A 72,089-nucleotide genomic window follows, 5' to 3' on the forward strand; every position below is an offset into this window, starting at 1 on the left:
TCCGAAGCCCATATGCCGCAGTGTTTCGGCCATAAACCTCCAGTCCACCCGATCGAACGCCTTTTCGGCATCTGTTGATATGAGTACCGTCTCTCGGTTGGACCTCCTGGCGACGTGGATAACATTAAGTGCCGGTATTCTGTCATCCCTGGCTTCTCTTCCCGGGATGAAACCCACTTGGTCCGGATGGACCAGGTCAGGCATTATTCGGGCTAGTCTCAGGGACAGAGCCTTGGTGAATAATTTCAAGTCGGCATTCAATAGCGAGATGGGCCTGTAGTTCGCGCAGATGGTGGGGTCCTTGCTCTCTTTGGGAATGACCGTGACGGTCGCCGCCAGGGAGTCGGTGGGAAAGTGCCCGCCGTCCCGTATGGAGTTAAGGCCCGCGAGGAGCCTCGGTAGGAGTGTATCCTGGAACGTCCGGAGGTACGCGAGCGGGAGACCGTCCGGGCCCGGGGCTCGGTGCATTTTTGAGCGCTTTAATGCCAGGGCTAACTCCTCCAGTGTCAGGGGGCTTTCCAGGTCATCTGCGATTTCCGGAGGTAGTTTGCGGGTGATGTGCTGCGATAAGTAGTCTGTGATTTTCTGATGTTGGGTTCGATTTGAGGCGTCCTGTGAGGTCGGTTGTAGATTGTAAAGGTCTGTGTAGTAGGATCTGAAGGCTTCCATGATCCCTTTGGGCATGCTGGTGTGGGTGCCCGCCCGCGACTGGAGCTTGTGTATATGTTGGGTCCGCCTCTTAGCTCGGAGCATTTGTGCCAGGAGTCTTCCGCTCTTATTGGAGTATTCGTAGAAGAACCTGGATGATTTCCGCAGTATGTGTAGGTGTTCCTGTGCGAGGAGGTCCCTGAGCTCCCTTCGGTTCTCCGTCAACTGGAGATAGGTGGCATCGTCCAACGTCTGTTTATGGGTGCATTCTAGGTCCGCGATTCGTCTCGTCAGGTCTGTGATGTGGCGTGTCTTCTCCTTCTTGCGGTGGGTGCATTTGGATATAAAGTGCCCCCGAATCACACATTTATGTGCTTCCCATAGTGTCAGCGGGGGCATGTCGGGGGTCTCATTAATTTCAAAGTACTGGGTGATAGTCTGGTGTGCCTCGGTGCGGGTTACCAGGTCCGTCAGGATGGACTCGTTGAGTTTCCACTGGCGTTCCACTGGTTTAAAAAGGGGGGAGCTGATGAGCATCATTGCCGGGGCATGGTCCGACTGGCAGGCAATCCCTATATGCGCGTCCTGGAGGAGCGACAGGTGTTCCTGTGAGATGAAGATATAATCTATGCGGCTGTACAACTTGTGTACCGCTGAGTAGCAGGTATAGTCCTTATCATCTGGGTGAACCGTCCTCCAGCTGTCAACCAGCCCCGCCTTGTGCAGGGATCTCCTGGCTGCTTGTAGGCAGTGTGACGGTATGGTACTGGTACCTCTCGAGGTGTCCTGGCGGGGGTTCAGGGGGAGGTTCAGGTCCCCTGCTAATATCAGGAGGCCTTCTCTGAAGCGGTCCAGTTTGGCTAATGTCTTGGCTAGGAATGTGTGTTGTGTTCGGTTCGGGCTATAAACGCATGCCAGTGTGTATGTGTGATCTGCGATAGAGCCCTTGATAAATATGTACCTCCCATTCGGGTCTGCGAGTGTTTCCCTGTGTTGGTATGGGACTGTGTGTGCAAAGAGTATCGCGACCCCTGTTTTTTTAGCGTCTGGGTGGCTAGCATAGAACCCCTGGGGGAATCTGTGGTTCTCGAGTTTGGGTTGGGCTCGGCTCATGAAGTGCGTCTCCTGCAGGAATGCTACCGACACTCTCTCCGCCCACAAGTGGCGAAGTAGTTGGGAGCGCTTCTCCGGGATGTTTAAGCCCCGGTTATTGTTTGACCATATTTTCAGTTGCGCTGGGCGAATGTTTGACATGGTCCCGCGGGCCGGGGGCCGCCCCCAGGAAACCCGTGTGTGCAGCTGGGGTAACGGGATGGGTCTGGGGCGGGGAGGGTTAAGGGGTCGTACAACGGGGGGGAGGTTGAGTTTGGGGGGTGGTTAGGTCGGGTGGGTGCAACGTCGAACCTCGGTCGGAGGCGATCTTCGGCGGGTGCTAACCAGTAGCCCCGCCAAATTCCGACCGGTATATACAATTCTGGTCAGTTGCGTGAGGTGCGGGGAGGGCAGCCAATGGTGTCAGTCACTCAGTTGTCTGAAGTTCTTCTGTGACTGTCTCCCAGGTCCCCCAACCCGCTGGGGGTGACTGTCTGCTTTCATTGTCTTCGGTCTAGTGGGGTTCCCCTGGGAATGGGCCCTGGATTCGTGTGAGTAGTGAGCGTCGCAGTCGGGGTCGTCTGGGATTCAAGTTTGGAGGGGCCACATGTCGTCCTCTGTCTTACTGGCGTTGTCTCGGCTCTCCGGCCGTCGGGGTCCTATTGGCCCATCTACATGTCTGGGTGTCCTCTGTCTGGGTTAGACAAAAAAGGGGGGAAGGATCAGCGCTGGGTGGTCTAAAGGAGGAAAAACAAGGAAGGAGCTGCAACCTATGGGTATGAGGTTCCCTCTAATAACCTCAAGAAAGAATATGGCAAACAAAGTAATAGGTCGCGCTATACAGAAATAATACAATAAAAAGATAGAGATAGATATAAAAATTTACTCACATATATGTACACAGAGAATGAAATAATATGAGAATAAATATAAATAAAAACGAGCGTAATAGTCCCAATATGTAGTAAACCGTATATGGATTCCAATAGGCTAGTAGAGACTTGATACTGTAGTCAATGAGGAGCTGGGTCTTCTATAGATCAAGCCACTCTCCTGGACACACAAGGTAAGCTAACAGGAGGGTGGCTGGAGATATAAAAATATCACTTGTATGTGTATATCAGATTGTATGAGTGTGTGTGTCAGGGTGTGCATCGTGTGTGTGTGTTTGTATGCCAGTGTGCTTCTGTGTGTGTATATGTCAGTGTGCATCTGTGTGTGTGTATATGTCAGTGTGTATCTGTGTGTGTGTATATGTCAGTGTGTGCGTGTATATAAATGTCAGTGTGCTTCTGTGTGTATCTGTGTCAGTGTGTGCGTCTATGTATCAGGGTGTGTGTTTTCATGTCAGTGTTTTAATCTGTGTCAGTGTTTGTGTGTGTCAGAGCGCACGTTGGTGCGTGTATATGTCGGTGTATGCATGTGTTAAGGTGTGTGTATGTGTCGTGTATATATATGAACTTGTGTGTATGTTTCAGTGTATTTATATGTATCTGTGTGTTAATGTGCATGTATATCTGTGTAAGTATGTATATATGTGGTTGTGTATGTACATACATGCAAACAGTCAAACACCAGCACAACATACAAGCACATTCCTACAGTCTATCACAAATATTACACACAAACACCCTTGTTTTAAAACACTAGAATTATATACAAGTACCCCTTCAATGCCAACACTATACATTTCAATATAGTGCCAGTATATGCCGCAGCTCTGTACAGATATACAACCTAGAATTTTTGACTTGGGGTGACTTGGAAAAATATAAAAATATTACGGGCGCCTTGAACCTAAAAAGTTTGGGAGCCACTGATCTAGCATTTATTATGATGACCCCTAAGAGTTGAGATGATAATTATGTTTGTTGATTATTTGATTTTGTTGGCAAATAGCTGTGCTAGGCAAGAGTAATTCAAATAGACAACTAGGGAATAAATTAATTTTCTCAACAGCCATGATGATGCTTGAAAATGTAGACGATTATGCACGACAGACTACATCTGACTTATCAAATAAAGTGCGGATTTTTTTTCCTGAAACCTGGTTATGGAAACTTGTGGTGATTAGGTAAGACAGCTCAGCTACATTATTATAAACCTCGTAAATGAGGCTGAGTGGGATGGGAGGAGATTTGGGAGAAAGCAGCTCAATATCAGCAAAAATCTTAACAAAGGTGCAGTTTGCTGGAAAAACTGGAAATAATTAAGTGATGGTAGATGAAGGAAGTTAAGGAGAAAATTAAGAGACGGGCTGCAGGAAAGGGGAAGATGCTATCTAAAGGATGGGGAATGAGGTGCATGAAATAAATTATGGAGGCAAAAGACAGGTTGGAGAAGAGCTGAAGACAGGTAAGAAAGGACTTGGAAAGAATAAATGGTCGAAGGAAAAAAATGTAGTAAGAAATGTTTATGATAGTATAGATGAAGATGGATAGGTAAGGATAGGGCAGAGGGGACCGGAAGAGTGACGTTACAAGGGTAAGAAATAAGCAAAATGGGGGAGAGCTATCGATGGGTAGGAAGGGACATAACAGAACGAAGATCACTATAATGTAACAACAAGTTTAACATATTTAAAAGGAAAAAATAACTTTTCTAACAAGGTGAGACACCCCTAGATAACATGTGCCTATAGGCAGCTGCCAAACCTGCTTGCTGACAGATCTGGCCTAATTTAGATACCCCTTAAAGGGACACTATAGTCACCAGAACAACTTTAGCTTAATGAAGCAGTTTTGGTGTATAGAACATGCCCCTGCAGCCTCACTGCTCAATCCTCTGCCATTTAGGAGTTAAATCCCTTTGTTTATGAACCCTAGTCACACCTCCCTGCATGTGACTTGCACAGCCTTCCATAAACACTTCCTGTAAAGAGAGCCCTATTTAGGCTTTCTTTATTGCAAGTTCTGTTTAATTAAGATTGTCTTATCCCCTGCTATGTTAATACCTTGCTAGACCCTGCAAGAGCCTCCTGTATGTGATTAAAGTTCAATTTAGAGATTGAGATACAATTATTTAAGGTAAATTACATCTGTTTGAAAGTGAAACCAGTTTTTTTTTTTTCATGCAGGCTCTGTCAATCATAGCCAGGGGAGGTGTGGCTAGGGCTGCATAAACAGAAACAAAGTGATTTAACTCCTAAATGACAATGCATTGAGCAGTGAAATTGCAAGGGAATGATCTATACACTAAAACTGCTTTATTTAGATAAAGTAATTTAGGTGACTATAGTGTTCCTTTAATTAATACTGGTTTCTATAGTACTACGCTTGATGAAATACAGTCTATAATTTATTATAAATATAATATTGTTCCATTATCAATGGCATTTTCACCTCCTATAATTTACACTGTATTCCTTTCCCCTGCACACTGCCGATTTGCCACATACAATCTAAATTTGTGCCTCTCTCTCCTTTGTCACTTAGTAAAACTGGACAAGCAGACCTTAACGTTACAGTACCAGACACCATTACAGACTGGAGTGCAAGTGTATTCTGTACAGGACCCTCGGGCTTTGGCCTTTCTGCACCTACATACGTCCGTGCTTTTCAGCCATTCTTTGTGGAGATGAGTCTGCCATATTCTGTGGCCCTGGGAGAGTTATTCACTCTCAAAGCTTCAGTTTTCAACTATCTTAAAGACTGCATAAAGGTTGCTTTCTCTCTCTGCCTCTCTCACTCTAGATAATAATTAACAAAAGAAGTTCAACAATGCACAAATCTGAGCCAAAAATAGGATTAAAACTTATTCCATTTAAGGGACAATACAGATCCCTAAAGAACTTCAAAATATTGAAAGCCTTTTATGTGTGACGAGTGTGTCCTCATTTTTTCATTTTCTAAAATGTGCAGATTTCAATAGAAAATAGCCCTTTTATAAATTAACCTTTTTACACCCCCTGGTTGTCAATCAGACAACCGGTCCTGTTACTTCCTGGTTTGTTTAGCTCAGTGAAGGCAGTAATTGCTCAGAGCACCTGCCTTGCAAAGATTTCTCATTGAGCTGCATTGGGAAGTCTGTGATTGGACAGCCACAGAAAATCTGGGCTGGGTTAGAAGGGGAGGGCTTGCAAATGCTGCAGACAAAGCTACTGCTAGTGCAGCCAGTGCGGCTGCACTGGGGCCCACACGCTGTTGGGGTCCATCAGATGTCCCTCACACTTAGGAACACTTGATGGACATCTTTGAACAGAGGCCTGGCCAGGCGCCACTTCTCATTAACAGCTCAACCGGGCCTATGCTAGATGGTGCTGGGAGGAAGTGAGAGCAGATCACTTTCTCCCAGTTAACAGAAAGAGGGAGGACAGTAGAAGAGAAGGAAGGTCACATGAGCAGCAGTAACAGCAGCAGTCCCTCACCCCTTCCCAGTCACTGGCAGTTAATTCCTCACTCTATATTCCTGGGCTGATGATGCCTCTGGTACTAGCAGTGGATCGCAGATACTTCCAACGTAGGTTTGCTGGCAGCCCCGTCCTACAGGCTCCTCAAGAAGGCAACTATTAATTCACTAGCCAGTTGCATGGTCAAAGCTCTGGGGCTCACTTACAGCACCAGAAGGAGGAAAGCAGGATGAAGAAATACTGACATGCATGTAAAAGCTGCTGATCAGCTGCAAGAGGAAGAGGATTAGTCAATCAGTTCAGCCTGAACTTCCATGGTCAGCCTGCTCCACCCTGGAAGTGAAAAGCCTCGGTATATGCTGTGTTTTAAACAGAAACACTGCACATACACTCTAGTGCCACCAACCCAGACCACAGAACACTCTACAATCCAATAAAATAAAGAATTGGGCACATGGCAATGGTCCAAGGCAGATATATTAAATAATGGTGTACAATGTCTTCACTTACAAAAGAGCATATTTCAAGTGAAGTCCTGTATCAGACATAGTTCAGTGAAGACATCTAACGTTTTCTGCAGGAGAAGACTGGATGTGCTGCTGTCACTTGGGGAACAAAAGCAAGTTTTTGAATCATTCTAAAATGCTTTCGGCTTGTCTATTTTGCCCTTAAAATTAAAATCCATGTATTGAATAACCCTGTAACTAGATTTATGTTATAACTAAGGATGCTGATTTAAGGCTATGCATTCCCTTTTGCTAGCAAATTGATTGAGAATTTAAGCTAATAATTGTTTTCTGCTCTGAGTATGTCATATGAGTTTACTAAGTCTGTTTATATTTCAGGTACAAGTCTCCATTCCTATCAGCCAGGATTTGAAGGTGGACACGTGTCCTACGTGCCAGTATTCCAGATGTGTGTGTTCCAATCGTAGCATCATCTACAGTTGGAATGTTACAGCCAAAGCTATTGGTAAATAAGAACACTGTTTTCTATCATATATTTTAATCAGTGTATAATGTTCACCATGTTTGTGATGTTCTCACTTTGATATCATGGTAATAGATGCTGTTATCCTTGTGCCACCTATTTGCCGACCTAGTTTTACAATTCTCTGTGGTTTTGGTTCCACATACTCCTATGTAGCTAGTGTATTTTCTGTGGGAGTTTGGTTGGCTGGGTGGTATATATTTTCTAGGATCCACAGATTTAGGGACAGTCTTTGTTAAAGGGGTGCCCTCGAAGGCACATTAGGGTATATCTAAAAGCCATTCTTTTTTTTGTGCTTTTTTACCACTATAGCAGCTAGGTGTAACTGTCCAGGCCCTGGGGAGATAGCGCAGCTAAGCGTATGTCCTTGCCAATTGAGTTTGAGGTTACGTTTAAGTAGATGGAATGAGATGAACAAGTTTTTTAAGGTCTCAAACCTCCCCTGCTCTAAAGGTTTAACTTTAGGTTGCCTGAGGTCTCGTGCCCATCGAGCGTGGATAAGGTCGGCTGATGGCAGGCATTGGAAGGATTTTTATGACGAGGGGGGAGGTGAGAGGGAGTGGTGATTAGGAACCACTCCATGTTTTTATTGGCAAGGACGGTTGGGTCACTGTATAACACTATGGGTGGAGTTATATATGTATATATGTTAATTTATGCTTATTTATGTCTAATGTTTTGGTTACAGAAAAGAAGAGATTTAATAAATAAAGTTATGGATGTGTTATGCAGTAATTTAGTTGTGATAATAAATGCTGTGGCCTGTTTCATCCATACTAAGTGGTCTGTCGTTATTGGGGGGTTTAATGGGGTAGATTTTGTTCTAGGCTGCATCGCGATTCCCCACTACGTACATACAAGGCCCTGGGGAGATAGCGCAGCTAAGCGGACAAGGGCACATGTAGGAGTGTGGGGATAGATGCATGGGATTGGTTGGGAAGAGTCTGTGGGTGTGATTATGTTCTGTGTAAGACAGTGTGGGGGAGGTCTTACCTCAGTGCCACTTGGGATTCGGGCCAGCAAACAGCTTCCCTCCCGCCCACCCTATACTATATTTTGTCGCAGCTAGCCGGGGGTATGTCCTTGCCAATTGAGTTTGAGGTTACGTTTAAGTAGATGGAATGAGATGAACAAGTTTTTTAAGGTCTCAAACCTCCCCTGCTCTAAAGGTTTAACTTTAGGTTGCCTGAGGTCTCGTGCCCATCGAGCGTGGATAAGGTCGGCTGATGGCAGGCATTGGAAGGATTTTTATGACGAGGGGGGAGGTGAGAGGGAGTGGTGATTAGGAACCACTCCATGTTTTTATTGGCAAGGACGGTTGGGTCACTGTATAACACTATGGGTGGAGTTATATATGTATATATGTTAATTTATGCTTATTTATGTCTAATGTTTTGGTTACAGAAAAGAAGAGATTTAATAAATAAAGTTATGGATGTGTTATGCAGTAATTTAGTTGTGATAATAAATGCTGTGGCCTGTTTCATCCATACTAAGTTGTCTGTCGTTATTGGGGGGTTTAATGGGGTAGATTTTGTTCTAGGCTGCATCGCGATTCCCCACTACGTACATACAAGGCCCTGGGGAGATAGCGCAGCTAAGCGGACAAGGGCACATGTAGGAGTGTGGGGATAGATGCATGGGATTGGTTGGGAAGAGTCTGTGGGTGTGATTATGTTCTGTGTAAGACAGTGTGGGGGAGGTCTTACCTCAGTGCCACTTGGGATTCGGGCCAGCAAACAGCTTCCCTCCCGCCCACCCTATACTATATTTTGTCGCAGCTAGCCGGGGGTATGTCCTTGCCAATTGAGTTTGAGGTTACGTTTAAGTAGATGGAATGAGATGAACAAGTTTTTTAAGGTCTCAAACCTCCCCTGCTCTAAAGGTTTAACTTTAGGTTGCCTGAGGTCTCGTGCCCATCGAGCGTGGATAAGGTCGGCTGATGGCAGGCATTGGAAGGATTTTTATGACGAGGGGGGAGGTGAGAGGGAGTGGTGATTAGGAACCACTCCATGTTTTTATTGGCAAGGACGGTTGGGTCACTGTATAACACTATGGGTGGAGTTATATATGTATATATGTTAATTTATGCTTATTTATGTCTAATGTTTTGGTTACAGAAAAGAAGAGATTTAATAAATAAAGTTATGGATGTGTTATGCAGTAATTTAGTTGTGATAATAAATGCTGTGGCCTGTTTCATCCATACTAAGTGGTCTGTCGTTATTGGGGGTTTAATGGGGTAGATTTTGTTCTAGGCTGCATCGCGATTCCCCACTACGTACATACAAGTGTTACTTTACACTTCAGCTCAGTGATAGAGTGTCACAGCATCTATTAGTTAAATCTAGCATTTTCCTAGAATATTTTAACGATTTGGTGGGCACTTCTTCACTGATAATGTCCTACGTTTTATACTAATAATTAAAGGGAAACTCCAGTGCCAGAAAAACGATCCGTTTTTCTGGCACTGGAGGGTCCCTCTCCCTCCCACCCCCCAATTCCCGGTTACTGAAGGGGTGAAAACCCCTTCAGTGACTTACCTGGGACAGCGGCGATGTCCCTCGCCGCTGTCTCCGCCTCCGCGACGCTCCTCCTTGTGATTATGTCGGCCGGTGGGCGAGACTAATCTCGCCCACCGGCCGAGGAGACCTAATGCGCATGCGCGGAAATGCCGCGCATGCGCATTACGTCTCCCCATAGGAAAGCATTGAAAAATCATTTCAATGCTTTCCTATGGGGTTTGGAGCGATGCTGGAGGTCCTCACACAGCGTGAGGACGTCCAGCGACGCTCTAGCACAGGAAACCTGTGCTAGAAACTAGGAAGTTTCTAGCACAGTTAACCCTGCAATGTAATTATTGCAGTTTATGAAAAACTGCAATAATTACACTTGCAGGGTTAAGGGTAGTGGGAGTTGGCACCCAGACCACTCCAATGAGCAGATGTGGTCTGGGTGCCTGGAGTGTCACTTTAATTAAAAGTTACATTTTATTAAACTTTTGTTCAGTCAATTAAAGCTGAATTTAAGGTGGGTGTTTGTTACTGGTAATATCCCACGTTTTACACTAGCAATCAATTAAAAGTAAAGTTTTATTAAACTTTTGTTCAGTCAATTGGAACCGAATTAGATATCTTTCCACAAACATCTGATTAATTACACATTAATTACACCGTACCAGCATTATTTATTTTATTCAAGTTTTTTGATGCTCAGCAATCCTCCTATATTCTTTTCTTTTTCTGCCATTTATTCTCCAGGGGTTACCCCCCACTTTAGGAGGTTTTCTCAGTATCGGCTCCCCAGTATATTTTTTTAATTTCTGCTCTGTTTTTTTTTTTTTTGTCACTTTGATATCATGTTCCCCTAGGTTTGGTGACACTTGCCGTGAAAGCAGAGGTTGTGAGCAGCAAAGAACTCTGTGAGGGAAACAAGATCATAAAACCTACTAATGGAAACATAGATATAGAGAAGAGACAACTTCTTGTGAAAGTGAGTCAACTATCTACTGGGTTATGCAAGTGTGGAATCTTACTATTCCAAAAATTTAAATTTCAAAATGTTTCTTTTGTTTTGAGAAACAATGTCCATCTCCTTTCATATTTGTTTAGATCTATTCTGAGCATCTCCACTACTGATGGTTATATCAGCTTGTTAGAGCAGTGGTATTGTCACTACATTAGAGTTGAGAGACCAAGGTTCTAATCCCAGTTAGACTACCTTACCAGTAAGTGTCCCTGGGCAAGACACCTTGTGATATTTATCTGCTTTCCTCATAGATTGTAAGTTTGTTTGAGCAGGGCCTTCTTCACGTTTCAAATCTATATTTGTAAAGTGCTGTTGAATATTTTGGTGCTAGTAATGATAATAAACATTTCAATATCTGGTTTGAGTTTTAGATTAGTAACAAGCTTTATGAAGCTATGTCCACCCACCCAATATAAGTGCAAAGCGTGCTCAGAATAATTAAGGAAAAAATATATTGAGGACAGTGTTCTCAGCAGTTTTTCACCTATGCCATGGGTGAGGATGGTTATATAACAGTGGACCAGAGGACCACGAGGTCACCTTGGCGCCATATATAATTACATTCTGATGAACAAGATGATTCATGTTGTCTATACCCTTTGGTGACTAAATAGCCAAAGATTCCAAAGACTCTGTCTATCTAAATGTGCTTTGGCACTCTGCACCTCTCAGGCTTAGTACCCAAAAATATAATTTTATCTCTAATTATTAGCTAAGGTATGCATTCTGGAAGCTTTTAAAAGTTTCTTTGTGAAGCATTCAGATGAAATTCAACTGATAGGAACTGTAGTAACTGGGGAATTATTGGTTATTGTCTGTTCCTGTGTGGCAACTTTAAAGAATATCTGTTAATTGCATGTCCTCAGTGTGTCATGTAGCCTCATGCCCCATGGCCATCTTCTTTCTGTCTCCATCCACCCATTCATGCTCTTTTTTTTTTTTATCCATTAGCCCGGAGGCCTCAGGAAAGAAAACGCACAATCATTCCTTTACTGTGTGGAAGGTAAATTCTTATTGCCAAATAGTGTTTTCACTTCTATCTTGACAAAAAAAGAACTATTTTGTTATTTAATTAATACCTGCCCGCTTTCAGTACCTGCCTTTCTCAATCTATATTCCTACCTCTATTACCTACCATTCTCAATCTTCAATACTAGCTCCATTACCAGCCCTTCTTGCCATACAGTAGTCGTATGCTTCCACAGGTCAGTTAGTATTGTTAGTCTGTGTCTGGTCATGGGCCAGACTGTCATGTTACATTGTTACTCTTCTCGTATGATATATTTCACTTTTTCTTTTCTTAGAGTCTAGTGGAGAAGTTCTGGGATCATTTTCTCTGAATCTTCCCGATATTGTGGTGGAAAATTCGGTCAGCGCCTATGTATATGTCGTGGGTACGAGAGACATACTGTATACCTTCCAGTGACCAATAGCTGTATATATCTCCCAGTGACAAATAGATGTGTAATGTAGTAGTAGAGAGCTGTGAATGATCCAGTGGCAAATAGCTGTGTAAAACCTGTGTAATTTCTGGTAACATATAGTGACAGCCAGTGACAGATTACTATGTTGCAGGTGACCTACTGGGATCCGCGTTGCAGAATTTGGACAACCTGCTTCAGATGCCATATGGATGTGGAGAACAAAATATGTTAACCACTTCTACCATAGTATATGTTTTGCAATATCTCGAGGCCACAGGTCAACTGACCCCTGAAGTGAGATCACAAGCTACAAGCTACCTCCAGAGTGGTAAATGTTTCTGCGTGTCCATTGGACTGTCTTTCCCAAACTATTTATGTCTGTTTGTATTTGTCTTAGTCCATCACAAATTCTAACTTTAGCCACATTGTTGCCAGGATAAGTTATGACATTGGCAGATTGAAATTGCATTGAAAACACTCTTGCATCATTAGGCTCTGCCTAGCTATACACATCTGTCTTTCTCTTTCGGTTTGTCTAATCTGTTCTGTGTATTTACTTATTCAACCACATTTGTTTTTATCTTCACCTTCCTTTTCCAGGATATCAACGAGAGCTAAATTATAAACATTCCGATGGATCATATAGTGCATTTGGAGAGTCAGACGGTGAGGGCAGTACTTGGTGAGTATGGGGATTTGAGTTCTTCCATTTTAAAAACGCTTCGTATCTAACTATCAAATAAATCTGTCGCACAGTGAATAACACAACAAGATATGCATTAGTGTTTGATGGAATCTGTAATGAGCTTTATATATGTAGATAAAACAATAAAAAATATATTAATAGTACGGACGTTGTATTTATATTTTTTAGAATTTTCTATATATCTTTAAAACATTTTGTAAATATAAAAGTACAAATTTCTTGCTTTAATCATAATCAATAAATCAGGCTGATTATTTTTTTATCGAAAAAAGAAGAGAAACTGTAGAGCACAGATGTCATATTTGCATAATTTATTTCATTACAAAAAGTAGTTTTTAAATAATGGATAGCACATGAACGTAAAACATTAATTTCATGATGGATTGCCTTTTAAGTTATGTAAAATAAATAAATTGTTAATGTATTTGTTTATTCTTTACAGAAATATTAATGCTATTTTTTTATTTTTTTTTTACAAAAACTGGGTTAAAAATAAGTCAATATGGTCAACAAAGTCCAGATTGCAGGTGTTTGTGAGGCACATTTTGTATTCTTTCACCTTCATCTTACACTTTTACTCAATCTCACACAGACTCAATCTTAATACCCACAGGTTTTAATGTTGACTTCTGTAGATAAATCATTTGAAAAGTTTTTTTTCCACCAGTTTGGAATTATGTCTGATGCTGAATCACATGAATTAAATCAAGTCCAATGTTCTCGCCTTACTATTTTCACAAATTCTCTTCTAGTACTTACAATCTCCCCTATTCTTCATGCATTTGTTGCTATACATTTTTTTCACTCTTATACATTTATTTATTTGATTCCCACACTTACACGTTTTCCTTTTCCCCACATTTTCTTTCCTATTACCAGGCTTACTGCTTTTGTAGTAAAGTGTTTTTCCCAAGGAAAGCGTTACATATTTGTTGACGAAGATGTAATCAACATAGCCGTGGCATGGCTTCGATCCGTTCAGCAGAATGATGGATGTTTTAGGAGCGTAGGGTTTGTTATTCACACACTCATGAAGGTAAACATATCGCAATGGGCAAAAGATCATGCAGACCTATGGCCTGTATTTGGCCTATTTGCATATAATAGTGTATGGGATCACTATGCAACATTTTAATGGAAGCCCTTATTACATGGGTCGTTGAAGCAGAACCACATGTTGGATAATGACAGTAATAATAATAGTATAATAATACTCAACAATAAGCTTATAATATCTTATAAACCATGCTAGGCCTACATTTAGTTAGAATCTGATGGTACAATACTTTTTAGTAAGTGAATTTCCCACTCACATGGTGTAGAGCTTCAAACAAGCTCCAGTTTCAGTAGCGTATAGTGGTATAATCCCCACAAATAGCTTTATGTGCCATAAGTATGATTCCAGTATTATTCAATGATAACTATGTCAGGACAAAAGGATAAATCTAGTAGTATGGTTAGTAAAGAGGTGTATGCTTGAAATGACAGGAAATAAACTCACAAGAGGGGAGCTTTGTACTGTGCTCAAAATGCCAGGTGTGTGGTGGTACAATCCCCGCCTTAAGGATATTTTTTGTGACTATTGTTTTGGTAGTGTAGAAGAGACCAATATTACAGGAAGAAAAATAAAAGCAACATATAGTGCTCACTATATTATACATTTTGAGACTATACTGACATTTAACAGAGCATTGCCACTGCTCAATGTTTCCGGCGTAGGTAGTATTATCCCTACCAAGGATTGGGTATCCAAGTCCCACAGGAAGATGCTTTAGTGAGTGTTACCAGGGAAAGGAATTAGAAGTAACAGTAAAAATATCTATGGTAGATCCAATGTAGATGAAAACTAAGTAGCTTTATGGTTGTAACAGTACGAAAAAGTGTAAAAACAATCCACAACGTGTTTAACCTGGCCCATGTTTTTTTTCAAGTGGATTACAGTAATGCATGGGCCAGACATATCAAAACTGCACCAAATACTTTGCTTAATGCTTTAAAAAGATAATAAATACACGTTTACTGTGCTATGGATGATATTTCAGTAACCCATTATATATTGTTTTATATTACTCCCTGTGCAGGGAGGTGTAGAGGATGATGTGTCTCTATCTGCATATATCACTGCTGCACTACTAGAAATGGGAATACCTCAAAATGTGAGTATTTTACATTGTATTAAAATAGTGAGCACTATAGTGAAAGCACAATACAAAAATGTGACGAATTGTGGTACTTGATTATACAAAACCCCCCAAATGGCAACAGAAACAAAAATAAAAAATAAATCAAATACAAAATATAATGTTAACATAATACATTGGATAAAATGTAAAAGAATACAATAGTGAGAACACTCAATAAGTTAAAAGGTTACCACAAATATAAATGGATACAATCCTACAATAGAAATAGAAATAGAGACCATAGGGTAATATAGTTAACACATATATTAAAACCACATATTACTGGTCCAAATCACATGTTGCTGAGACACTTAGAAAAATCTGGTTCAAACTAAAGGTGTAAAGCAGAGAATACAGCAGATACAGTGGATCCTTGTTGTAGTCAGAATATCTCCTGGCTGTGTTATCAATATTTCCACTTAAAAATCCAGGATGCAGGATCAAGGTGAAAATACACAATTTATTAATTCAACATAAAGATGTAAAAATATAAAAACAATGAAAGTCCACTGGTTGCTTGCCACTTGACGTGTTTCGGCATAGAGCCTTTCTCAAAAGTGGTAGTCCTGTTCTCCTCCGCGATTCTGTTTATAAATGGAATTTTGGCGCCCTTTCTTGGTGGATTCCGGTTCCCATTTCCGCTTACATCATCATTCCATGTCCGGAGCTTACGTTTTGCATCCTTGCGTCATGACGTCAAGACGCTATTGGCGTAATGACGTGGGAGCCGGAAGTCTTTAAACAGCCATATTGGAAAGTCCGTTGTAAACTGCAGTTGGACATATTTTCTCTGTGTGTTTAACTTGTATGGTTTGGTAGAAATATTATAAATAATTTTCCGGGTTTCTACATCACTTTCCTTCAGAGTATTCTCTTTCTATTTGTTCAACTGATAAACTTGTTTTGGGGTCATTTGCTTTTTCCTGCACATGGTGATGTCTTATTTTTGGTTACCTCAGACTGGGGTGATATTGTATAATAAGGGATTTGCTTCTCCTCCATCTCAGGTAATTTATGCTTTAATTTTACCAGCATCTACAGTGTTGTGTTGTTTCATCTCTATTGTTACTGTTTTATTTGAAAACAAGAATCTCTCCACAGAACATTATCCTGGCCAACGCGATGAACTGCGTAGGAAACAAAGTCTCTAATCTGACAAATCCTTACACTCAGGCTTTGCTAGCCTATGCTTTCTCACTTGCCAATGATCTAACAAACAGGGCAATTCTTCTGAACAATCTGTATCAAGTTGCAAACTCGTCAGGTAATAATCCCGATTAGGAATATATAAGCTATATGTATGTATAGATATTTGTCAATCTGTCACCTATCATACAAAACTGTAAATAGTGTAAAAACAGAACTTCTAACAAGCGTTTACATATATTTAGCAAAAAATACATAAAGTTTATAGTAGAATGTTAACTGTGAAATAAACTGCAAAGGCAAAACATGATATTAGATTGTAAAAGATAAATGATAACAATGTCTGTAAAGAGAAACCAACAAATTTAAAGTGAAAGTTACAGTAAGATATTACGTTATCTACTAATAACAATAATAATGAAAAACATCATAATACAATTTGTGGTTACTTTGTTGTACCGATGTTTAGTCAACAAGACCAGTGATTTTAAATGTAATTAAATGTACTTAGTCGATCTAGGTTTAGCTAATAAGAACAATGATTAAGATTGACATGTAACCTTAAAGAGTTAAAGGTTTTACCAGTCAGAACATTTGGGGAGGAACGAACCAGCATATTTAAACAGGAGAACCAGAATGGAGTAACAGCACATCTGAGGAAGAAAGGATGGGGTGAAACGCAGCACTAGGGAGTGCTTTTTCATTTATGTTATCATGGTTGGGTATCGAAAAATCATATCACAAGATCTTCTCGATTGGAATTTTAAAGGGGAATTACCCATTTATGAAAAAAGGCTGAAAACCAGTTTGCTCTGAGTTATCCTCTAAAATGAAAGATAATAATTTATTGAAAGAAATAAAAGGCGGGTATTTTGATGCTTTTCCTACTCTGAGAGTCTTCTGATATGTATATTTGCATTAGTATTATGCCACCTAAGATCTAGCAATGACCTGCTCCTTGCTTCTTCTATTATCACCACTTCCGACGCTAGACTGCAGGGCTTCTCTCGAGTAGCACATACCCCCTAGAAAGCATTTCCTCGCACTGTCTGACGTTCCCCTTGTCTGCCTTCCATTAAATGGTCCTTAGAGACGTTTATGTTCAACTCAGTAACTAAAGCATTCCATTTGGCCACAAGAAATGTTCTCAGCTCGCTTAACACTGTCCTCCCTATTGCAGTGCAACGCCTCCTATTTCCCACCCCTCCTATCCACCTAAGCTTCCACAGGAATAGGACACTCAACACCTCCTCTATTTGTTTGTCAAATTTTTGTGGTCTCTAAGATGTATTGTATATTTTTATTTCTACTTGTACCAATTGTACAGATGGACAGCACTGTGGAATGTAAAAAAGAATCATAATAATAATTATATAAAAATGTAGTAAAATAGAAATGTTTCTCTTTGATGATGCAAGAAAATAATTAATCTTCATCCTTTTAGGTGATGAGACACACTGGGAGTATAAACTGCAGTCTTCAGGATCGGAAGGTGGAGTGTCAGCCAGTGTGGAGTTAAGCTCTTATGTTCTGCTGGCTTTGGTCTCAGGTCCTAATGTGACTACAGAAGATATTGAGAAATCATCACATATTGTGCAGTGGTTAATCAAACAGCAGAACCCCAATGGAGGCTTCTCATCCACACAGGTAACACAAAGTGGAGCTGGGGATGATTTGGAATGTTGTGACGCTGTTGCATTCTATAATAAATCTCCATCACATCTCAAGTAAGGTGGGGCTTTATTGAACACCTTAAGTTATACACTGAGAATATGTTTCTTCACAAAGTATGAAGGTTTTTAGGGTCAGTGAAGTTGTACAGATGTTGTGTGGAGGTTCTCTCGACAGTTTAGGATTCTCAAGAACGCTCTAGGTTCTTTAGATTGTTTGAGGTTCTCAAGAAGACTTGAGGTTGTCTAGAAGTGTTGGGATTATTTTAACAAAACAAAAAATTGGTTCTACAGGCGGTGTCACGTTTTATAATGATTGTATTATTTTCCATATAATCCATATGTTTTTTTCTGAATCATGGATATTCAACAGATCATGATTCTTCAGTTTTCCATTGTTATTATTATTATTATTTATATAGCAATGTCACAAAATATTTAGAATGAGTTAATGGAATAAAAAATAGATTGACAGACAAAATTAATTCGATTCAGAAGATTCTGTGTCTTGTCCATAAAATTACAATCTGAAAGAGAAGGGACACTTCCTAAACGAATATAAGCATTTCTCTTTTTGTTTCTCTAATATACTTTATAACCAGTTAAAGCATTTTTATCCTTTGTATTTTAATTGGAATTTTACAGATTTGTGTGTGAATTAACTCCTTCTTGTCTACCTCCCATCACAGGATACAGTTGTGGCCATTCAGGCACTGGCCAAATACTTGCGTATTACATTTAGGAAAGAATTGAATGTGAAGGTGAAGGTGTCTGATAAAAATGGATATCAAAAAGAGTTCCAAGTGGATTCACAGAACCGTCTTTTACAGCAAAGTGATACCCTGCCACATGTGCCTGGAGTGTATTCTTTAGTTGTCACCGGCAATGGTTGTGTCTACATTCAGGTGGGAATACATCTGTCTCTGTATCATCCCCATTTGGTTTGCGTACTTCTTTCTTTTTTTTGTGTGTCAACAATACAGTGCCATTTTTAGTTATTCAAGGAGAATCATGGGCCTCTACTTATATGGCTGTGATTGTAAATGAACGCACTTATATTAAATACAATTCAGAACATCTGTCTTTTCTGCTGATATCTGCCTTTATGTCTCCTACAGAGTGCCCTGAAATACAACGTGTATCCAGAAACCAGTCGCATGACGTTTGACCTCAAAGTTTCTGCTTATCGCTCACATTGCAACAACCAGGGTCAAGAGCAATTGCAGCTTGCTATATCAGTCAGGTAATGTCCTTATTATAAAAATGTTAATATAGTTATCCCTCCTATGACCTATTTCTCTTTGGCACTCAATGTTTTTTTTTTCCAATAAACCAAAAGAGTGATTGTTGTTTAATTATCCATGCCGTGTAGACAAATGTTTAGTGTTTGGGATGTATTATTCGTATGATGATCTGCACTATAATAGATCGAGTTATATCAGTGCTGTAGTCTTTCTATTATAACTGTTGGTATATTAAACGGTTAGCCCAAGCACCATGGCACTTCCGTGATTTGCAGTGCTAATTGCGCTGGAGTCTATATCTGCAGCTTCATGAGTTGTCATCTGCCAACCCAAAACTGTAGCTGGCTAATGTCAATTATGTTCAAATCGATGAAAATTAGACACCTAAATTGGTGAAAGGTTGAGCTTGATGGACTCATGTGTGAAGGTAGTGGGTAGTTTTCGCAATCCCACATAATTTCCCTTTAAAAGATGACTTGCTTGGGGCGGAGCCGACAGCCGAACAGAGTGGTCGCAACTCCGACGAGCTCCGTGATTTTACAAGCGTATTTTCCAACAAACTACAAAATATCACCCCCCAAAATCGTACAAAACAAGCTGATCACCCCAACAAACTAGTCAGCATGGGGAAGAAAAGCAAAAAACTAAAATCGGACGGCACGCGTCCAGGTGCCAGTATTGGAGACCTGTGGCGGAGAGCACAGGGAGCCCTGGAACCTAACATGGCGGATTACACAGGCTACATGGACGACTTCACTAACTCCGACGACCCACTCTCAGACCAAGAAGAAGTGGCCTTACCCGCCTCGAGACCGCCGACACTACCCGCGGTACAGGCGGATGCTGCACCGGTCACGAAAATGGAGATGAGGGAGCTGTTGGCAGAGCTTCGGCGGGGCATCCAGGCCGACATGGCGGAAATGAAGAGAGACATCCAAGGCCTGTCGGACCGGGTGGATGCAGTCGAGAGAGACTCCTTGAGCCACGAACAGCGACTAACATCTGTACAGAAAGATATCGCTACCCTACAACTGCAATGCATACAAACGGAACACAAAATGGCGGCAATGGAGGACACGCGGCGGGCCCAAAACCTCAAAATCCGAGGTATAGCGGACTCTGTCTCTGATGCTGAGGTGCCTCACCTCATTCGACGCCTGGTAAGCACAATACTACCCGCAAGACAGGCCAAGGGAATTAGCATTGACAGTGCATTCCGTATACCCAAACCCACGACGGCCCCAGCGACAGCACCCAGGGACATTATAGTTAAATTCCAAAAACGCCAAGATAAAATGGCCATCATGGCAGCCACCAGGGGAAACACACCTTATGCCTTTGAAGACATGTCCCTCTCGTTCTACACGGACCTATCTAGGGGAACAATGCAATGGCGCGCAACCCTCAGGCCTCTCACTACCCTGCTCCGCGCACATAACATACAATATCAGTGGCGCCCAACCCGCAAAATACAGGTGCTCCATGGGACGGACACATATCTCATAACCGACCTACCAGAAGCACAAAAGCACCTGGCGGCTTGGGGCCTCCCGCAAGATGCCATACTGCAGCCTGCCATGCCCAACAACTCCCATACGTGGAATCCGGCCACATCCAGATCATTTGTCCCGAGAACTCCCCAAACGGACCTACCGGCGAGCTCGCGCTGACACCGTAGGTGGACTTAAAGATCCGCACCTATCACTTTGTTGAGGTCCCCTGGACTGTAAAGTATAACATGAACGCTTTCCAGATCAAAGACTACCCCATAAAGCACTCCGAGAACATCGGCTAAACGACAACATTGGCCTACAGCCCGGAAGCCGGCCTGGACACAGACCGGGATACCTGATGTTCTTGCGGGGACACCACTGATTGCATACCCAGAGACCCAGGCTCTTCCTTGTGTTATGTTATGTTATGTTATTAATATTTGCTTTGTTTTATGCCCTCATTCAGAAACTACATGACATTAAGCTAACACTTTAAGTCACAGTAACGCGCGAGAGGCACAGCATACTGAGGTGCATATCTCTCCCGGGCATACGTAGCGCTCAAGCAACTAGCCACGGGGCTAACCCCCCAACTACTCATTACGTCTTTGACCTACTAACGCCTCCACATAGAATATGGCCGTCAACCACCGGCACAGTTGGCATGCTGGATTAGGATGCCTACCCCAAGACCTCAGCGTAACCTCTATGCCCAGAAAAGTAGAACAGGGCACACATTTTTTATTTTCCCTTTTTGGTATACCGCTATATAGGCATATAACCTACGTAGCCCCATCCCGTGCCTGACTAGCAAGACCCCACCTTAATTGACCTGCTACACAGACAGCGCCCACATAGTCGGATTGAACAAAATCAATCACACATTCCATCACCTAGAACCACTCTTCGAGTTACTCAAGTTATTTATAATTTTTTTTTTTTTTTTCTTGTTCTATAGTTAAACTTGTACCTCTCCAACTCAGCTGAGCTGAACCAGTTAATCGGTCTGTCAAGCTACGTTGATATATACAAAAATGTGCAGAATTCTCTGAATGCTATTCACTTTAGTTACATTACGATACATCGTTTATTCCTACATGCTGTGGTGGCATTGTAAACATGTTGTGTTTTTTCCATGTAATTTTTAACATTAATCTAGAACTGTTAAACGTTGACCGCCCTACTTTACTTCACTTTACTATTGCTAAGTTCACCGTTTAGCTATGCTTAAAAATACAAAAAAATGTGCACTTCCTCATGCCACTGTCAAACTCCAGTACATCTCTTAACACGCTGATGTGGCGTATGTCGCTACCTTGTAACACCCTGCACAACAAAAATAAAGAATTCAAAAAAAAAAAAAAAGATGACTTGCTTTTAGGCTACAACGTTTATTTAAATTCGTATATATGGGTGGAAAAAATCTACCCTGGATGAGTGGAAAAAATGGTTGATTTGATCTCGAATTCTGGTTTAATATGGTAGAGAGAAGACCTCAACTGGTAAATGAGCTCCCCATTAGAGCTCTGAAACAATAAAACTTGATGTAAGGGAAATGGACCCTAAACGTACCAGGAGATCTTCTAACCATATGTGGAAACAGCAGTATTGTTCCAAAAATGAACCCAATACACAGATACCAAATAGTATAGAAACAAAGATAAAGATAAAAATACTCAATTATAAAATGTATATATAAATGAAATTATTTTCTATTTATGCACTAAGTTAAACTGGTGCAAATAAATGTTACCGTCTATGTGGACGTTTACAACCAAGTACATTTGTGTTCAGCTACATTGATACAGTATCTGTACTGCTGGGTCTGTATAATACCAAGCAAGCACAGGAGTATAATCTAATGGTCTGCAGTGACTATTACTGATTCGATATATAGTTACTGACACAAATCCAAACTGATAAAAATGGGTGTCCTCTTTGTAGTATCAACAAAACATCCGTTTTTTTGTTGGTAAAAAATATATAAAATTTATTTGTACAGCATCACAAATGATAGGAAAAATACATGAAAACTTGATAGCATAGTCAATAAATAAAAACTCGATGGGTATATTTACAGAGTCCTATGAGATATGCAGAATCCAATTTGGAGTGGTTACTCACTGAACCTCTGACCGGTCAAGAGGTAGCGGTAGAAAAAAACGGGAAAATAGGCTTCGAAAAATCTCCTCGTGTGTCTCACTCTGTATTGGTCTGCGTGCTCCTGGATCTCTATGAAGATGCGGCTGCGGCCGAAAGTTTGCCTTACGCGTTTCGTGACTAGTTACTGTCACTTCATCAGAGGCTTGTAATCGTTGGATGGTAGTCAGTGATCTTTTATACCTTCCATTGATCAAAAGATATCCCATACAGCTGTGCACTGTCCAAATACAATTAATCACTTTATCCGTGATCTCTACAGCGTTAGGGTAATGGAAGAATCTGGTTAATGCATAAGTGGGCGAAAAGGGTCATATCATACAAAACATTGCATATAAAACAATAAACAACTAATATGGACATCATAATGTCCGTAAATGTACACGTCTATAATATGGAATGTCAATCCTTACGTGAAAATTTATAGTAAAACATAATTTAAAATCGGGACACAAGACTTATCAAGCATTGGGTCTCCTTTTATAAGGATATAAATCTATACGGAAACAATACCAATAGTAATGGAATTAAATTGTTGCGTGGATTTCCTGTAAGTGGTATAAGGATACCGAAAAGGGTTTTGTAATGAGGTTACAAACTAAATCTCAGCTATAACATATACTAAATTACTGTGGACTGGCAACCAGGATAACAAGAGTAATAATCTAAAGAATAAGATATATCATAGACAAAAGGGAAATATTTATAACTATCGATTTCTCATGATTTAGTACATACTGAAAATGCTCTGAATTTATCCCGACATATTTACATACCTAAATTGTAGTGGTAAGACCTGACAGTAGATGGCAGATAGATACTTATGGTAGATCAACCGCTATGGGGACAGTATTCAATAGAGGGAACGTTTGATGTATAGGTATAGAATCATAATAGAAATATGGATACATCAATGAATTTAAAGGTAAAATACACGTAAAAACTTTGAATGGAATAAAACATAAAAAATGAATAAAAAATATAGATACAATCTAATGGAAATCACGAAAATAATAGATTAATAAAAATAAAAATAAATAAAAGTGAAAATGGAAATAAAAATAAAAATAAAAATAAAAATAAGAATAAAAATATAAAAATAAAAATAAAAATGAAAATGAAAATAAAAAAAAAAAAAAAAATTAAATAAAAAAAAAAATAAAAATAAAAATAAATAAAAAAAAATATAAAAAAAAAAAAAATAAAAATAAAAATAAAAATAAAAATAAAAATAAAATAGAAAATAGAAAATAGAAAAATAAAAATAATAAATAGAAATAAGAATAAAAATAAAATTAAAATTGGAGTGAGATAGAAATCAAAATCAAAATAATACTAAATATACATATAAAAAATCAAAAATCAGTCAAAATAGGATGAAAAAATGAAAAATGTGAATATAAACTTTAAAGTATATGATGAAAAAATCAATACATGAAGAAATGAAAAAATGACAAGATAAAATATATAGATAGAAAGGAAGAGAAAAAACGTAATAAGAATATAAACCACTATAAATCGATAAATGAGGTTGGTCCATCTCAATGACTCCCAACAGTGGGTAACTTATATACCAGTTGTATGGCACGGTGAATAGCCAATATGAAATAGCATATACATTGGGCTTTCGGAAGTTGTTTATAGGAAGGCATTCAGCTCAAAATCTTTGTTTAAGCCTTTCGGTTCTAATGTATCCAAATTAAAAATCCATTTTGCTTCTACTTTATCCAGTTCTTTATCTATGTTGCCTCCTCTCCAATGGACTTCGACTTTCTCGATTGCCAGGAATTCGAGGCCGATGGGATTGCTGTGGTGGTGTTCTTTAAAATGTCGTGAGAGATTATGATTTTGGAATCCTCTTTTGATGTTTCTAATATGTTCGTATAAACGGGTCTTGAGTTTTCTTTTTGTCCTGCCCACATATTGTTTGTTGCATGGACAGCTAAGTAGGTAAATAACCCCTATAGAGTCGCAGTTGAGTGTAGTCTTTATCTTGAACGTCTCTTTTGTTTCTTTATGTTGGAACTCTTTTATAGAGTCTCTTGTGTCGGTATAAAGTTTGCAGCCAATACATTTGCCGCAGTAAGTAAATCCACATTCTATGCCTTTACAGGTTTTCTTTATGTTCTTGACTGTAGGAGCTAACATCGTCTTTAGATTAGGAGCCTTAGAGTATATCATTCTTGGTTTCTCGCCCAGAATTATATCCAGACTTGGATCACCTTTCAGAATGGTCCAGTTTTTGTTAAAGATCTTCTTAATTAGGGATGCTTGATTGCTGTAATTTGTAATGAATGCAGGTTGTGTGAAAGAGTTAGATTTGTCTTTTTTCTTTGTACCCAGGATGGTTTCTCTTGGTAGATCAAGGGCTTGTTGGGATGCTTTATCCAGTAGATCTGTTGGATATCCCTTGGCCACAAATCTTTTGGTCATTTCCTCCATCTGTATCTTGGCTACATTTTGTTCTGAGCAGTTGCGTCTAATTCTTCTATATTGGTTGAACGGTATATTTTCCAACCACGTTTTTTTGTGGTAACTGTTAGCCGGGATAAAGCTATTGCAGTCAACTGACTTCTTGAAGGTTTTAGTGTGGATTGTATTCTCTTTTATATAGATGTCTAGATCCAGAAACTCTACATGGTCTTGAGACTGGTTGAAGGTAAATTCGAGATGGTATGGGTTGTGGTTCAGATATTTTTTGAATAGATTCAGTGAAGCTGAATCCCCCTTCCATATAAAGATGACGTCATCTATATACCTTTGCCAGAGGACCAGATTTGCGCCAAACTGGGATGGGGACCAGATGAATTCGTCCTCCCATTTTCCCATAAATAAATTCGCATAGCTGGGCGCAAATCTGGTCCCCATAGCTGTACCTTCGATTTGTAGGTAGAATTTACCATTTGCCCAGAAGAAGTTGTGGCTCAAAATGAACCCCACACATCTAACCAGGAAGTCAATCTGGTCGTTTTGTAATTCAGTGTAGGTTGCCAAGGAATATTGGATGGCCTCGCAGCCTTGTAGATGCTCGATCACAGTATATAGTGATGTCACATCGGCTGTGACGAGGATATAGCCATCTTGCCATGTGATCTGCGACAGAATGTTAATAATTTGTGTGGTGTCTCTTAAATAGGACTTTAACATTGTTACTGGCTTGTGGAGGAATTGGTCGACATACTCGGAAAGGTTAGATGTCAAAGATCCTATGCCCGAAATTATAGGTCTTCCTGGAGGGTTGTCTAGCCTTTTGTGGATTTTAGGGAGGTGGTAATACACCGCCAACCTCGGATGTTCACATTTGACATATTCGAATTCTTTTTTGTCTAGGATCCCCCTAGATCTGCCCTCTTCTAGCAGGGAAAACAGGTCTTTCTTATAGTCGTCACAGGGATCCTCTGGTAGAATTGCATAGGTGGTAGAATCACTCAGTAGTCTTTCACTTTCGGTGGTATAGTCACATAAATTCATGACCACTAGGCCTCCACCCTTATCTGCTGGCCTAATTATTATGGAGTCATCCTCCATAAGGGCCTTCAAAGCTTTTCTCTCCTTCTTTGTCAGATTATCTCTAATATTCGGTTTCTCTTTCAGAGCTCTCAGATCTTTAACCATCTGTTTTTCAAACACCTTTATATGATCATTCTTGACTTGTTGGGGATAAAAAGTTGATCTCGGATGTAATTCGGTATGTGAATAAGATGAGTGGTGCTCTCTAGTTTCGAAGGTACACTCGTTGAAAAATTTTTTAATAGTTAACTTTCTCACAAATTTGTGCAAATCTATAAATATATTGAATTTTGAATTGTTGGAGTTTGGAGCAAATTTGAGTCCTTTTTGTAGTAGTTTATGTTCTTCTTCGGTTAGTATTCTGTCTGATAAGTTGAAAACTCCTATAGGTTCCGTCTGTCCGGACTCTGGAGTTTTTCTACGTGTTCTTCTTCTTGTTCTCTTCTTATTCTTTTTCTTAGAATTGGGGAGTGATTCGGATCTCTTTCTTGCCAGACTCGTTTGGGGGAGAATAGTCTCTCCCTCCGCTGGCCTAAAAAATCAGTCAGAATGGGATGATTGCGGGCATGTGGATTGTGAGAAGAGTTGGCTGCTGTAATATCAGATATGTGGGTCTTCGGTTTGGAATCAAACTTCTTTTCAGCTCTCCTAGGGGGTGTCGGCCTTCTAATAGGTGAGTCATCCTGGTTTCTCGATCCATTTTTTGAATAATCGTGTACATGGTCCCCATACTCTCTCCTTCGATGATTCTCTACTTTTCTCTGTGGTGTGCGGTTGTTATAGTACCTCCCCTGTTGGAAATTCGTATATGGCCTATAGGGTTGGTACCTTTGTTGTGGTTTAGGTGGAGCTCTTGAGGGCCCATGCTGTGGTGCAAATGCAGGGCGTCTTTGACGATAATGGATGTCCTTCTGTTGGTCGTAATTTCTATCCCTGGATTTGTTCCAATTCCTTTGTCTCCCCTTCTCATAATCTTCTTTGTCTCTCAACAGTTTCTTTTTCTTAATTTCTCTGATCTTGACTTCTAGGCCAGCAGATAAGGGTGGAGGCCTAGTGGTCATGAATTTATGTGACTATACCACCGAAAGTGAAAGACTACTGAGTGATTCTACCACCTATGCAATTCTACCAGAGGATCCCTGTGACGACTATAAGAAAGACCTGTTTTCCCTGCTAGAAGAGGGCAGATCTAGGGGGATCCTAGACAAAAAAGAATTCGAATATGTCAAATGTGAACATCCGAGGTTGGCGGTGTATTACCACCTCCCTAAAATCCACAAAAGGCTAGACAACCCTCCAGGAAGACCTATAATTTCGGGCATAGGATCTTTGACATCTAACCTTTCCGAGTATGTCGACCAATTCCTCCACAAGCCAGTAACAATGTTAAAGTCCTATTTAAGAGACACCACACAAATTATTAACATTCTGTCGCAGATCACATGGCAAGATGGCTATATCCTCGTCACAGCCGATGTGACATCACTATATACTGTGATCGAGCATCTACAAGGCTGCGAGGCCATCCAATATTCCTTGGCAACCTACACTGAATTACAAAGCGACCAGATTGACTTCCTGGTTAGATGTGTGGGGTTCATTTTGAGCCACAACTTCTTCTGGGCAAATGGTAAATTCTACCTACAAATCGAAGGTACAGCTATGGGGACCAGATTTGCGCCCAGCTATGCGAATTTATTTATGGGAAAATGGGAGGACGAATTCATCTGGTCCCCATCCCAGTTTGGCGCAAATCTGGTCCTCTGGCAAAGGTATATAGATGACGTCATCTTTATATGGAAGGGGGATTCAGCTTCACTGAATCTATTCAAAAAATATCTGAACCACAACCCATACCATCTCGAATTTACCTTCAACCAGTCTCAAGACCATGTAGAGTTTCTGGATCTAGACATCTATATAAAAGAGAATACAATCCACACTAAAACCTTCAAGAAGTCAGTTGACTGCAATAGCTTTATCCCGGCTAACAGTTACCACAAAAAAACGTGGTTGGAAAATATACCGTTCAACCAATATAGAAGAATTAGACGCAACTGCTCAGAACAAAATGTAGCCAAGATACAGATGGAGGAAATGACCAAAAGATTTGTGGCCAAGGGATATCCAACAGATCTACTGGATAAAGCATCCCAACAAGCCCTTGATCTACCAAGAGAAACCATCCTGGGTACAAAGAAAAAAGACAAATCTAACTCTTTCACACAACCTGCATTCATTACAAATTACAGCAATCAAGCATCCCTAATTAAGAAGATCTTTAACAAAAACTGGACCATTCTGAAAGGTGATCCAAGTCTGGATATAATTCTGGGCGAGAAACCAAGAATGATATACTCTAAGGCTCCTAATCTAAAGACGATGTTAGCTCCTACAGTCAAGAACATAAAGAAAACCTGTAAAGGCATAGAATGTGGATTTACTTACTGCGGCAAATGTATTGGCTGCAAACTTTATACCGACACAAGAGACTCTATAAAAGAGTTCCAGCATAAAGAAACAAAAGAGACGTTCAAGATAAAGACTACACTCAACTGCGACTCTATAGGGGTTATTTACCTACTTAGCTGTCCATGCAACAAACAATATGTGGGCAGGACAAAAAGAAAACTCAAGACCCGTTTATACGAACATATTAGAAACATCAAAAGAGGATTCCAAAACCATAATCTCTCACGACATTTTAAAGAACACCACCACAGCAATCCCATCGGCCTCGAATTCCTGGCAATCGAGAAAGTCGAAGTCCATTGGAGAGGAGGCAACATAGATAAAGAACTGGATAAAGTAGAAGCAAAATGGATTTTTAATTTGGATACATTAGAACCGAAAGGCTTAAACAAAGATTTTGAGCTGAATGCCTTCCTATAAACAACTTCCGAAAGCCCAATGTATATGCTATTTCATATTGGCTATTCACCGTGCCATACAACTGGTATATAAGTTACCCACTGTTGGGAGTCATTGAGATGGACCAACCTCATTTATCGATTTATAGTGGTTTATATTCTTATTACGTTTTTTCTCTTCCTTTCTATCTATATATTTTATCTTGTCATTTTTTCATTTCTTCATGTATTGATTTTTTCATCATATACTTTAAAGTTTATATTCACATTTTTCATTTTTTCATCCTATTTTGACTGATTTTTGATTTTTTATATGTATATTTAGTATTATTTTGATTTTGATTTCTATCTCACTCCAATTTTAATTTAATTTTTATTCTTATTTCTATTTATTATTTTTATTTTTCTATTTTCTATTTTCTATTTTATTTTTATTTTTATTTTTATTATTTTTTTTTATTTTTTTATATTTTTTTTATTTATTTTTATTTTTATTTTTATTTTTATTTAATTTTTATTTTTATTTTCATTTTCATTTTTATTTTTATTTTTATATTTTTATTCTTATTTTTATTTTTATTTTTATTTTTATTTTTATTTTTATTTCCATTTTCACTTTTATTTATTTTTATTTTTATTAATCTATTATTTTCGTGATTTCCATTAGATTGTATCTATATTTTTTATTCATTTTTTATGTTTTATTCCATTCAAAGTTTTTACGTGTATTTTACCTTTAAATTCATTGATGTATCCATATTTCTATTATGATTCTATACCTATACATCAAACGTTCCCTCTATTGAATACTGTCCCCATAGCGGTTGATCTACCATAAGTATCTATCTGCCATCTACTGTCAGGTCTTACCACTACAATTTAGGTATGTAAATATGTCGGGATAAATTCAGAGCATTTTCAGTATGTACTAAATCATGAGAAATCGATAGTTATAAATATTTCCCTTTTGTCTATGATATATCTTATTCTTTAGATTATTACTCTTGTTATCCTGGTTGCCAGTCCACAGTAATTTAGTATATGTTATAGCTGAGATTTAGTTTGTAACCTCATTACAAAACCCTTTTCGGTATCCTTATACCACTTACAGGAAATCCACGCAACAATTTAATTCCATTACTATTGGTATTGTTTCCGTATAGATTTATATCCTTATAAAAGGAGACCCAATGCTTGATAAGTCTTGTGTCCCGATTTTAAATTATGTTTTACTCTAAATTTTCACAAAAGGATTGACATTCCGTATTATAGACGTGTACATTTACGGACATTATGATGTCCATATTAGTTGTTTATTGTTTTATATGCAATGTTTTGTATGATATGACCCTTTTCGCCCACTTATGCATTAACCAGATTCTTCCATTACCCTAACGCTGTAGAGATCACGGATAAAGTGATTAATTGTATTTGGACAGTGCACAGCTGTATGGGATATCTTTTGATCAATGGAAGGTATAAAAGATCACTGACTACCATCCAACGATTACAAGCCTCTGATGAAGTGACAGTAACTAGTCACGAAACGCGTAAGGCAAACTTTCGGCCGCAGCCGCATCTTCATAGAGATCCAGGAGCACGCAGACCAATACAGAGTGAGACACACGAGGAGATTTTTCGAAGCCTATTTTCCCGGTTTTTTCTACCGCTACCTCTTGACCGGTCAGAGGTTCAGTGAGTAACCACTCCAAATTGGATTCTGCATATCTCATAGGACTCTGTAAATATACCCATCGAGTTTTTATTTATTGACTATGCTATCAAGTTTTCATGTATTTTTCCTATCATTTGTGATGCTGTACAAATAAATTTTATATATTTTTTACCAACAAAAAAACGGATGTTTTGTTGATACTACAAAGAGGACACCCATTTTTATCAATTTGGATTTGTGTCAGTAACTATATATCGAATCAGTAATAGTCACTGCAGACCATTAGATTATACTCCTGTGCTTGCTTGGTATTATACAGACCCAGCAGTACAGATACTGTATCAATGTAGCTGAACACAAATGTACTTGGTTGTAAACGTCCACATAGACGGTAACATTTATTTGCACCAGTTTAACTTAGTGCATAAATAGAAAATAATTTCATTTATATATACATTTTATAATTGAGTATTTTTATCTTTATCTTTGTTTCTATACTATTTGGTATCTGTGTATTGGGTTCATTTTTGGAACAATACTGCTGTTTCCACATATGGTTAGAAGATCTCCTGGTACGTTTAGGGTCCATTTCCCTTACATCAAGGTTTATTTAAATTCACCAATAAATCTAAGTTAATAAATTAAACTTACCGTATATACTCGAGTATAAGACGAGTTTTTCAGCACATTTTTTGTGCTGAAAAACTCCCACTCGTCTTATACTCGAGTGAGTGTCTGTATTATGGCAATTTTCATTGCCATAATACAGACTGGGGGGAGAGGGGGGCTGGCAGAGCTGTAACTTACCTTCACAGCAGCTCCTGTCAGCTCCCTTCTCTCTCCTCCGTCCGTGCAGCTCCCAGGTCAGTTTCCTCTGCAACTCTCGCGAGAGCCGCGGGGTCAGAGCGTTGCCACGGGTTACCGTGGCAACGCTCCGCGCGGCCGCGAGAGTTGCAGAGGAAGCTGACCTGGGAGCTGCACGGACGGAGGAGAGAGAAGGGAGCTGACAGGAGCTGCGGTGAAGGTAAGTTACAGCTTCCTGACAGCCCCCCTCCTACAGCCCATCCACTGGACCACCAGGGAGTGAGAGCCCCCCTCCCTGGCCAGCTAACAGGCAGGGAGGGGGGACGAAAAAATAAAAATATTAATAAAACAACTAATAAGAAAAAAAAAATATTAAAATAATAATAACAAAAAAAATAATACAATTAATAATAAAATAAAAAAATAATTACCTAAAAAAAATAACAAAAAAAAAATATTAAGATAATAATTAAATAATAATTAATAAAATGCCCAACCCCCCACCAATGCTCTGCACACACACACACACACACACACTGCACTCACACATACACACACTGCATTCATTATATACACACTGCACTCATACACACTGCACTCATACACACTGCACTCATACACACACACTGCACTGCATTCATTATACACACACTGCATATACACTGCACTCATACACACACACTGCACTCACACATACACACTGCATTCATAATTCATTATACACACACTGCACTGCATTCATTATACACACTCATATACACACTGCACTCATATACACACTGCACTCATATACACACACTACACTCATACACACACTGCACTCATACACACACTGCACTGCATTCATTATATACACACTGCATTCATACACACACACACACTGCACTCATATACACACACTGCACTCATACACACACTGCACTGCATTCATTATACACACACTGCACTCCATTCATTATATACACACTGCACTCATACACACTGCATACACACACACTGCATTCATATACACACACTGCACTCCATTCATTATATACACACTGCACTCATACACACTGCATACACACACACTGCATTCATATACACACTGCATTCATTATATACACACGCTGTAAATAAATATTCAGTTAATATAATTTTTTTAGGATCTAATTTTATTTAGAAATTTACCAGTAGCTGCTTCATTTCCCACCCTAGTCTTATACTCGAGTCAATACGTTTTCCCAATTTTTGGGGGTAAAATTAGGGGCCTCGGCTTATATTCGGGTCGGCTTATACTCGAGTATATACGGTAAGCATATTAATATAATATAACATTAACAATACACACTCTGTTGCCAAACTTTATTAACAATGTAATCAAACTGTCTGGGAGCATGCCCTTCCCCCTCATCCTAACCAACAGTTGGCCTCAAAACCTGGCCTTACATCTACATAGTGCTAACCACTAGCTGGCCTTTAGTTCAGTGGGCACGTCCATTAACGAGTACTTTTACCAGAGGTTAGGGGAGGGATAAGCCCCATTCTACCTTCTTTCCCATAGACTCCTGATCCCACCCTGATTGGCAAGGACACAACCTGCCCGATGTGACAAGAAAAACAGAGCTAGAATACAAGCATAAAAAAACATAAATTAGGGAGGGAGGGAGGGAGGGTGGGAAGCTGCTACCAAGCTGAATATTTTAAAATGGCTGAAGGGAAGGTGGACAATGTCTATCTATCTATATATATATATATAGAGCTTGGTTGCTTCTTCTAAGTGTTGCTTCTAAGTGTGTGTGGTTGGAGATATTCTGGAGATAAACTGGAGGTAATCTGAGTTATTCAGGAGGATAAATAAAAAGGTAAAATTTGTTTGATTTAAATTATTCACCTCGTTGGAATGGCAGACTTAGTTCAGTGTAATAGTTGCTATGCATTTGTTTCACGTTCCACTTTTTGGAGGTTGGGTTGTTGTCTAGTCTGTAGACAGTTCTCTATCTTGCGGCAGGAGATTGTATTTTTGAAGTCTGAGATTTGTAAATTATCTGGTAAACAAACTCAGGCTGCAACTGCTGCAAAGCCACTGCCACAGAGACATACTAGGAATGGCAGATGGATTACTGTAGGATCTGGTAGACTTAGAGTTGTGGATAAAAGGCATATTGCACAGTATGTTGTTCTACATAATTCATTTTCTGCACTTTCAGAGTGTAATGGTGTCATGGAGACAGGCACTGAGGCTAGTGGTGTTGTGCAGAGAGGCACTGAGGCTAGTGGTGTTGTGCAGAGAGGCACTGAGGCTAGTGGTGTTGTGCAGAGAGGCACTGAGGCTAGTGGTGTTGTGCAGAGAGGCACTGAGGCTAGTGGTGTTGTGCAGAGAGGCACTGAGGCTAGTGGTGTTGTGCAGAGAGGCACTGAGGCTAGTGGTGTTGTGCAGAGAGGCACTGAGGCTAGTGGTGTTGTGCAGAGAGGCACTGAGGCTAGTGGTGTTGTGCAGAGAGGCACTGAGGCTAGTGGTGTTGTGCAGAGAGGCACTGAGGCTAGTGGTGTTGTGCAGAGAGGCACTGAGGCTAGTGGTGTTGTGCAGAGAGGCACTGAGGCTAGTGGTGTTGTGCAGAGAGGCACTGAGGCTAGTGGTGTTGTGCAGAGAGGCACTGAGGCTAGTGGTGTTGTGCAGAGAGGCACTGAGGCTAGTGGTGGTGTGCAGAGAGGCACTGAGGCTAGTGGTGTTGTGCAGAGAGGCACTGAGGCTAGAGGTGCTGTGGAGAGAGGCACTGAGGCTAGAGGTGTTGTGGAGAGAGGCACTGAGGCTAGAGGTGTTGTGGAGAGAGGCACTGAGGCTAGTGCTGTTGTGGAGAGAGGCATTGAGGCCAGTGGTGTTGTGCAGAGAGGCTTGAAGACTATGATGAGGCCAAATAGAAAGCAGTTGTTGTTGGGGGATTCCATCATAAGAGGTGTGGAGATGGACAATGGTGGTCTTGTGAGGTGTCTTCCCGGAGCTACTGCCCACAGAGACAGGAGACGTATCTGTAATATTGTTAAGCAAGCAAAGCAGGAAGGGGAATTGGATGTACTTGTCCATTTAGGGACAAATGACTTGGCTTGCAATGAGGTTTCAGAGGTTAAGGAAGTTTTTAGTGTTTTTGCCAATGATATACGGCAGGTTGCTTCCACACTGTCATTCTCTGAAGTTCTGCCTGTGCATAACACTCAGAATGAGAGGCGGATGCGTATTAGGGACTTTAACTTGTGGCTTGGTGAATGGTGTCGGGAGCAAGGATTTGGCTTTATTGCTCATGGTAGCTCTGTTTGGAAAGGAAATAAACTGTACAAAAAAGATGGTTTGCATCTTTCTCAAAAGGGAACAAATGTTCTCAGTGAGCAGTTCAGGAGGTTTTGCTAAGATGTATTTAAACTAGGGGGGGGGGGGGGCAAAAGGGTGATAAAACATCAATCCAATTGTCCCCCAAAACAAGGACAGAAGGTGCCTGTAGCAAGTGTGTTAAAAAATGATAAGCTTAGAGTCATGTCTACAAATGCTCGCAGTTTAGGGAATAAGATCCATGAACTTGTGGCAATAATGGCAACTGATAGTGTAGATTTAGTCGCTGTTACTGAGACATGGTATAATGAAAAAAATGACTGGGACATAGCAATACCAGGGTACTCTTTATATAGAAAAGACAGGGAAGGCAAGAAAGGGGGAGGGGTTGCCCTGTATGTGAAGGATAGCATAAAATCTAGCCTAATAAAGGTTAGTGAGACGAACATAGAGTCCATTTGGGTTACGTTAGAATTTGGTAATCACACAGTAGTTCGTGTAGGTGTGATTTATAGGCCCCCAGGACAAATTGAAGAGTTAGATAATCTACTAGTTGAAGAAATAGCTAAAATGACAATGAAGGGGGAAGTTATCACCATGGGTGACTTTAATCTTCCTGATGTGAATTGGAAAACAAAAATAGCTACTTGTGCCAGAAGCACACATATTCTAAACTCCCTACTGGGATTGTCTCTAAAACAGGTCGTTGAGGAGTCAACTCGTAAAGAGGCCATACTAGATTTAGTGTTAACAAATGGAGATTTGGTATCAGATATTACTGTAGGTGAAAGTTTAGGATCCAGTGATCATCAGTCAGTGTGATTTAATATAAGAACAGGGACTGAGTCACACCACACAAAAACAAAAGTTTTAGACTTTAGAAAAACAGACTTTTCTAAAATTAGAATATGTGTAAAGGAGTCATTATCAGACTGGAGCAACTTAAATGGTGTCCAAAATAAATGGGATTATTTAAAAGCTGCACTACTGAAGGCAACAGAAAATTGCATTAGGCTTGTCAGTAAAAGCAAAAAATTCAAGAAACCACTGTGGTACTCCGCAGATGTGGCCAAAATAGTAAAAAACAAAAAGTTAGCATTTAGTAATTATAAAAAAACCCAGAGTGAGGAAGACAGAATGACCTATAAGATTAGGCAGAAAGAGGCTAAGCAAGTTATAAGAGCTTCCAAATCACACACAGAAGAGAAAATAGCACAGTCAGTAAAAAAGGGGGACAAAACTTTTTTTAGATACATAAATGAGAAAAGAAAAGTAAAACAAGGATTAGTTAGATTAAAAACAAAAGAAGGAAGGTATGTAGATGAGGATAAAGGTCTAGCTGAGTGCCTCAATGAATATTTTTGTTCGGTATTTACAGCTGAAAATGAAGGAAAGGGACCTCTGTTAAAAAAAAGGATAAATGAGTCATTTATTACATGTGAGTTTACAGAGGAAGAGGTTCTATTTCAACTGTCAAAAGTAAAGACAAATAAGTCAATGGGACCTGATGGAATACACCCAAAGCTATTAAAAGAGCTTAGTGGTGTACTAGCAAAACCATTAACAGATTTATTTAACCAATCATTGTTAACAGGAGTAGTCCCAGAAGATTGGAAGTTAGCGAATGTTGTGCCCATTCACAAGAAAGGTAATAAGGAGGAGTCGGGCAACTATAGGCCAGTAAGCCTTACTTCAGTAGTGGGGAAAGTGATGGAAACCATGTTAAAGGATAGGATTGTTGAACATCTAAAAACACATGGATTTCAAGATCAGAGACAAAATGGGTTTACTTCAGGGAGATCATGCCAAACTAATCTTATTGATTTTTTTGATTGGGTAACTAAAATTATAGATCAGGGTGGTGCAGTAGACATTGCTTACCTAGATTTCAGTAAGGCTTTTGACACTGTTGCACATAGAAGGCTTATCAATAAACTGCAATCTTTGAGTTTGGATTCCAATATTGTTGAATGGGTAAGGCAGTGGCTGAGTGACAGGCAACAGAGGGTTGTAGTCAATGGAGTATATTCGAAGCTTGGGCTTGTCACCAGTGGGGTACCTCAGGGATCTGTACTTGGACCCATTCTCTTTAATATTTTTATTAGTGATATTGCAGAAGGTCTTGATGGTAAGGTGTGTCTTTTTGCGGATGATACTAAGATATGTAACAGGGTTGATGTTCCAGGAGGGATAAGCCAAATGGCAAATGATTTAGGTAAACTAGAAAAATGGTCAGAGTTGTGGCAACTGACATTTAATGTGGATAAGTGCAAGATAATGCATCTTGGACGTAAAAACCCAAGGGCAGAGTACAGAATATTTGATAGAGTCCTAACCTCAACATCTGAGGAAAGGGATTTAGGGGTGATTATTTCTGAGGACTTAAAGGTAGGCAGACAATGTAATAGAGCAGCAGGAAATTCTAGCATAATGCTTGGTTGTATAGGGAGAGGTATTAGCAGTAGAAAGTGGGAAGTGCTCATGCCATTGTACAGAACACTGGTGAGACCTCACTTGGAGTACTGTACACAGTACTGGAGACCATATCTTCAGAAGGATATTGATACCTTAGAGAGAGTTCAAAGAAGGGCTACTAAACTGGTTCATGGATTGAAGGATAAAACTTACCAGGAAAGGTTAAAGGATCTTAACATGTATAGCTTGGAGGAAAGACGAGACAGGGGGGATATGATAGAAACATTTAAATACATAAAGGGAATCAACACAGTAAAGGAGGAGACTATATTTAAAAGAAGAAAAACTACCACAACCAGAGGCAGTGGCGTACACACAACCCATGGGGCCCCGGTGCGAAAACTGATCTGTGGCCCCCCCCCCCCCCCGCTTACTCTGCGCGGGCTGGGGCCGCAACACATTGCGGGCGGGCACCTGGTCGCAGGGCTGCGACCCGTGCGACCGCGGTATGTACGCCAGTGCATGCATAAACACATACACTTAAAGGACCACTACAGACACCCAGATCAAATCAGCTCAATGAAGTGGTCTGGGTGCCAGGTCTCTCTAGTTTTAACCCTGCAGCTGAAAACAGCAGTTTCAGAGAAACTGCTATGTTTCACTGAGGGTTAATCCATCTCTAGTGGCTGTCTCATTGACAGCCGCTAGAGGATTTTCTGCGATTCTCACTGTGAAAATCACAGTGAGAAGACGCTGAACGTCCATAGGAAAGCATTGAGTAATGCTTTCCTATATGGGCGGTTTGAATGCGCGCGTGGCTCTTGCCACGCATGTGCATTCGGAGCTGAGAGGCGGATCGGGACGGAGAGATCCCCAGCGCCAAGGGAGCCCGGCGCTGGAGAAAGGTAAGTGCTTTAGACACACACACACTCTCATGAACAGACGCACACATTTACTGACAGACACACACTCAGTGACAGACGCACACAAACATACTCAGTAACAGACACACACACTAACACTAACACACTCTAAAACTAACACACTCACTAACACAATCACTCACACTAACACTCACTAACACACTCACTAACACACACTCACTCACTCACACTCACTCACTAACACACTCACTCACTAACACACACACAAACTAACACTAACACACTCACTAACACACACTAACACACTCACTAACACTAACACACTCACTAACACACTCACTAACACACTCACTAACACACTCACTAACACAATCACTCACACACTCACTAACACAATCACTCACACTAACACACTCACTAACACACTCACACTAACACACTCACTAACACACTCACACTAACACACTCACACTACCACTAACACACTCACACTAACACACTCACACTAACACACTCACACTAACACACTCACACTAACACACTCACACTAACACTAACACACTCACTAACACACTCTCTCACTAACACACACTAACACAAACTAACACTAACACACTCACTAACACACTCACTAACACTAACACACTCACATTAACACACTCACATTAACACACTCACATTAACACACTCACTAACACACACACTCACTAACACACTCACTCACTAACACTCACACACTCACTAACACACTCACATTAACACACTCACTAACACACTCACTAACACACTCACTAACACTAACACACTCACATTAACACACTCACTAACACACTCACTAACACTAACACACTCACTAACACTAACACACTCACATTAACACTAACACACTCACTAACACACTCTCTCACTAACACACACACACACTAACACAAACTAACACTAACACACTCACTAACACTAACACACTCACATTAACACACTCACTAACACACACACTCACTCACTAACACTCACACACTCACTAACACACTCACATTAACACACTCACTAACACTAACACACTCACTAACACACTCACTCACACTCTCACTAACACACTCACTAACACTAACACACTCACATTAACACACTCACTAACACTCACTAACACACTCACTCACTACCACTCTCACTAACACACTCACTAACACTAACACACACACACTCACTAACACTAACACACTCTCACACACACTCACTAACACACTCACTAAACACACACACACACGTTTTTTTTTTTTTTTTTAATTTAATCCCCCCAGCCTCCTTACCTGTGTGAGAGCTGGGGGGATTCCCTGGGGTCCAGTGGCGTTGCTGGTCACCCGGCTGGCGGGCGCACGAGGGAGCACTGTCCCCTGGGTGCTCCCTCTTCAGCTCCCTCGCGCGCCGCGTACTGATACCGGAGCCGGAAGATGACGTCATCTTCCGGCTCCGGTTTCAGTGCGGTGCGCGAGGGAGCTGAAGAGGGAGCACCCAGGGGACAGTGCTCCCTCGCGCGCCCGCCAGCCGGGTGACAGCAGGGCCAGCCTCGGGGGGCCCGGAGGTGGCCGGCTCCTGGGCCCCCCAGCAGAAGAGGCTGGCCCTGTGGGTACATACCGGGTCGGGCCCGGTCGCAGCCGCGACCCCTGCGACCCTGGTATGTACGCCACTGACCAGAGGACATAGTCTTAAATTAGATGGACAAAGGTTTAAAAATAATATCAGGAAGTATTACTTTACTGAGAGGGTAGTGGATGCATGGAATAGCCTTCCAGCTGAAGTGGTAGAGGTTAACACAGTAAAGGAGTTTAAGCATGCGTGGGATAGGTATAAGGCTATCCTAATTATAAGATAATGCCAGGGACTAATGAAAGTATTTAGAAAACTGGGCAGACTAGATGGGCCGAATGGTTCTTATCTGCCGTCACATTCTATGTTTCTATGTTTCTATATATATATATATATATATATCTTCCCTCCTTTTAACTCCTCCCCTAGGTGGTCACTTAACCCACACACACTCCCCTACACTCACACATGGCCACTTGTCTGGCTACCACGTTTTACCTCCTCAGGATCCAATTTTTGTTTTAACCTAAATTACTATAAAACTGTTTCTGTGAATTGTGATTTAAAATGTGCAGTTGAGTTGGGTTAAAACGTTTTAGCTGCTGTCAGTATTTGTTTTTCTGTTTCAGTTTAGCAAATATTTTACCCTCGCCTCCAGAAATTTCTTAAACTGTCTTTAATGAACCTCTATACTTAACAGTTTTGACAATACTGAATACTGGCAGTCTGGAGAGCAGATATAACCCGTCTCTCATGAGATCTGAGTGTTCTGTTTTTCTGCTCTAGAAAGTATATGATTACCGTAGATTGTATTCATATCTATTGTTGCAGCTACACTGGGAGTCGAAAAGAGTCTAATATGGTTCTCATAGAAGTTGAAATGCTGTCAGGATTCAGCCCTGGTGGTAACAGAGCTTTATCGGTAAATCCCCATTTTAAATGTGTCGTCTCTCAACATATTGAATGTAAATTTTTTCACAAAATCCAAAGTTTAGAGTGATGGAGAATTGTTAAAATGAAACCTTCACATCCCGGTACTTTTAATCGTATGTTGTCTTATTCTCTATAATTAAAGGGATACTTCAGTCACCAGAACAACTACAGCTTATTCTATTTGTTCTGGTGAGTAGAATCATTCCCTTAAGGTTTTTTGCATTAAACACTGTATTTTCAGAGAAAATGCAGTGTTTACATTACAGCCTAGTGATACCTTCACTGGCCACTACTCGTATGGCTACCAGAGTTGCTTCCTGGGGCAGCACTGCCATTCAGCGTCTCCACCCTCTGCATGCAGACACTGAACTTTTCTCACAGAGATGCATTAATACAATGCATGTCTATGATGAGATGCTGATTGGCCAGGGCTGTGTTTGGCTTATGCTGTCTCTGCCCCTGATCTGCCTTCTTGACAGTCTCAGCCAATCCAATGCTTTCGTATAGGAAAGCATTGTGATTGGCATTGATCAACACTTCTGATGATGTCAGCCAAGCAGGCAGATCAGCGGCAGAGCCAGTAGCAGCAGACTGGAATAAAAGTAACATTTTACTATATTTAGCGGGGTAAGGGCGGGCCAGGGGGCTTTATGGTGTTTTTAATACGTTTGTGTTCCTGACCCTATAGTGTTCCTTTAACAAATAAGTGATTTATTTATTGTTGTTATTTACTAAGAAATGACAGCTCCAAGTTGTAGGGCTAAACAGCTGATTTTGTTATGTCTGGTTTATTTAAAGGGATACTGTAGTCACCAAAAATAAAGCAGTTTTGGGGTATAGATTATGCCCCTGCAATCTCATTGATTAATTTCTTTGCAATTTAGGAGTTAAATCACTTTGTTTATGCAACCGTAGTCACACCTCCCTGCATTTAACAGGCACAACCTTCCTAAAAACTTCCTGTAATGTGAGATCTGAAGTTTAAACTTTATTTATTGCAGTCTGTTTAATATCCTAATTCTTTTTCCAGCACGGTTATTAGCTTGCTAGACCTTGCAGGGGCCTCCTGTAAAGTGATTAAAATTCAATTTACAGAGCGGGAGATGAAACTTCTAAAGTAAGTTAACAGCTAAGTGACGATGAAGCTATTTTTTTTCATTCAGGCTGTGTCAGTCACAGCCATGGGAGGTGTGGCTAGGGCTGCATGGACAAAAACAAAAGTGATTTACCCCCTAGATGGCAGAGAATTGAGAAGTTAGACTTCAGAATCACGATCTACACACCAAAACAGCTTCATTAAGCATTTTGTGACTATAGTGTTCCTTTTTATAAACCCTTGGGATATGGATCACAACATTCACACCCACTTGTGAAATATAAACAGAGCTTGGTGAGAGAGGTAGTTAGCAATAGGGTGTGCTGGCTCGGTGCTCTACTTCCTCCGATGTCATTCAATAAGGGGACCTAATGCACAAGTGTGGTGAGTGCTGAGAGTACATTAGGCCCTTCCTATAGGAAAGCATTGACTGGGGTTTTCACTGATGCGGGATGTCCTCATGCACAGTCCAGCATCAGTTAGGTGACTTAAAGTCCGGTAGAGGTTGTCTTAGCACTTCAATGTAAACATTGCATTTTTAAAAAGTGCCATGTTTTACATTGCAGATCTACGTGTGACAGGGACATTGCACCCAGACCACTTCACCACTTCAATGAGCTGAAGTGTCTTGGTATCAATAGTGTCCCTTTAAGAAATCCAGTAGAAGCAACAATGATTCCAATATCTGCTGGACTTTCCGAGGAAGGCATGAGATCGTATTACAGTGGGAGATAATCAGTACGACCCAGTGAACTGCTTGACATCTTTCATCCTAATAGAAGACAAGGTTACAATAATTCTATAAAAATGTACAAACTATGCATCTAAACAGTATGTAAATTAATTGTTTGGGTGGATGCCATTAAAAAACAATGCAGAAGAACATATGTTGACTGTGAAATATCTGTTTTATTTTGTTAGCCTAAGTACATGCCTGGGTTAAAGAAGGTCAGCACAACGCCAAATTCTGTTACTATTTACCTAGAAAAGGTGAGCACTGTGTGAACATATCCTGCTATTTCGGGTATTGCATAGAAAACTTTACCATATGTAAATGTTAAAACACAAAAAGTGTGTTTCTGAATTTTGATAGTCCCAGCTGTAACCTACAATGAGAATTGGATACACAACTAGTGACATGGAGCTCATTATAGGAAGATATACATATATATATATGTAGAAAGGCCATTAGGCCTGAATTTGTGGGAGGAGTAAGTCCCCTACTTAAACTCCCAGCCCCTACTCACCTCTGACGTTCGAGTTCAAGTGTTCCGCTCAACTTCCGGTTCACTGACTTCCGGTTTGCTGACTTCCAGTCCGGGCGTCCTATTCTGCTGAAGTCTCCGGTAGAATCCTCCATCCGGTGTGGCGATCTGGCTTCCTAAACAGCCAACCGTGAGTCACACTTACCCCTCAGTCTGTTCTCCTCCTCGCTGCTCGGGAGTCTTAACAGGGGACCGGAACGCACATGCGATCACGGTAACGCAAGACCACCCACGGTTTCCACACTCAGGCACCTCGGGAATCGGTTGGTACAACCATTCGTCGGTACCCCCCTTCCCCTCCCCTCTTAGGCTACATACGGGTTTCGGTTAAACGTTACACTTGTTGCCTAGGCAACTGATTGTTAATTATAACTTCATTAGGACAGTGTCTGTTGGCTCTCAGAGTCCATGCTATACTTTAAACAGTATGTGTAAAGGCTGTATTTTCAGTTCTACACATTTCTAATATATTACAGCATAATGCTTCTATCTATGAAAACTTTTACACATGCTTTCCGTTGCGGCTTGTGTCCGTTTTCGTATGCCAGTCAGTGGGCCGTTATCACCACCTTGTGATTTAAGTTATTGGTTGATTCCTTTCTTTATGTTTAAAAAGGTTTATGTAGCTTGCCCAATCTAAAAGAAATGAGCTGTTAAGAGTTATTTTGACATTTATTATACCATGGCTTTTTGTGCAGGTGTTAACAGATTATATATATCTTGTTGTATATTACAGCTTAATTACCAAACCCTGGTTCTTGTCTTACAAACCAGATCGTCCTTTTGTCGTATATTACAGCCAAATTGCCAAGTCCTGGTTCTTGTCTTACAAACCAGGTATTGTATTAATTTTTCTTCAGTTTCTATATTTTCAAGGCCTCAGGCAGCCTTCACTCTAACTTGTCACTCTGTCAAGAGCTCACGTCACGCTCATACGTCACGTTCACACACATCATCTGTCTCAGCTATTAACCAAGAGATACTAATTTCACAATATTATATAATTTCTTTACGTACAGATATTAATCTTAGCTCTGGTAAATTTCTTTGGTCTCCACAGATTGCACATTTGTCGTTTATTACAGCTAAATTGAAAGTCCTGGTTCTTGTCTTAAAAACCAGGTACTGTTTTAATTTACTTCAGTTCATGTAATCTTTCAAGGCCTCAGACAGCCTTCACTCTAAACTTGTCACTCTCTCAGGAGCTCACACTGCGCTCATACGTCACGCTCATACAGATCAACATCTGTCTCAAACTCCTAGGTTCTTCTACGATATCGCCAACTACCGCGCCTCTCTACTTAAATACTCAAAGGTACAAGCGCCAGGGTATAATCAATAACAAGGTTAGTATCCACCAATTATTTAAAAATTTCTAAGTATCTAAATATCCCATAAAAGGTGCGTGAACTGGCTTACAGGGTCTGGGCTCCGGACCCAGCCTAACGAGGTTTTCATGTCCCACAAAGCCATTTTCCACCTCAACATGGAGGTACGGCCCCACGTCAAAATCATAGGTAAATGCCTCATTCGCCTTTCTGCAGGGCAATAGTCAGGGCCTCACTTTTCATGGCCACACGTTTTGAACCTCTTAAAACCTACTTACAACCTACTTACCTCGGCCAAATCATAGATAGAGCCTCTCAGCGCCACTTGGCACTAGTAGGGCCTCATCCGTCACTAGTCGCAGTTAAGTTTTTCGCTTCGGCAATAGCCTTACAGTCCAGTTCACCTTAGGAACCACCCCCTCCCACCCATTTCATTTTCTCATACGCCCCCACTAAATCAAATTCATCAATTCATTTCTAGAATGTCTCAAGATCCGGCTCCCATTGATGAGTTGCCTACCAATGAGATTCCGTTTACTCCAATCAAAGCCAGGCGAATCTCTCACCCCCTCTACTCCTACGTCCTTGAGAGCGCGGACCATTCCAAAAATTACGACTGAACTTAGGCTCAGGGGCATCCCCTTTCCTGCTACGGCTCGCAGATCAACCATCTGGCGCTGGCATAGCCACCCAGGACACCCTTGCGGCAATCCTGGCTAACCTGCAGACCTTGAACAGCAGGTTAAGCAAGGTCGAGAGTGCCATAGCCTCCCCAGGTAACCTCCCTGACCTCTCAGCCCTCACCCCGGCAGTACATACGGCACCAACTCCCGCCCCTATACTTCCTCCTTCAGCTCCTGCCTCAGATACGTCTCCTTTTGTGTCACCAGCTCACTCCGTCCCAGACTCCATTAGGAAAGAAATCCTAGACGGGAAGGACGTGTGTCTGGTGTCATTACTTATAGCCTCCCAAGACGTACTGGAGAACAGGGCTTATAACTTTGGGGATATTTCGGTGGTTCTTAAAACCAGAGACCCTAGGCTCAATAAAAAATTATCTATCCCCAATTTTGTTTTGGCTTTTGGGATATACCGTGATGTCATCTGCTCGGTATATCCCCACAGGAGAGAGGAACTGGACCTCTATCTCCATAAAGTGGTGGATTTGGGCGTCAAGTACGGGGGCTCATCTTTTTATGATTATCATAAATCGATATCAGCGAAAGCGGCGACACATCTGAAACAGTTCAACATTAGAATTAACTGGTGTCAGATGGATACAGAATTATTCTGTCGCCACTTCACTGGTCTGAGGCCCCCGTCTTGTGCCATATGTAATTCTTCTACTCACTTGGCTGGTTTGTGCCCTTCTGTGGCTGATCCATCCACCCCCACTCCCACCCCTCAATCCAGTTCCACCCCTCACAATAAACATGAAGGTGGTCAGCGGGATAAATTGGGTAGGCCCATCTCCGTTCTAGGGAAGGCTCAGGTGTGCAACAATTTCAATGCTGGTTCTTGCAGCTTCAGTGCCTGTAGATTGTTGCACACCTGCTCTATCTGCTTCAGGGCACACACTAAGACCATGTGCCCGGCCAGGTTGTCCCCTAGCAAGTGACTAACCGACGTTAATATCGACAACCTGGCTTTTTACTTGGAAACTCATCCAAGTAGACATCTTGTGGAATATTTATTAACAGGGTTCACCCAGGGCTTTCTCACGGGTCTAGTAGCCATTCCCTCAGGCATGCTGGAATGCCCCAATCTCCTATCATCCTGCCTAGACCCAGAGGCCACGGACATTCTCCTCTCCGCAGAAATAGCACAAGGTTTTTATGATCGGCCCCTTCACCTCCTCACCGTTTTCCTCCTGGCTCACTAACCCCATTGGCATAGCTGTACACAAATATTCAAATAAAAAGCGCATGATTATTGATTTATCGGCACCGCACTCTTCTTTTGTTCCTTGCATTAACGCACTCATTCCCGCAGACGAATTCTCACTACAGTACGTTAAAATAGACGACGCTATACAAACCATCATTTCAACTGGTAGCAACGATTGGCTTAGTAAAACAGACATTACCAACGCATTCAAATTACTGCCCATGCACCCATCACTTTGGCACTTGCATGGTGTTAAATAGCGAAACAGGTACTATTTTTCCACGCGACTCACTTTCGGGTCCAGAAGCAGCCCTAAATTGTTTAATATTTTCGCAGAAACTCTATGCTGGCTGCTTCTGAACATTATTAGGCCGTCATTCATTACTTGGATGACTTCCTCATAATAGAACCAAGCGCACGCACACCCACCGATATCCTCGGCACCTCAGCACTTTTCTCCACCCTCGGGGTACCTTTGTCTCCCTCTAAAACGATTGGCCCCACTACTAAACTTACTTTCTTGGGGATAGAGCTGGACTCTGGTAACTTCCGCGCCAGCCTTCTGCCCGAAAAAGTGATCCGCCTGAGAGGGGAGATAGATATGTTTCTGCAGAATGATGTATGCACCAGAAAAGAACTTCAGTCCTTATTGGGGTCCCTGAATTTCGCGATGCGCATCGTTCCGCAGGGTAGATCTTTTGTGTCCAGGCTCCTTTGTATGCTTCATGGGGTACCGGACGCCTGCCCAATTGCATTGGACCAGCGCGCTAAAGCTGACCTACTCATGTGGGGGAAGTTTTTGACTGAATGGAACGGTATCTCCACCCAACACGGGTTTAGCAGCTATATTCGGTAATCACTGGTTTAGGGGTCACTGGCCAGTTGAGACGGATGCCTTGCCGGGTTTTAGAGAAACTTCAGCTCTTTTTGAAATTTACCCCATCGTGGCGGCTGCACACACTTGGGGTCACCTCTGGTCCGGCAAGGCAGTAAAATGCTATTCCGACAACTCGTCAGCTTGCAATATCATTAACAAGGGGTGCTCTTCCTCTCTTACCATCATGCGTCTGATTCGCAAGCTGACCTGGTTGGCAGCAACCATCCAGTTCCACTTAATTTGCCTTCACATCCCGGGTATTCACAACACGGCCGCTGATGCTCTGTCTCGATCTCAATTTCAGGTGTTTTTCCAGGCACTCCCGTCAGCCCACCATCAACCATCCAGAACACTGAGTTTTCACGAGTTAATCTCGGATTGAACACACTTATGCACCATGCTAGGACTCTTACGCACCAAGCGCTATCACCAAACTCAACTATCACCTACAGTAGGGCACTTACCATTTTCAATAAATTTACAGCTGGATTCGGATTACAAGGTGATTTTTCAACCAAAACTATGGTGGCTTTTGCATCCTTTTGCCACTTACACTTAAAACTTTCCCACAATACAATTAAATTATACCTCATGGGGGTGCAGCATCACAGCCTCACAAATTTCCCTAACAGCACCCCTTTTTTGTCATCATACCCCATCAAGAAAATCTTAAAGGGGATCTCTAGTTTCGGTTCCACTTATCACCACCAGACTTCCTATAGATGGGCCTATCTTTAGATTACTTAGCAATCTCCTTGACGAATCCCCTTTTGATCCCAACACTAACCTGGTGATCAAATCTGCTATCTATTTAGCTTTTTATGGGTTCCTAAGACCTAGGGAATTTACCGTTGTTTGTCAAGGAGATACCACACACAGCCTTAAAACCTCAAAACTCACTAAAGTAGACGATTATTACATTCTCACGATCCCATCAACCAAAACTAATCATTCCCTACACCCCACTATCATTCCTCTCTTTCCAACAGACAATGCTTGGTGTCCAGTTAAGGCACTAGACCACTTACGGTCAACCCATAACACGCACTTACCAGACTCACTACTCTTACAACTACAAGGGCACCCACTCACTACAGCAAAATTCACCACGCATGTTAGAATCTTATTGGGAAAATTGGGTTACAACCCAGCTTCATTCTCCGGGCATTCCTTTCGCATAGGAGCCGCTTCATCAGCTTCTAGTACTAACACCCCGGTCCACATCATAAAGAGACTGGGTCGTTGGAAGTCCTCTATATACAATACGTACATTCCACGACCAGAAAGAGAGCTTCGCCAAGCCTTCAGGAATTTAGTCATGTAACAAATGCAATAAAGTGTGTTTTTTTCAAACTTCTCTTTGCCCTCTTTTATTTACAGGCCCACTCGGACGTTGGTTTCGGCACACCACAACCAACTTTTATCTCAGACACTATCCATTACATATTAAATTCCGAGCACAAGTAGAAAGGCCATTAGGCCTGAATTTGTGGGAGGAGTAAGTCCCCAACTTAAACTCCCAGCCCCTACTCACCTCTGACGTTCGAGTTCAAGTGTTCCCCACCTACCAGCACCCTTAGAACATACAATTCTCCTTGGTGGGCCCTTTTTTATTTACAAGCCCACTCGGACATTGGTTTCGGCACACCACAACAAACTTTTATCTCAGACACTATCCATTACATATTAAATTCCGAGCACAAATATATATATATATCTATATCTATATATATATATATTTTTTTTTTGTGAAAATATAACCTTTCAAGCCAGCATTTGGTAAATTGATTGTACACTGCATGCAATACAGCTGTACCATGGCATTTTTTAGAAATGTTATTGATTTAATTGATGATATGTCCTATCTGTTAGACAGTTCACATCTGTGAGTGGTTTTCTTTTAAATAATTTTAATGTCACTGTAATTCATCCATTATTTCTATCCTTTCTCCCTTCATTACTGGACAAAACAACCATCTTATCCTCTCACTAGTATATACATAGTGAATGGACTTGTTTCTTTAAAGTCCAACCAGAAGGTCTAAGGCACATGTACATACAGGTTAAATTGCCACATGATTGAAAAAACTTACTATAATTGTATGACTCCCTTCCTTATATTAATTTAAATATCCCTTCTTTCCACAGCTAACCAACATAGAACAAACGTATACCATAGACACAGTGCAGAATTTTATGGTGATGAATCTGAAACCTGCTGTTGTCAAGGTGTCCGACTATTATTTTCCAGGTAAAATTAGAGAAACACATCAATTCAGATAAAATGATTTATATGATCATGTCTAGCAGAGTCTTTTTGAAAGCATACAGACCATGCCTTGAGCTAGAGAGTCCATTTTTCAAAGCACGTCTAGTGGAATCTAGTGTAGTTCTAAAAACCACAGGAGCTGATGTTTATACAACAGAGTACAGCGTTCTGAGTAGGTAATGCAACTAATCTTTATATAATGGAGCCAATCTGTTTAAATATGCACAACATGCCCTTATATAACAGAGTTTGTATTTCTGAAAATAAGAGGTAAATTGTTCTAAAAGTTCCAACCCTTCACTTCTTCAATAGAGATAATCTTTCTAGAATCATAGAACTTGTACATTCTACAGCAAATTCCATCATTCTAAAATTATAGAAACCATCACTTCTATCACAGAGTTTCAGTTTAAAAGCACAAGACCCTATGCTTATGTTGCAGAGTCTACTAAATGCATCGATCGTGTTTCATGCACAGCAATATCAATCTTTCTTAATACATAGGACAGGAAGATATAATGCAGTAATTTAGAGTAATATAGATTATTTACTGAATAATGCAGAGACATCTATAGCATTGTACTATATTTTAACGACACCTAGGAATAGTCTGACTCATGGATAGATAGACAAACAGTTATATCCCGAATAAAGCGGAGACATCCATATATAATGAGACTTTACCTTAAAACTGTGCATTATTACTGTATACCTGGCAGTCTCTGCATTACTTAGATTATACGTGACCTTTCCACTGTTCCTGCGAGGGTTATTTACTCAACTGAGAATTGCCCTGGAAGAGTAATGTAGAGACTGTCAAGTATAGTTGACCAAGACCGAGACAGTCACTAATAATTAGAGTAATATAGAAGCATCCAGGTACAGCCCTAGTAATATAGACACCGCCCAGAGTACTGGAGTAATACAGACACAGTCATGTATAGTCTGAGTAATGCAGAGACAGACAGATATAGTATAGTTATACATTGTATAACTATGCGTCTAGGCCCTTACGATCTGCTGAAGACTTACGTCTATCTTCTGTCTGTACTCCCACCTCTGATGCTCGCCTTCAAGATTCCTCGATGGCTGCGTCATTCCTGTGGAACTCGCTTCCCTCCTCCGTTAGATGCTCACCCAGTCTCCACTCCTTCAAAAAAAATCGTTAAAAACCCACTTCTTCATAAAAGCGTATCAATTAAACTGTTAATAGCTCCTGACTGATTCCTCTTCTGCAACTGTCACTAGTCTAATACTATCCTTACCTTTTTGTGTCATTTTACCCCACCCCCTCTAGCATGTAAGCTCATTGAGCAGGGCCCTCAACCCCTCTGTTCCTGTGTGTCCAACTTGTCTGGTTACAACTACATGTCTGTTCGTCCACCCATTGTAAAGCGCTGCGGAATTTGATGGCGCTATATAAATAATAAACATAATAATAATAATAATGATAATAATAATTGTGTACAGAGACATATAATGTGGGCTGCAGTGAGTCAGACGACTATTCCGCGCACTAACCCAGACTTGGTTTGAAAAGCAGAATAAAACTGAAGGCTATATTCTTTATTTTTAAGTTTCGTCATTGAAGAGCAAGTTAGGTGCTATGTAGGTATTTTTCCTTACTTCACACTGACCTATTCTGTTATATTCCAGAGGAAAACTCGGTGACCAGCTACACGTTGCCCTCTTTGTGTTTCGAGAAACTCCCCACTCTCAGTCCCTATATCGAGTATTTAACTGAAGAGCCTACTGAATCTGATCAGACTATTGAATTTGAGTAAGTTTTGTGAGCTGTCCATTCTGATCTACTCAAACGGAGTTGGAGATCACACAAATAAAGATTCTGTTCTAGTGTCTGCCGTTAGTGTCTTTTGTCAGATGATAACTAATGTGAATTTGCAAGTTGTGTTCTTTATAGCTTCCTGCTCTGGAGTAATGTATTTTAGAAGGCTATTCCTTCTTCACTTAGATTTGAAGGTAGATTGAGTGCTCTGTTCTCCTTGAAATGTTCACCAATATGTGATTTGTTTATTGTTTAGGGACTTTAGCTTAGGCTGTTAAATTCCATCTCAAGACAAGATGCTTGCATACCCCCTCTTTTTACAAGTTATGAGCACGTGGCTATTTTAAATTAAGATTTATGGTGCCACTTAATTAAAATAAAAAAAACAAAAAAAGATAATTAAAAAAAAAAACATATTTATGATTGAGATGTCATGCATGAATGCCCTCTTAATTCAGTATGAATATTGACCCGGTACAGAAAGTAGCAGAATCCCATCTACTTCTTCAAATTCAGTCATATTCAGAAAGGGAATAATCAGCAAATGTGTTCCTCTCCTAGTAACATCAGACCAAGTTGTGTAACCAAGAATAGATCCGATTTGTTCATGATTCCCTAGGAGAACATTTTAGATTAGGCTGACCTCTTAAATTCAACATGAGGGAGAACACCCACAGTGTCACAAACTACATTCTATGTTCCAAATTTTTTCTGCTTTACACACAGGCTGGTCACACTAAGCATAATAACAGCAAATTTAATTCTACACCATAGTACAATATTTTTAACAAAAATAAATCTAACTGAACATGCTCTGTAAATCAGTGAAAAAATAAAACATATTTCAACACAAGAGGGAGTCATTGTGCTTTACTTTACTATTATTTATTAGTATTATTATTTTATTTATCTAGAAAGTGTTGTAAAATGAGTACACTGAGATTTAGCTTGTTTTTAAGTGTTATAAAAACATGCAAAAAATAAGAAAAGAAAATAAACAATAAAACATTTTTAATTTGTCAATCTCTGGCTTGTGCTTTTGTGGCACAGAATAAATTATGATATAGTGTAGAGATACACACAATGAAGGGATCTATTGATCCAAGTTAAGCACTATTGAGTATGTGTACCACACAAGCAAAAATACAAACGCAAACACAAAATTCAAAAACCTGTTTAGCTTAAAAAAACACTGTAATCACTATAACTATTTCATCTTTGTGAATTGCTCCCTCATTTTAATGTAAAATTATTTTCAAGCAGCTTAACACTCACTAAGTAAGGGTCCTTGGCCACCCACAGCCTGGCCCCTACTGGAGGTATGGCAAAGGCAGAGATTACACACTTCCTTGTAGTCATCCCAATTCATAACTGCAATGGGCACTGAGATAGGCTGAAAGCAGTCTGCTAACACTCTCAGCAAATAATAGCTCCGACTAATCATTAGTAAACCAACCAGAGTGCTCTGAGAGTCAAGTATCGAGAGAAGTGAGACTCGGCTGTCAGAGCGCTCTAACAAAATGTCCATCCCATGTTATTTCACAGGATGGGGCCCTTTTTCCAGCAACTTGGGTAGCAATGGCTGCCCAGTCACTACTTTTTAATACAGAGTAGACATGCATATGGAGATACATTACTACCATTATAGTAATATGGGGTCCTATTGATCTCAATAGGATTTTTATTTAGTAATGTTTTAATTTAAAAAAAATAAAATAAATTATGTGTTGACTGGCTAGCAAGTGCTGAGTAGCCAGAGGGCAAACAGGTCGGCATTCAGTCTGGCTGAAGATCAGACCAAATCCAGGCCTGTTTGGGACCTGATTTACAAAACACGGACATTAGTCAATTACATCAACAATGCCCAGGATTCTGCAGTTGGAATTGTCCTTTACAGCAGTGAATGATTTAGCCCCATTCGGTTCGTGGCCATTTGGTCTTCAGTGAATAACCCTGATTGATTTAATGTAAACAAACCAAAAGAGAGTGTGGTGCTTTGTAGTGCTGAGAATGGTCAAATTATAAATCAGGTCCAAGACTGCTCTTTAGTTAGTCCTTACTCAGAACTCACCTACATTTGAGTTCACTTTTTCCATTATCGAGGAAAACCATGACACTCGCATTTCACTAAAATCATATTCCTCAAGGCATTCTAGAGACAAAATGTTCACCTTTTTTCGACCTTGCAGCTAATTTCTAGTTTATAATCCTCTATGAACAACGTGTCTATCTTTGTATTACCTATTAGTCTTAAAGAGACCCTAAAAATATGCAAACTATACAAAACAAAGTGAAGAGAACACTGCGAACAAGCAGGCAAAAACTTACCCTTCAGATTGTCCCCACTCTCGTAGTGTGAGTGACTTTTTTAAAGTGTCATGTTCTGAAAAGCTGTGCAAATATTAAGTATAAGGGGAGGGATTACCAATGCTATGTGCCTACTGATTACACACTGGATTCCATGGTTTATGTTTTAAATGAAGTATAGGTAAAAAGGTGAGAAAAACCCATCCCTACCTTTAGTATATGACAGGATCCTTCAGCCATATTTGTACACCTTGGGTCAGACAGTGTTTGAAAGCCAACAGTTAGTCTCTATGATCGTCTCTGCTTCACTCCCAGCATAGAAATAGGAAGACCAGAGATATTAACTGGGGTTTATGAAAATATATATATTTTTTCAGGACATTGAATGTCTGTCTGGTTTGGCAGAATTTTGTTAATGTCAAACTGATTCGGGAAACGAATCAGGTGAACCAAAAAGGAGCGAAAATGGGCCAATATGTATACTGTATAATATATACATAATATAGTATTACATATTTATTTTGCAGTATACAGATAGGAGCATTTTCATGCCATTTGGTTCACAGATCAAGGGAAAAAAGAGGCCAATAGATTACAAAAACAGGAGTAGCGGTAAAAATTATCTATATTTATACTTTAGAATGTACAAGTCTTCATTACAGACAGCTAGAAAACAAGCAGACATAAATAGCTGTGCATCTAAAACCAAGACTGCATTTATTCCTCTAGTTAGCTTGTAAAAACTGGCTAAAAAAAAACCCCCCAAAAAAACCAAAAAACTGGTACCCCAATGTCAGTGGCGGCTCTAGACTTTATGAGGCCTTAGGCGAAACTCAAACAAGAGGCCCCCACTAACACTCATGGTAAAAAACATATGGCGGTTGCATCGTGTGCATAATGAGCTGTAGTTATATTGTATGACAGGCTTGCAGCGCTGGATACAGAGAGCTAGTCTCTGCATTCATTGTTGGGGTGAGTGTGGCACGGTTGAAGGAGAAAGTGTGACAGGGCGAGGGGAGGTGAGAGTGACAGGATGAGGGAGGGTTATGTGACAGGGTGAGTGTGGCATGTCTAGGCAGGATGAGTGACAGGATAGGAGAAGTTAATGTGATAGGGTGAAGGGGGATGAGTTTGACAGGATTATGGGTTATGTGTTGCACGGCTGGAGGAGGGAGTGTGACCAGGCGAGGGAAAGTGAGTCAGACAGGATTATGTGACAGGGTGAGTGTGGCATGGTTGGGCATGAGTAAAAGGGTTAATGTGAAAAATGATGAGTGTGACAGGGTTTGGGGTGAGTGTGACAGTATGAGAGAAGATGAGTGTGATAGGACTAGGGGGATTAATGTGATAGGGTGAGTGTGGAAGAGCGAGGGCTGGTAATTGTGGTATGGATGGAGGGGGTGAGAGCGACAAGATAAGGAGAGGTTAATGTGAGCGAGGCTGGGTGAAGGGGGCATGACAGCATGTGGGGGGTTGGCTGTATGTGTGTGGAATTCTGATGGCGGGTAGGTGAGAGTGTGGGAGGCAGTATTGGAAAGGGTGACAGTGTGTGCAGTAGCAGTGTGTGGGAGGGGTGACTGTATGTATTGGTGACAGTGTTGGGGGCTGACAATATGGGGTGCAAGTGCGTGAAAGGGTAACAGGATGAGGGAGCAGTGTGGAGCAGTGGCGTACACACAACCCATGGGGCCCCGGTGCAAAAACTGATCTGTGGCCCCCCCCCCCGCTTACTCTGCGCGGGCTGGGGCCGCAACACATGGCGGGCGGGCACCTGGTCGCAGGGCTGCGACCCGTGCGACCGCGGTATGTACGCCAGTGCATGCATAAACACATACACTTAAAGGACCACTACAGACACCCAGATCAAATCAGCTCAATGAAGTGGTCTGGGTGCCAGGTCTCTCTAGTTTTAACCCTGCAGCTGAAAACAGCAGTTTCAGAGAAACTGCTATGTTTCACTGAGGGTTAATCCATCTCTAGTGGCTGTCTCATTGACAGCCGCTAGAGGATTTTCTGCGATTCTCACTGTGAAAATCACAGTGAGAAGACGCTGAACGTCCATAGGAAAGCATTGAGTAATGCTTTCCTATATGGGCGGTTTGAATGCGCGCGTGGCTCTTGCCACGCATGTGCATTCGGAGCTGAGAGGCGGATCGGGACGGAGAGATCCCCAGCGCCAAGGGAGCCCGGCGCTGGAGAAAGGTAAGTGCTTTAGACACACACACACACACTCTCATGAACAGACGCACACATTTACTGACAGACACACACTCAGTGACAGACGCACACAAACATACTCAGTAACAGACACACACACTAACACTAACACACTCTAAAACTAACACACTCACTAACACAATCACTCACACTAACACACTCACTAACACACTCACTAACACACACTCACTAACACACACTCACTAACACACACTCACTCACTAACACACTCACTCACTAACACACACACAAACTAACACTAACACACTCACTAACACACACTAACACACTCACTGACACTAACACACTCACTAACACACTCACTAACACACTCACTAACACACACTAACACACTCACTAACACTAACACACTCACTAACACACTCACTAACACACTCACTAACACACTCACTAACACAATCACTCACACACTCACTAACACAATCACTCACTAACACACTCACACTAACACACTCACACTAACACTAACACACTACCACTAACACACTCACACTAACACACTCACACTAACACACTCACTAACACACTCTCTCACTAACACACACTAACACAAACTAACACTAACACACTCACTAACACTAACACACTCACTAACACTAACACACTCACATTAACACACTCACTAACACACACACACTCACTCACTCACTAACACTCACACACTCACTAACACACTCACATTAACACACTCACTAACACACTCACTAACACTAACACACTCACATTAACACACTCACTAACACACTCACTAACACTAACACTAACACACTCACATTAACACTAACACACTCACTAACACACTATCTCACTAACACACACACACACACACTAACACAAACTAACACTAACACTCACTAACACTAACACACTCACTAACACTAACACACTCACATTAACACACTCACTAACACACACACTCACTAACACACTCACATTAACACACTCACTAACACTAACACACTCACTAACACTAACACACTCACTAACACACTCACTCACACTCTCACTAACACACTTACTCACACTCTCACTAACACACTCACTAACACACTCACTAACACTAACACACTCACTAACACTAACACACTCACATTAACACACTCACTAACACTCACTAACACTCTCACTAACACACTCACTAACACACTCACTCACTACCACTCTCACTAACACACTCACTAACACTAACACACACACACTCACTAACACTAACACACTCACTAACACACACTCACACACACTCACTAACACACTCACTAACACACTCACTAACACTAACACACACTCACACACACTCACTAACACTAACACACTCACTAACACACTCACTAACACACTCACTAACACTAACACACTCACTAACACACTCACTCACACTCTCACTAACACACTCACTCACACTCTCACTAACACACTCACTAACACACTCACTAACACTAACACACTCACTAACACTAACACACTCACATTAACAAACTCACTAACACTCACTAACACTCTCACTAACACACTCACTAACACACTCACTCACTACCACTCTCACTAATGTTATGGATCAGAATGTTGATCTTTGTTATATTCAGAGGAAACCCAAATTGTCGTTACAAGTGCACTCGGAGAAGCAAGAATTAGACACCAGACACCTGTTGGTATTCAAAATAAGCCTCTGACGTTTTTTATTCATCAGCTGGGTTTTATACATTAAAAAGTAAGTGCTTACGTGCAAATACTCTTAGAACAAAAATAGCAAGGGAATACAGATAAGACATAGGAATGAGCGCCATGTATACATAACAAATACGTTTCTGGGTAAGAGAGAACAACAAGATTAGAGTAGAGACATCTTGGGTGGGGGCTCTCTGCTCCCGGGACTTAGACATATATGGTCTTAAGTGTTGTTCAAGCATCAAGCAATCAATCCTGATTCCAAGTTAGCCAATTTTAATATAGGATATCATTATATGACACCTATAAGCTTGAGCCTTGGAATCAAGATAAATTCTATCACAATCCCCTCTTTTGATCCAAGGGTCACCCAAATGTCCAAGGTATATCCAGGCCTGCTAGCCAAAGCCTGTGGGACTTTCATTTATTGCTTCACCACGGTTCCCTTGGACTGAGCGACCACCAGAATTAGCAGAGGAGAGTTCTTTCATTTGTTAGGCGAGGTAACATCATAAAACCTTTCCGAGGTCGGAGCTGGAATGTAAGTTAAGGTACGACCAACAGTAGGTTTGCTTTTACATAGAGAGGTTAGTAGACATGAAAAAAATCTAAAGGTTAGAAAAATAGCCATAATGACAAATATAGCTAATAGCAAAAAGTACAAAATTTTCTTAATTAGTAAAGTCAATCATGTTCCTAGCCCAAATGTCCAATCCCAATCCTCAAAGAAGCCGTTATCTTGTTTGATATCCTGTACTAAGTCATGTAAATCTTTTATATGTTTATGGATCATAGTGCCATGGTCAGATAGGTTAAAACAGCACATACCTTCAATAGCTTCACATCCTAAGTCATGTTTCATTAGTAAGTAGTCAATGGCTGCTCTATTCTCAAGGATTGCCTTCTTATTTGCCTGGTTGTCCATAAGTAGCTCTTCTAGGGCCTGTGAAGTGGCATTTAAACCTTTTGCAAGGGAACAGGCTACAGCATTAACTACTCGGGTATTATACAGTGCTAAGCCTGGGACTCCTACCAAGGTGTACGCTAGGGCAGAGTATTCGGCTTTGGATAAGAGAGTGATTTCAGAGTTACAATCAGAAGTAAGGGTGTTTTTAACATCTCTCCTGTCTCTCAGCAGTTTGTGTAGCTGGGTGGTTTTAGTGATCAGGTCAGATTTGGAAAACATGGTCATGGTTAGTCGAGAAATTGCACAGGGACCTCCTGTAATGTTACCTGGGACATAAGCATAAGTAATATTTCCACAGGAGAAAGTCCATCCTTTAGGAAGATAGACATTGTAGTGGTAACTCATAACTTGGTGAGTTTTGGTACAATTCATAGTGGTGCTCAGGGCTCTACAATTCGTGGTATTTTTCCACCATGTGGGGCAAAACAGGGATTCAGTATTAGGGTCTCTTGAACAATTACATGAAAAAGACCAACATAGTTCAGCGCCTGTCACATTAATTGTCTTCAGGGATAGGGGGGGCATGCCTACCAGTGGTTTGAAGGCATAAGAATATAGTTGTAGATATTTATGGGGTCTATGGGTATGTAGGTACTTCCTCAACAGTGAGATTGGTGTGGGGACAGCTATAAGACAAGATTCTATGGCGTTTTCAGTACTAAGGAGAGGGTTGAGGCAAAAGGAGGTTAAATTGAAAGCCTTTGCTATCTGCAACCATATATTTTCCTGCCATGCATTATTATTTTCTGGTCTCAAGTCAGAGTAGCATATCTGAACAGAGCATAATATGGTAAAGGATATGAACAGCTTCATGTTGGTGGATCAGTCGGAGTGACTTGTTTACAGTGACTGGCGTGTATCCACGTGGCTTTTCCTTCTAGTTTTACCGAGGTAGCCGTAGTCAAGAGCACTTGGAATGGACCGTCAAAGCGTGGTTCAAGTCCTTTCCTCACATGCCTCTTTATCACCACCCAATCACCAGGCTGCAGTTTGTGAGTTGCAGAGTCAGAGTCTGGATCTGGAATAGAATCAAAGACTTGTTTATGCACCTTGTCTAATCTTTGGTGTAGGGCCTGAACATAGGCAGTCATACTACCATGCTGCATCTGGAGGGTTTGGGGAAAATAGAGGCCTGTCTTTGGGGCACATCCAAACAGGATCTCAAAAGGGGATAGGCCATGTCTGGAATTGGGGGTGAATCTCATAGAAAAGAGTGCTAGGGGAAGGCATTCAGTCCAGGGCTTCCCTGTGTCTTGCATGGCTTTTGCAATCTTGTTCTTTAAGGTGCCATTTGCCCTTTCTACTTTCCCACTACTCTGGGGGTGATAAGGGGTGTGGAAGGCCTGACTGATCCCTAAGGCTTTCATTATTTCTTGCATTATTTCCCCAGTGAAATGGCTACCTCTGTCACTTTCAATCACTTCAGGTACTCCATATCTACATACCAGTTCCTTCAGAAGCTTACTCGCTGTTATCTTTGTTGTGGCTTTCGACACTGGGTAGGCCTCTGGCCAACCTGAAAAGAGATCAATGCACACCAACACATATTCATACACTCCTACCTTAGGTAGTTGAATATAGTCTATCTGCAGTCTTTGAAACGGGTACAGTGGCCTTGGTGTGTGCTTACTCGGTGTTTTGACAGCCTGTCCTGGATTGTTTCTAGCACAAATCATGCAAGCTTGGGTGTGTTTAGCTGCTACAACAGTAAATCCGGGTGCTACCCAATGGGTGTTTACTAAGCTGTTCATGTGCATCTTGGATAGATGTGTAGGTCCATGGGCAATCTGGGCCATCATGGGGTACAATACTCGTGGCAAACACAGTCTTTTACCTTTCCTCCACATTTTGTCATCATCAGGTTCTGCATCTTGTTTCCTCCAGAGGTCATGTTCTTCCTTGCTTGCCTGTCTTTGTAAGCTCAACAGTATATTGTAGTCAACGGCGTCATCTGTAAGAACAACTTGTAGGAAGGTTTTACCTTTAGAGGGATGAACTTGAATTGCTGCTTGCTTGGCAGCTTCGTCTGCTCTGTGGTTTCCTCTTGAAATTTCATCTGTGATCTTCACGTGAGCTGCAACCTTGATGATGCCTACTTGAGTGGGTAACAGGATAGCGTCCATAAGTGCACTCACGGCTTCAGAATTCTTGATTGGAGTTCCTGCTGAGGTGAGAAAATCACGAGCCCGCCAAATAGGGCCAAAATCATGGGCTATACCAAAAGCATAGCGAGAGTCTGTAAAAATATTAGCAGTCTTACCAGAAGCCATTTTTCACGCTTCAGCGAGTGCCTTCAGCTCTGCCTCCTGTGCAGAGCAGTGAGGAGCGAGTGGTTCAGCTTTTATTATCTCATGTGCAGAGACTACAGCATATCCAGTGTGGAAATTACCCTTCTCATCAGCATATCTGGAACCATCTACAAAAAACTCAAAATCTGCATTAGATAATGGAGAATCAGTTACATGCAAAAAACCTGCTGTTTCTTGTGCCATTAGTGCTGCACAATCATGGGGTACCTGGGCATCAGCTAACTCATCTGGTGAAAGTGAATTTACAAAAAGATCAGAAGTACAAGTACCATTCCCACTCCCCTCTTTTAAATCCAGGGGAAGTAATGTAGATGGATTTATTACCATACACTTTTTAAGAGTAACATTAGGTGGCATAAGCAAGGCACATTGCATTCTGAGATGCCTTGCAGTATGTATGTGTTTTGGTTGAACTTGTGACAGTATGCTGTTGATATCATGTGGTGTGTATATGGTCACCGGATTATCTAAAACAATATCAGTGGCTTTGTCCAGGAGGGCAGTAACAGCCGCCACTGCCCTAACACATGAGGGGGCACCCCTGGCAACAGGGTCCAATCTGGTGGAGTAGTAAGCTATTGGTCTTTGTTTACCACCATGGTCCTGTGTAAGGACAGATGTAGCATAACCTGATCAGTACAGAACAGGTTAAAATTATTTCTGTAATCTGGGAGACCCAGTGCTGGAGCTGACGTTACCAGTATCTTAAGTGTATAGAAGGCATTTTCTGCCGCATGGGTTAATTTAAATGGTTTGTTTTCGTTGGCAAGACAGTCATACAGTGGTTGCATGTAGATAGCTACAGAACGCAGCCAAGGACGACAGTAAGATATCAAACCGAGAAATGTACGAAGCTGGGCTAGGCTGCGGGGGGGTTTAATATTTTGAACTGCAGTCTTTCTACTCTCTGTGAGATGTTTTATGCCCTGGGAAATGCAATGTCCTAGGAAAATAACTTTCTCTACACAAGCTTGCAGTTTCGTTATTGACGCTTTACAGCCTGCTTTTGCCAGGAATTTCAGCAAGGAGAGGGTGTTTACAATACAAGATTCCATATTATCGCAACACAGGAGTAGGTCATCGATATACTGCAATAAAATTACATTATTTGGCCTCTCCCATTCTTCAAGAATCTGGGCCATTGCCATGCTGTACATAGTGGGTGAGTTTTGTGCGCCCTGTGGCAATACTGTCCAAGTGTACTGTTTGTGTTTATGTGTAAATGCAAATAAAAACTGACTGTCGGGATCCAGGGGGACACTGAAAAATGCATTTGCCAAGTCAATAACAGTAAATACCTTAGAGGAAGGTGGTATTTGTGCCAACAAGGAGTGTGGGTTGGGAACATTAGGGGCAATCAGTTCAGTTACAGCATTAATTGCCCTCAAATCATGTACCATACGGTATACCACAGGTTTACCTTTCTCTTGCTTTTTCTTAATTGGGTACAATGGTGTGTTACAAGGGGAGGTGGTCTGGACAACTACCCCTGCCTGCAGAAACTCTTGCACAGATTGCGAAATAGCATCTTCCTGTGCTGGGCTTAGGGGGTATTGTTTTTGGTATGGAGGTTTGGCTCCGGGCAGGAGATTCACTTTGACTGGGGGCACAGAGAGTCTGCCTGTATCTGTCTTCCCTGTAGCCCATAAGGAATCAGGGACTGAGGACAAGTCAATGGTAGGTTCTGGCACATGGCTGGGCATAGTGAGAGTTGCCAGAACATTTGAAATAGATATCATTTGTTTGTCCTCTAAAGGCACAGACAATGTTACTTTTCCAGTGGGGCTATACTGGATATTTGCACTAAGAGCAGGCAGTATATCACTGCCTAGTAGATTAACAGGGGCATTAGGGCTGACAAGTAGCCTTGTCACAAGGGCAGTAGAGTCGTGTAGCTTCAATTTCAGCTTGTGGGTAAGGGGAATGTCATTTTCGATACCATCCACCCCTACACATGATAATACATCATTAGATTTCTCAAACGGGAACACATATTTTTCCTGTAACATCGATTTAGCAGCGCCAGTGTCCAACAGGAAAGGGACTATTCAGCCCCCAGGTAGTGTAACATCGAAAATGGGTGAGGGTCCTGCAGAGTCAGGGATATTTATAATATGTAGGGACACTGGTTTGCCAATTTCCTATTGGGGAGGGGGAGGTGGTGGAGGTGGTTGGCTGTCTTGGGAGTTATCATTAGAATCCTGGGGTTTTCTATTTTTAGGAGGACACTTGCAGTTACGTTTAATGTGTCCTTTCCTGCCACAATTCCAGCATTCTACCTGCCTTCTGTCTCCGTCAGCTCTAGGGACAGTTACAGCCATTAGAGGTGTGCTCCTCTTTCTAGTATTTAGATTAGCTTCCACTCCCCTAGCCACCTTCACCAGATCACCATAGGTTAAACTTCTCCACTCAGGTCTAGCATTTTGGAGACCAGTCCTTATGGGTATGTGGATAAAATGGATAAATTCTATCACACTAACACACTCACTAACACTAACACACACACACACTCACTAACACACTCACTAACACTAACACACACTCACTCACACACACTCACACACACTCACTAACACACTCACTAAACACACACACACGTTTTTTTTTTTTTTTTTTTTTTAATTTAATCCCCCCAGCCTCCTTACCTGTGTGAGAGCTGGGGGGATTCCCTGGGGTCCAGTGGTGTTGCTGGTCACCCGGCTGGCGGGCGCGCGAGGGAGCACTGTCCCCTGGGTGCTCCCTCTTCAGCTCCCTCGCGCGCCGCGTACTGATACCGGAGCTGGGAGATGACGTCATCTTCCGGCTCCGGTTTCAGTGCGGTGCGCGAGGGAGCTGAAGAGGGAGCACCCAGGGGACAGTGCTCCCTCGCGCGCTCGCCAGCCGGGTGACAGCAGGGCCAGCCTCGGGGGGCCCGGAGGTGGCCGGCTCCTGGGCCCCCCAGCAGAAGAGGCTGGCCCTGTGGGTACATACCGGGTCGCAGGGGCGGCCGGGCCCCCTGATGGGCCGGGCCCGGTCGCAGCCGCGACCCCTGCGACCCTGGTATGTACGCCACTGGTGTGGAGGAATGTGACAGTTTAGGGGGCAGGGTGTGAGTGGAGGAAGATGACAGTGTGGGGTGGCAGTGTGGAGGATGGTGACAGTGTGGGGGACAGTGTGTGACAGTGTGGGGGGGACAGGGTGTGTTACAGTGTGGGAGGGCAAGGTGTGTGGGACACAGTGTAGAGAGGGCAGGGTGTGTATGACAGTGTAGGGGGGCAGGGTGTGTGACAGTGTAGGGGGCAGTGTGTGGGACAGTGTAGGGGGCAGTGTGTGGGAGAGAAGGGTTGGACACAGTGTGGGGGCAGTGTGTGTGACAGTGTGGGGGGGCAGTGTGTGTGAGAAACTGTGGGGGCAAAGTGTGTGAGAGACAGTGTAGGGGGGCAGAGTTTGTGGTGGTCATTGTGGGTGGCAGGGTATGTGGGAGGCAGGTTATGTGGTGGTCAGTGTGGAGGGCAGGTTATGTGGGGGTCATTGTGTGGGTCTGGGTATGTGGTGGTCAATATGGGGGACAGTGTCTGTGTTGGTCAGTGTGATAGTGTGGGGCAGTGTATGTGGTGGTCAGTGTGGGGGTCAGGGTATGTGGGGTACAATGTCTGTGGCGGTCAATGTGGGGGGCAGTTTATGTGGTGGGCAGTGTGGGGGTCAGGGTATGTGGCTGGCAGGGCAACGTGGGAGCAGTGTATGTGGTGGGCAGGGCATGTGGGTGGAAGGGCAACGTGGGTGCAGTGTATGTGGTGGGCAGGACAGTGTGAGGGGCATGGTATGGGACTGACAGGGCAGGGTTTGTGGGTGTCAGGGCAGTGTATGTTGGGGCAGGGCATGTGGGTGGCAGGGTATATGTGGTTCAGGGTATATGTGAGGCAGGGTATGTGGGGGAAGGGCAGTGTGGGTGGGAGGGTATATGGGAGGCAGGTCAGTGTGGGTGGTAGGTCAGTGTAGGTGGCAGGATAGTGTGGGTGTGAGGGCAGTGCTGGGGCAGTGTGGAATGGGGCAGGGCAGTGTGTGGATGGCAGGGTAGTGTTGGGGGCAGTGTGTAGGGGCAGGGCAGTGTTGGGGAAGAGGATGTGGGGGTCAGGGCAGTGTGGGGGGCAAGGCAGTGTGGGGGACAGGGTAGTGTGGGGGGCATGGCAGTGTGGGGGGCATGGCAGTGTGGGTGACAGGGTAGTGTGGGGGGGACATGGCAGTGTGGGTGACAGGGCTGTGTGGGGGGGGGCATGGCAGTGTGGGGGACAGGGTAGTGTGGGGGGCATGGCAGTGTGGGTGACAGGGTAGTGTGGGGGGCATGGCAGTGTGGGGGACAGGGTAGTGTGTGGGGGCATGACAGTGTGGGTGACAGGGCTGTGTGGGGGGGCATGGCAGTGTGGGTGACAGGGCTGACTGGGGGGGCATGGCAGTGTGGGTGACAGGGTAGTGTGGGGGGCATGGCAGTGTGGGTGACAGGGTAGTGTGGGGGGGCATGGCAGTGTGGGGGACAGGGTAGTGTGGGTGACAGGGCTGAGTGGGGGGGCATGGCAGTGTAGGTGACAGGGTAGTGTGGGGGGCATGGCAGTGTGGGTGACAGGGTAGTGTGGGGGGGCATGGAAGTGTGGGTGACAGGGCTGTGTGGGGGGGGGGGCATGGCAGTGTGGGGGACAGTGTGTGTGGAGGCTGTGACAAGCCTGAAATACCTGAAATACCTTTGTGTTGAAATTCCCTGGTGGTCCGGTGGCAGCAGTCCCTGGTGGTCCGGTGGGATGACTATTCTGTCTGCAGCTCCGCGAGAGCTGCAGACCTCGTTCTCGCGAGCGCCTGTCAGAGCGTTGCCGTGGTAACCCGCGGCAACGCTCTGTAAGCTCGCGAGAACCACAGTAAGTGATCTGCAGCTCTGCACTCATGTTGTCTCTGATCTTGAAATCCATGTGTTTTTAGATGTTCAACAATCCTATCCTTTAACATGGTTTCCATCACTTTTCCCACTACTGAAGTAAGGCTTACTGGCCTATAGTTGCCCAACTCCTCCCTATTACCTTTCTTGTGAATGGGCACAACATTCGCCAACTTCCAATCTTCTGGGACTACTCCTGTTATCAATGATTGGTTAAATAAATCTGTTAATGGTTTTGCTAGTACACCACTAAGCTCTTTTAATAGCTTTGGATGTATTCCATCAGATCCCATTGACTTATTTGTCTTTACTTTTGACAGTTGAAATAGAACCTCTTCCTCTGTAAACTCACGTGTAATAAATAACTCATTTATCCTTTTTCTTAACTGAGGTCCCTCTCCTTCATTTTCATCTGTAAATACCGAACAAAAATATTCATTGAGGCAGTCAGCTAGACCTTTATTCTCTTCTACATACCTTCCTTCTTTTGTTTTTAATCTAACTAATCCTTATTTTACTTTTCTTTTCTCATTTATGTATCTAAAAAAAGTTTTGTCCCCCTTTTTTACTGACTGTGCTATTTTCTATTCTGTGTATGATTTGGAAGCTCTTATAACCTGCTTAGCCTCTTTCTGCCTAATCTTATAGATCATTCTGTCTTCCTCACTCTGGTTTTTTTTATAATTACTAAATGCTAACTTTTATTTTTTTACTATTTTGCCCACATCTGCGGAGTACCACAGTGATTTCTTGAATTTTTTGCTTTTACTGACAAGCCTAATGCAATTTTCTGTTGCCTTCATTAGTGCAACTTTTAAATAATCCCATTTCTCTTGGACGCAATTTAAATTGGTCCAGTCTGATAATGACTGCTTTACACATATTCTAATTTTAGAAAAGTCTGTTTTTCTAAAGTCTAAAACTTTTGTTTTTGTGTGGTGTGACTCAGTCACTGTTCTTATATTAAACCACACTGATTGATGATCACTGGATCCTAAACTTTCACCTACTGTAATATCGGATACCAAATCTCCATTTGTTAACACTAAATCTAGTATGGCCTCTTAACGAGTTGGCTCCTCAACGACTTGTTTTAGAGACAATCCCAGTAGGGAGTTTAGAATATGTGTGCTCCTGGCACAAGCAGCTATTTTTGTTTTCCAATTCACATTAGGAAGATTAAAGTCACCCATGATGATAACTTCCCCCTTCATTGTCATTTTAGCTATTTCCTCAACTAGTAGATTATCTAACTCTTCAATTTGTCCTGGGGGCCTATAAATAACACCTACACGGATTGCTGTGTGATTACCAAATTCTAACGTAACCCAAACGGACTCTATGTTCACCTCACTAACTTTTATTAGGCTAGATTTTATGCTATCCTTCACATACAGGGCCACCCCTCCCCCTTTCTTGCCTTCCCTGTCTTTTCTATATAAAGAGTACCCTGGTATTGCTATGTCCCAGTCATTTTTCTCATTATACCATGTCTCAGTAACAGCGACTAAATCTACACTATCAGTTGCCATTATTGCCACAAGTTCATGGATCTTATTCCCTAAACTGCGAGCATTTGTAGACATGACTCTAAGCTTATCATTTTTTAACACACTTGCTACAGGCACCTCCTGTCCTTGTTTTGGGGGACAATTGGATTAATGTTTTATCACCCTTTTGCCCCCCCCCCCTCCTAGTTTAAATACATCCTAGTAAAACCTCTGAACTGCTCACTGAGAACATTTGTTCCCTTTTGAGAAAGATGCAAACCATCTTTTTTGTACAGTTTATTTTCATTCCAAACAAAGCTACCATGAGAAATAAAGCCAAATCCTTGCTCCCGACACCATTCACCAAGCCACAAGTTAAAGTCCCTAATACGCATCCGCCTGTCGTTCTGAGTGTTATGCACAGGCAGAACTTCAGAGAATGACAGTGTGGAAGCAACCTGCCGTATATCATTGGCAAAAACACTAAAAACGTCCTTAACCTCTGAAACCTCATTGCAAGCCAAGTCATTTGTCCCTAGATGGACAAGTACATCCAATTCCCCTTCCTGCTTTGCTCGCTTAACAATATTACAGATACGTCTCCTGTCTCTGTGAGCAGTAGCTCCGGGAAGACACCTCACAAGACCACCATTGTCCATCTCCACACTTCTTATGATGGAATCACCCAACAAAAACTGCTTTCTATTAGGCCTCACCATAGTATCCAAGCCTCTCTCCACAACACCACTAGCCTCAGTGCCTCTCTCCACAACACCATTAGCCTCATTGCCTCTCTCCACAACACCACTAGCCTCAGTGCCTCTCTCCACAACACCACTAGCCTCAGTTTCTCTCTCCACAACACCACTAGCCTCATTGCCTCTCTCCACAACACCACTAGCCTCAGTGCCTCTCTCCACAACACCACTAGCCTCAGTTCCTCTCTCCACAACACCACTAGCCTCAGTGCCTGTCTCCATAACACCAATACACTCTGAAAGTGCAGAAAATGAATTATGTAGAGCAACAGACTGTGCGATATGCCTTTTATCCACAACTCTAAGTCTACCAGATCCTACCGTGATCCATCTGCCATTCCTATTATGTCTCTGGAAAGTATTGAATGGGGCGATGACTATGTCTGGGCCACTTTGGATGTGACTTCACTCTACACCGTGATTGATCACAATCTTGGTGTAGAGGCGGTCAAGAGTAATCTGATACAAGACATCGAATTAGAGCCTTCTTTTTGTTCTTTCCTGGAGGAGGCTATCCGTTTCATCCTTACACATAACTTTTTTAGCTTTGATGGGGAATATTTTCTCCAGATTAAGGGTACAGCCATGGGCACCAAGTTTGCACCGAGCTATGCCAACATTTTTATGGATTGTTGGGAAAGGTCGTTTATTTGGTCTAACAACCCGTTCGGTGCAAACTTGGTGCTCTGGAGAAGGTACATCGATGATGTCCTGATGATCTGGCGGGGCCCCTTGGATCTCCTTTATGATTTTTTTGAATATGTTAACTGCAACTCTCTGTCTTTGGTTTTTACCCCTAAAATAGGTGTCAATAGTATTGATTTTCTTGACCTTTCAATATATATTGAGGAGCGGGAGATCAAGACTAAAACATTCTTTAAGACTATCGATTCCAATAGTTTTATTGATACCACAAGCGGACACCATCCTAATTGGCTAAAAGGTGTCCCTAAAAGTCAATTCGTGAGGTTACGGAGGAATTGTAGTGATCTGGATTCCTTTTTCGAACAATCTGAGATTCTCAAAAAACGTTTTTTGGAGAAGGGCTATTCCCCTGAATTTTTAGACATAGAGATCGATCGAGTCGGGAAGATTAGCCGCAGCAATTTACTCCAAGATAAGAATAAAGATATAACCACCAGAAATCCAATTTTCGACTTTTCTTTTAACACCAAATATAACGGAAGGGCTTTCGATATACAAAGGATTATTAAAAAACATTGGGGTTTACTCATCGAGGACAAATTTCTAGGTCAACAAATCCCACAAGCTCCTAAAGTTATTTTTAGAAAGGGCAATAATCTAAAACAAATTCTGGCCCCTAGTACTTTTCGATCTGGGAAAACTTCAACTAACCATATGGGAGGTTTTTTCACCTGTGGGAATTGCAAAAGCTGCAGTCATCAATTTAATACATTTAAAGATTTTGTTAGTACACAGACGAAAGTCAAATTCAAAATTAAAAATAAGGTGTCTTGCTCCTCCACCCACGTGGTATATTTACTTACCTGTGAGTGTGGGATGCAGTACGTAGGTAGAACTGGGAGAAAATTAAAAGTAAGACTTCAAGAACATAGAAACAACATAAAAAATGGTTTGTTAACACACTCAGTGCCAGTGCACTGTAACAATTGCCCCTCTTTTAAATTTAATACCTTAAGATGTATAGGTATAGAACAAGTTACTCTAAATGAAAGAGGTGGTGACCTTATGATGGCTCTAAGGAAGAGAGAGGGGTATTGGATACACACGTTAAAAACTTTGAAACCGAATGGGTTAAATGTAGATTTTGATTTGGTTTGTTTTTTGTGATTTTATTTATTATATTTACTTAATTTTATTGCATTTTGGTTTGTTTCTCTATTCCTATCCATTCTTTTATACTGGTATTTTATCTTTGGGATATCTTTTTCTTGTTTGATCATTTAATTTGTTTATCTATTGTGGTTTTTTACTTTGGGGACTTTCTGCTCGTTTTCGAGCATTGGAACGCATATGGAACGCAAGGCTGGCCGTCCTTACTGATGAAAACCAAAACGAGGCTTGGTTACCAATTCCGGAACGCAACGCAAACGTAACCGGAAGTGCACCGGAGCCCGAACCCGGAAGTATGGCGCACGGCTGTTTACTTCGCGCCGAAAACGAACTTAAAAAGGAGAAATTTGGCACTTCATATTATGCTTGCATAAGGACAGCATCTGGATATTTGCCCCTGAGGAAGTTCAACCCTGAACGAAACGCGTAGGGCTTTTTTAGTGTACAGAGTATTTAGCTATTTATATATATATTTTTTTTATATTGTGTATTTATTTGTTTTATTTGGCTGTTCTGCTCTTGTGGATTTCGGATCAAAGTGTTTCCACCTGATGTGCCTATTTGACACTTCGTTTCTGTAAGTGTGATATTAAATAAAATGTATATTTTTTACTGAGATACTCTGCACTATTATTATTTTCTATTCTTCCTATGCATGCTACTGAGGTTCCAAAGTCCTGAAGTCGCTACATTGATTCTAGTGATATGCCTACAATCAAATTGGGTTTGTGAGTGCAAATCATTCTTATCCATTAACCCATAACTTTTGCAAACAATATTGCCCTATGTCTATTTTTATTGTTGTATTGTAGATTGCCGTTTTGGTATTTTTTGTATTTGCTATGAGGACATGAGAGGAGTCCTTTCATCTACAATACTTTCTAATTAAGGGTAATTTTTGTGTGTTCTCCCTCACTTATTACCCACTTTGTGTGTTTTGATCTGAACACAGGTGTATTTGCATTTATCTGTTGTATATTCTTTCTGTTTTTTCCTCTACTGCACAAATACACTGCTTATTTATTGTTTTTTTTCCCTTTGAAAAGCGTCATGAGCATGTTCTCAGATCTAAGGGAGCTAAGGGAAGCTAAGCTCCAGTCCCTTTTTAATAATCAAAATACGAATTTAGAAAATAATACCTCCATAGATGACTATTTCTTTAAATTAGAAAAACTCTCATTTAGAGAGACAAAAAAATGGTGGGAGGTATCCTTTTTGGAGTCATACCTCAAGGAGGGATTGATTCCAAGAGGTTTAAGGTTGGATAAAAGACCTGCCAATGGATTAGAAAAATCTAAACATATTGAACGCTGGGACGTAGCACTGGAGAGATGCTCTATGACGCTTATGGAAATTATTATCGATTTTGAAAGAGACAACCTGAATGTGGTTTCTGATGAAATGGGGAAATTAGCTGATATTAATACCTTTGATAAAGATACCTCTGATTTCAAGAGGAAAGAAAAAGTTCTGTTCGAAAGGATAGAGAAACTTGATGATAATATCGCACAAACTAAGAATAAGAAATATCTTAGAGATAAACGAGATAAAATCAATAATACCCATTCAACATTAAACAAAATCGATAGAAAATCTAGATTTAAGGATCATGGTAAATTTAATTTAAATAGAGAAAGATCTAATCAAAGAAAGGGTGACCATATGGGGGCTAAACCCAAATGGACTACACCCTTAAGAAATCAAACCAATCCGAGAAAACGGAATGAAAGTTCATCTAATGTGCATCTTTTGCCTAGACCACAAAGGGATACATTTGCTAGTGTGGTGAATACCACCCGATCTACCGCTCAGAACTCCAATTCTGACAGGAATTTTTTAGGGAAGGGGCAAGACCGAAAAAAGGGGGAAATCACAGAATTTTTTCCACCAAGGTCTCAAGAATTACCCCTAACCAATCGGTTTGTGCCCCTCAAAGAACAACATATCCCGGGGAAGAAGAGGAGATTGAGCGGAGAAAGGGCGGGAATTTAACTAAAAAGCAAGAAGAGAGCCTAGGAGTTTTTAATTTATCTGGATGTAACTTGACACTACAAGAAATCCTCCTTCTGAGTAAGGGTTTGAAATTCGTCCCGGAAGAACCCCCAAATTGCTTTCAACTTTTTATTGACGCCCAGAAATTTATTAGGAAAATGTCGATTAAGAGATTTTTTATTAAGAAAGCTAGTGAAGGTTTTTCGAATACCTCCTCCAATCCTACTAAAGATAGGGAGATTCAGAGATTTAAACCTAGATCTAAATTTTGTCCTAATGACCGAGGAAGCCAGATTGAAGCCTTCAATAAAATGATTATTAGGGATATCGAGAAACTGGGGAGAGATCAGGCCAGGAGAGTTAAGCATAAGAATCTTACTTCGAGAGAAAGTAATATCCTTATTAATTTAAGTAAAAGAAGTGAATTGACTATAAAGAGTGCGGACAAGGGAGGAGGAGTGGTTGTTATGTCGACAAAATATTATGTTGAAGAATCTTTAAGACTTCTAAATGATCACCTTAC

At 41.5% G+C, this 72,089-nt stretch overlaps 2 protein-coding genes across 2 annotated transcripts; both read left to right on the top strand.

Annotated features, from left to right (window-relative positions):
• The first annotated feature begins 7,143 nt into the window (after positions 1-7,143).
• LOC134574690 (alpha-2-macroglobulin-like protein 1) lies at positions 7,144-42,288 on the top strand. Its single transcript, XM_063433810.1, has 14 exons — positions 7,144-7,207; positions 10,449-10,570; positions 11,558-11,609; positions 11,911-12,000; positions 12,182-12,358; positions 12,631-12,712; positions 13,616-13,772; positions 14,818-14,892; positions 16,021-16,183; positions 17,510-17,712; positions 18,425-18,640; positions 18,854-18,978; positions 40,513-40,603; positions 42,277-42,288. The coding sequence occupies exons 1-14, from the start codon at positions 7,144-7,146 to the stop codon at positions 42,286-42,288; spliced, it is 1,629 nt and encodes a 542-aa protein (XP_063289880.1).
• Positions 42,289-42,635: 347 nt separating this feature from the next.
• Positions 42,636-51,135, top strand: LOC134574954 (alpha-2-macroglobulin-like protein 1). The gene is made up of 3 exons (XM_063434057.1): positions 42,636-42,700; positions 49,216-49,318; positions 50,993-51,135. Exons 1-3 carry the CDS (start codon positions 42,641-42,643, stop codon positions 51,118-51,120), a joined length of 291 nt encoding a protein of 96 aa, XP_063290127.1. The 5' UTR covers positions 42,636-42,640; the 3' UTR covers positions 51,121-51,135.
• The last annotated feature ends 20,954 nt before the right edge of the window (positions 51,136-72,089 follow it).

Source organism: Pelobates fuscus, chromosome 10 (genome assembly GCF_036172605.1).
Source record: "Pelobates fuscus isolate aPelFus1 chromosome 10, aPelFus1.pri, whole genome shotgun sequence".
Taxonomy (NCBI): Eukaryota; Metazoa; Chordata; class Amphibia; order Anura; family Pelobatidae; genus Pelobates; species Pelobates fuscus.

What these genes read in the sequence shown, in the direction of transcription:
- LOC134574690 (XM_063433810.1), top strand. Translation starts at nt 7,144, where the DNA reads ATGGTAATAGATGCTGTTATCCTTGTGCCACCTATTTGCCGACCTAGT. An exon ending in TAGTTTTACAATTCTCTGTG is followed by an intron (nt 7,208 to 10,448) that starts GTTTTGGTTCCA and finishes ATGTTCCCCTAG; the next exon opens with GTTTGGTGACACTTGCCGTG. An exon ending in GAGGCTTCTCATCCACACAG is followed by an intron (nt 17,713 to 18,424) that starts GTAACACAAAGT and finishes CTCCCATCACAG; the next exon opens with GATACAGTTGTGGCCATTCA.
- LOC134574954 (XM_063434057.1), top strand. Translation starts at nt 42,641, where the DNA reads ATGCCTGGGTTAAAGAAGGTCAGCACAACGCCAAATTCTGTTACTATT. An exon ending in TTACTATTTACCTAGAAAAG is followed by an intron (nt 42,701 to 49,215) that starts GTGAGCACTGTG and finishes TTCTTTCCACAG; the next exon opens with CTAACCAACATAGAACAAAC. An exon ending in GTCCGACTATTATTTTCCAG is followed by an intron (nt 49,319 to 50,992) that starts GTAAAATTAGAG and finishes GTTATATTCCAG; the next exon opens with AGGAAAACTCGGTGACCAGC.